The 70360-nt window shown below is 44.9% G+C and overlaps 2 protein-coding genes, 1 long non-coding RNA gene and 1 other non-coding gene across 7 annotated transcripts; 2 read left to right on the top strand and 2 right to left on the bottom strand.

The window, feature by feature from the left end:
• The first annotated feature begins 14303 nt into the window (after nucleotides 1-14303).
• LOC137482423 (uncharacterized) lies at nucleotides 14304-24534 on the top strand. Its single transcript, XR_011004053.1, has 3 exons — nucleotides 14304-14821; nucleotides 19809-19920; nucleotides 24329-24534. It is a non-coding gene; the product is annotated as an uncharacterized lncRNA (long non-coding RNA).
• Nucleotides 24535-39682: 15148 nt separating this feature from the next.
• Nucleotides 39683-48364, bottom strand: PABIR2 (PABIR family member 2). Of its 2 annotated transcripts, none has more exons than XM_068204690.1 (10): nucleotides 47914-48364; nucleotides 47510-47588; nucleotides 46157-46213; nucleotides 45741-45784; nucleotides 45606-45660; nucleotides 45278-45379; nucleotides 43917-44005; nucleotides 43312-43376; nucleotides 40956-41052; nucleotides 39683-39916 (listed from the first exon to the last, which is right to left on the bottom strand). In XM_068204690.1, exons 1-10 carry the CDS (start codon nucleotides 48027-48029, stop codon nucleotides 39766-39768), a joined length of 855 nt encoding a protein of 284 aa, XP_068060791.1. In that variant the 5' UTR covers nucleotides 48030-48364; the 3' UTR covers nucleotides 39683-39765. The 2 variants fall into 2 exon arrangements, with proteins under 2 accessions (XP_068060791.1, XP_068060792.1); XM_068204691.1 differs by having other exon boundaries at nucleotides 43312-43373.
• LOC137482792 (small nucleolar RNA U109) lies at nucleotides 39996-40139 on the bottom strand. The gene has a single exon (XR_011004209.1). It is a non-coding gene; the product is annotated as a small nucleolar RNA U109 (small nucleolar RNA).
• Nucleotides 48365-52105: 3741 nt separating the features above from the next.
• LOC137482419 (P2R1A-PPP2R2A-interacting phosphatase regulator 1) lies at nucleotides 52106-68265 on the top strand. Of its 3 annotated transcripts, none has more exons than XM_068204704.1 (10): nucleotides 52106-52481; nucleotides 55729-55807; nucleotides 59746-59802; nucleotides 61871-61914; nucleotides 61994-62048; nucleotides 62476-62568; nucleotides 63025-63113; nucleotides 63745-63809; nucleotides 64820-64916; nucleotides 68213-68265. In XM_068204704.1, the coding sequence occupies exons 1-10, from the start codon at nucleotides 52333-52335 to the stop codon at nucleotides 68259-68261; spliced, it is 777 nt and encodes a 258-aa protein (XP_068060805.1). In that variant the 5' UTR covers nucleotides 52106-52332; the 3' UTR covers nucleotides 68262-68265. The 3 variants fall into 3 exon arrangements, with proteins under 3 accessions (XP_068060805.1, XP_068060804.1, XP_068060803.1); XM_068204703.1 differs by having other exon boundaries at nucleotides 63748-63809; nucleotides 65940-68252; XM_068204702.1 differs by having other exon boundaries at nucleotides 65940-68252.
• The last annotated feature ends 2095 nt before the right edge of the window (nucleotides 68266-70360 follow it).

Raw genomic sequence — 70360 nt, 5'->3', positions numbered from 1 at the left:
TTTTACCTGGAAAATGTATTAATTCCTAAAGGCTAGCTCCTAGAATAGTCCAAAGAAAACCCAAGCAGTGAAGCTGTGCATTTCAGAGAGATGGACTGGGCTTGTGCAGGACAGGAACAAGAGTCCAAATGCTGGAGACAGCCCAGCACACCAGTCCCAAGCTCTCTGGCTGCTGGCATTTTCCTGCTTCCCCACCCTGGGATGGAATGGAAATGCCTTGGGAAGTGTCACGCACCACTGTGGCTCTCCAGCCCACTCGCTTTGGTGGCTCTTGGACCCTGCCTAGGGAAAGTTTATCTCAGGGGCCTTTTGAGGGACCCAGCTCCCACAGAGATTTTGATTGCTTTTGAAAATCCTGAGTTTTGTTGGTGGAAAATGACATTTTTCTGAAGTGAAGCGTTGCTTTCTAATAAGGCATTTTTGAGCTGGGATAACCATTTTGTGCTGATCCCAGCTGCTTGTGCTGTGTTCCAGGGGGGGAAGGAAATCATGGCACTGGGTGTGCAGGTTGGCTGTGCTCCAGTCATCCTATTAGCAGAGTTTTAACAGGAAGACAAGCATTGCTCCTGGGGATATACATTAATTAAGTTTCTATATGGCCAGGGCACAATATACCTTTACACAAACTTTTTACCCTAAATTGCTCAGTTTTTTTTAATTACTCAATTACCTTGAGTTGCACCTGCTGTACAACAGAGTGTTTTTCACTCTGAGGAGCAGGATGAAGAATTGTTGCTCATACCCTCCCATCAATGCTGGCAGAGCTCATGGGGAGGCATTTTGTTCACATCTTCCTTTCTTTTAAGTGCTTTTTATCTCACGGTGCCTCCAACTAGCATGGAGACTTCAAGGATGAATCTGGAATTTAAAGCCATGCAAGATCTGACTCTCTGTTTAATACTGCAGGTTTGCACCAGGAATTAATTCATCAACTCAGAGTGCAGAAGCAACATCAAAACAGGCTTCAAATTGTATTTCTCATATTGTCCTGGGTGCAAAGAGATGTTGTGTGAGCTGGAGGCCAAAGCCTGCATGGAGAGTGACTGCACCACACACTGCTTTGCTAATTCACATGCAGTTGTGTCTTTTGGGACAGAATACTGGGCACTTAGCTGCCACATCTGGCCCAACTCCAGTGAGTTCTGTTAAGAGCTTTATCCTTGCCATTGAAAATGCAAACTGTAGCATTATTTATAGAGAATAAAGTAGTGTTTTTGTGTATATAATGTGTGTGTGCATCTGTTTCTGTGTGTCTGTGTGTTTCACATCATCGCTGGACATTGTCACTTGAAAGCTGCAGTCATCCCTGGCGCTTCCCATGCCTTGGTGTGTCTGTACCTGTGACCCACGCTGGCTTCTGTGACAGTGCAGGTGTCCAGAGCACTGTGTGCTGGGGAAGGATGCAACAGCCTGTGGAGATGGAGGAAAGTCCTGCCCTGCACCCAGTCAACCCAGCAGTGCCTTGTGACCCCCAGACATCATGGCCCAACACCACAGGAATCCCCTGCAGGGCTGGCTGTAGGGTGGGAAAGGTGAGAGAGGAGGAAAAGTGTGAGAAAGGGAAGCGGCAGCAAAACCAGTCTAGCCTAAAAGGCAGAACGCCAAAATGAGACCACCCAGAATATGTCTAATTAGTGCTCTTCCTAAATTAGTGCTTCTCTCTGCTCGTCTTTCATTAATTTTTCTCCTTTATGAAATGTCAAGTTTAGTGGGTGTGATAAAGCTCTCCTGGGGAACAGGAGAGGATGTGCAGGCAGCGAGCAGGCAGTGCCTCCAGGCTGCCCTCAGGAAGGGGTGCAGGATCAGGCCCCATGCCAGCCCCAAAGCCTGCCCTGCTGGGAATGATGCTGGTGGGGGAAACTCGACCAGGTGTGAAGGGACAGAGCAGAGCTCCCTGCAGGAATGCACGTGTACATCCAAGCAACGCGCACGGCAGAATCGCCATCCACCCTGAGAGCTGCACAGCTTGAAAAGTGTCTGCAATTATGTTTGCCCAACATTATTTATTTGTGCTGAAAACTGCAAAAAATAATTCGTGTATTTTAATGGAGGGGCCATGGACAGTGTCTTATGGGGCAGCTCCTGCTGCTGTGCCTTGACTGCAGCCCAGGAGAGTGGTGGGAGACCCATGGCTGCATGGCAGTCATCGGCTTCCAGGATCAGCTCAGCCCTTCCCAGGAAGCCCATCAGCCTGGCAGACGTGCATTGCGTGGTCCTGAGTGTCCCAGCTTCATGGGAGCACACCAAGGGGGCAGGAGACACAGAGACAGAAACCCAGCAGAGAAGGGCTGTGTAACCCACAGGGGAAAGCCGAGGAGGAAAGTAAGGTGATCTCCCTTTTGTTTTGCAGACTGATTTGTGATTTGGGAGAGTCAGTGATAAGAAAGGCTATTGAAGCTGCTGCCTTTTAGTTTGGTATTTTGCACTGACTACATCTAACGAAGTACTCTAATAAAAAAAATAATTAATTCTCAATTTTTCTTCTGAGAAAAAAAAATCTACATTTCTGTACTCCTCGTAGGAAAGAAATCAAACTTTGCTTGCAAGAAAGAGAAATTTCATCCTCTTAGTGAAAATACCTAACTGTAAAGAGACAGAAGAAAAAGCCCAAATTAGTTTCATGATGTCAGGAAATGATACCATGAATTGGGAAATCCATGAGTTTCACTGAAACCAGTCATGGTTTCCATCTCCTTCTGCCTCCCATCTGCTTCAAAACACTTAGTTCAGTCTTGAGCCTGGAGGACTGCAGAGGTAGCTAAATATTTCCACATCTGGTTTGGGGAAGATTTGGAAAAATAATTTTGCTGCAGAATTAACAAGAATAATGGAGCTTATTTGTTTCTCTCAGTAAATGGCAATATATTGTAGAGCTTCTCCTCAAACAGATTTGAGCCAGACTGCCTCACTTGGTGTTACCTACTTACCTATTCCTCGGAGAGGAAAGTTTGCTGCCTCCCTGAGAGATAACAGGGCTATTCTCAACCATAGGAAAACTTTTACTCTTTCATTTTAGCACCCTCCAGTAGGGAAGGATTCACCATGTGAGCCCTGATTCTTCTATGCTTTCACTTACTTTGCCTTTGTGGTTTCATGCACTGAAAGGATATCAGCTGTCCGTAATACCAAGGAGAATTAATATGGGAGACAGCTACATGTATTTAACTGTTTGTTTGCACCCAGAAAAATGCTCCCAGGAAGCAGAGGAATCAGTTTTGAAAGATGAGGGATTTTTCTACTGAAAATATTTTGCCTAAAAGTCTGTACAAAGTGAAAGGGGCAGTGATGTTGCTTCACCTGGAGAATGCCCCGTGCTGTAGAACACCAGTTGTGCCTGTCTCATCCTCTATGGCTCTGCAGCAGTCAGTCAGATGTGGAGTTTCACCTCCTCTCAGGCAAGGACCAACCTGCCAAATGCAGAAGCAGCTGGTTCCTTTTAACAGCACTGCTTGGGGTCACGGTGGGTGCCTGCACTGACAGGTGGCTGTTCCCTGCCAGTAGTGCCAATGCAGAACAGGACACCCTAAAGGTAACTGGGGTGTGAGGTGGTGGTTAGATGGGAATAGCCCTGTGATGTGCAGAAACCTACTGCGAGCTCTGCACGAGGAGAAATGTCTGTGGGGCATCACCCAGCACTTGCAGCTGGTGTTGGCAGAAGCACCAGCAGCTCCCCTTGAAAGAGTTTCAACAGAGTGCCCCATGGGCAGACAGGTGCCTTGGGGCTGGGAAAAGCAGCAGCTCATGGTGCTGGTCACCCCTGGGAACCAGCTGCATCAGTGAAAGGCACTGAGACCTACTGAAACTTCTGTTCAGGTTTTGTTTTCTCCAGCAGCCACAGTTTACAAACTGGAGCCAGCACTCACCTCCTCTCAGCCGCCTCTGCCGTCCCCCCGGGAGGGCGGTGGGCAGGGAGCCACCATGCTCAGGAAGAGCCTTTGTTGCAGGGCTCAGCCATTGAATTCAGTGACTTTCAGAGAACTCCACACTTATTTTAAAGATTTATTGTTTGCTCTGGAAAGCAGCTCTCAAATAGCGAGTCTGCACCCCCTGAACAGCAACACGCACTCTTGGGAGCTGCTGGGCTGCCTGTTGCCTGCAGAAACGGCTGGACTTGGACACTGCATCGAGTTGCCTGGATTTTGGGGTGGTGGTGGCAGAGGCCAGAGTAAAGGCTGTGCCCAGCACAGCCTCCTCCGTCAGTGATGCACAGTGGGTCACTGTGGCTTCCAGAGTGCAGTGGCAGCGCTGGACAGGAGAAGAGGGCTATGTGAGAAGGATAACAGCATTCTTCTTCTTGTTCAATTTACATCGTCTTCCTTCCCCCTTGCTTTGGAGCTCCTTTTCATGCAGGGCTGCCTCTGGGGCACAGTGAGTTTTAGCTTGCTTGGGGTAGGTATTTCCTCCTTTGCTAAGCAGTAACTCCTGTCTGACTTTCAAGAATGTCAGGAACACGACTACACCATGGCAGTGCGCAAGACAGCTGGATGTCACTGCATAGACAGGGATGGGGACAAAGCACTTTGACCTGGGAGGGCTGGCTGTGCAGCAGCCTCCCGTGCTGGGTCATTCTCTGGGATGTCTGGCTGAGACAAGGCAGCCTGAGCCATAACCAAGTTATTATGGGGCCTTGGAGAAGGTGTCTTGGCAGCTGCCATTTGCGCCATGCAGAGAGTAGCTCCCCCACCTCAGTCCCTCGTTGGCAATAACCGCTAGAAAACAGCCTTAAAACAACAACCAGCTTTCTAATAAAGCTAGCAAGTAATGCTGAGACAGAAAGCGCAGGGGAACCCCATGCCGTCCTGGAACACAGCCTGCAAACCAGATTTTGCAGCACGATGTCCTGGCCCAATTTGGTGTGCTCTTGTCCCCTTCGGCAGGCTGGTGTCTGGTGGCCACTGTGCCAAGCTGCAGCCTTTGCTCCAAACTGATGTCCTCCGTCTCTGCTGGTGGCAGGTTGGTGGCCAGTTGTACTTGTGCAATGTCAGAGTGGGGCACATCACCTCTGACAGTGGTGACACCAACAGTGCAAGCTATGGATGTGTTGGTGCAAAAAGCTACCCAGTGTGTGTTTACAAAACTGGGCTGATAAATACGGTGTCCTCTCTGTGTAACTTTAATACTGTGATCGCTGTAGCCCCAGTCCAGTCTTTGCCGTCTTCTTCACAGCCATCTCTTGCAATATCTCTCCCGAGAGCATGTTTTAAAGTTTTTATTTTGGACATGCCGATCCGGTCTGGATGCTGGCATGCCCTGCTTGGAGCAGTCCCAGCAGCACCGACTGTCCGGCTGGCACCGGGACCTCTCCTTCGCTGCAGGCTATAGCGGAGACACGCTTAGGGTGCTGCTGGTGCTGGGGAGCACGGCGGGAAACACAAGGGCTCGGAGTGCCGCGCACAGCGGAGTCTGTGCGGGAGCGGTGCGGAGCGGTGCGGAGCGATGCGGGAGAGGTGCGGAGCGGTGCGGAACGGTGCGGGAGAGGTGCGGAGCGATGCGGGAGAGGTGCGGAGCGGTGCGGAGCGATGCGGGAGCGGTGCGGAGCGATGCGGGAGAGGTGCGGAGCGGTGCGGAGCGATGCGGGAGAGGTGCGGAGCGGTGCGGGAGAGGTGCGGGAGCGGCGCCGGGCTGAGGACCAGCAGAGGGAGCACAAGAGTGCCGAAATCCCACCGGGAAGACGGGGGATCGAGGGCTCCGGCGGCGCCGGTGTGCGCCGCTGCAGTGGGGGCCCCAGGGCTGCTCTGCCTTGCGGGAGAGACCCTGCTGCCACCTCCCAGAGCCACAGGGATCCCCGCAGGACCGGTGGGGAAAGGTCCGAGCGTCGCAGGCAGCCTTCGTCGCCCTGGCTCTCCATCCGCAGCCCCCGAGCAGCTTTATCCGGTGAGAGGGGCCGAGATAACAGGTCCTGCAGCCAGGACACAGCCTGCAAGGACAGTCCACACTCCTCTGCACGGCCGGAGTTCTGCGCTGACTTTGCGGGCTCATCAGGTCACATTTCAATCCATATTTCTCCATCCCCTGAAATGAGTTCTTCTCCTCACGCTGCTGGAGCAAGCGAACCCCTGGCTGGGGCCGGAGGGCAGGACAGCGGGTGCGAGCAGTGCCCCGAAGTGCCAGGCTGCCTGCCAGGCCCTGCAAAGGAGCTTTCAGCACCTCCAAGCCCGACTTGCTTTTGGAGTTCACTATGAAAAAGACACCGTGTCAAACCCCAGAGGGTTATTTTTGGCAGAAAACTATATTTGAAAGAAAACAGAGCAGCCATCCTGCTGCAGCCAAAGGAGCCTGGGATATCCCTGCTGTGGTTCAGTGCTGCCTTTCTTGCTGTCTTTTCTCCCAGAGGCAAAAATGCCATGAGACTCTGGTTATAACCAAATTATTCACATGGGAGTATCTGCTCACACACTTAATATGCACATCTTGCTTGTCCTCATTGAATAAATCTCCAGCTGTCTGAGCAATGCGATGACCCATCTGGGACCTCCTTCTGCACCCTGTGAAGGGCAGTGGCAGCAGGGCAGGTCCCTGCCCTGAATAGGCTCTACCTGGGCCAGGGGATCACAATCTATAAAGACCAGCACATCACTGCTGGTGGTGAGGTACCAAGGGCTGGTTTTGCCAAGAAGAGGTGAATTCCACCCAGGAGGAATTCACTTCTCGCCTGTGCTAATATTAAAATGTGCTGGATGATTTAATTTTAGGCCCAGTTATCTTTCTCGCCACAGAGTTTAACACAATTGTGTGGCAGGATGTCTGCAGCAGTCAGATGGGAATAATAGAGGTGTTAGTCACTCCAGAAAAGGAATTAAATTGTGCTGGGCAGTTTGCACAGTTACTTCTGGTGCTGCCGCAGGGAGAACCCCTACGTCGTGTCTAGCAAAGCTTCAGCATTTTTTTAGGAAAGCACAGTGAGAACTTTTTATATCTTTGTCTGTCTTTCATAGCAGAGCAGGGTGTCCATGTCGCAGCTGCCGTGGGGACTGTCCTGCTGGCGTCCAGGCGCCAAGGGAGGGTCATTGTCCCATTGTGTGGATGGGAAATGCGAGCACAAGGATGCAGAGCTCTGCTTGGAGGCTCTGAGCTCAAGTCTCTGGGGGCCTTGGCCTGAGCTTTAACTACAAAACCATCTTGCACAGTCCTTCTATGTGCCGAGCAAAGCATTTCAGAGCATCCCCCTCTCTACCCATGACCCTTTGTCAGCAGCTTCCCTGTACTTGCTGCAGGCTGTCCCTCTGGAAACTCAGCCACTCTCTCCAGCTTAGGCAGCAGCATGGATAAACCTCCATCACAAAAGCTTGAGCTTCAGCCAAATTTCCCAGAGACCAGCCAAGCTCCAGCAGAGCAGAGACAGTTCTGGCTTGTCCCAGCACCAATGCCCAGCTCCAAACCCCAGGGGCTGGTCCCTGTGACATGGCCACAGGTGCCACCATGCATGAGGTCCATGAATCACAGTGAACTCACGACCCAAGGGCTCAAGCTGCGGAGCAAAGAGCACATCCACCTGGAGCCACCATGGAGGAGAGGAATGGAACAAACCCCAGCAGAAGGGAATGGCAGTTTTGGAAATGTGTGAGTCACGCTTGGGTCTGACATTCCTGAAAAAGAGGCTGTGCTGGCTTCCTTGGCTGGTGACAGAGCTCTGGTGGGCACATCCTCGGGGTGCCCCACCACCCTGGGGCACACAAGAGTAATTGTGGGCAATGAACACTGAATGGTGGGCCTGAATACTGTTGGGGATTTCAACAGAAAATGCTTTCAGATTGAAATGGCCTTGATTACAGCTGGTTGAATAATTTGTTGTGAATAAGGTTCTGTGCAAAGTTTGGCATTTCCGCATTCATTATGTAATAATTGGTGATAACATTTTTTCCAGTTTTTGTCCTGTGCTGATCTTGATATTAGCCTAAAATGCCAGCAGTGCCACGGCAAGAGAGAGCACCCATGCCAACATCCATGCAAACACCCATGCCAGCTCGGGCATTACTTGCTTTTTTATACATCAGGGACATCAAGCAACCCAAAACTGTTCCTCCCTCAGAAACATACTCACTGATGCTCATTTGGCTATTTTTAGTTTGATTAAGGGCTCTGTGAGTCCCCTTGGGGGGATGGATGCAAATGGGGAGATGTATTTGTCACTGTGAATGACAACTTTCTGTAAACATGCATTCCCATGTAAACCAATTTATTCCCAATTTATTTGGCAGTTTATTCCGTTTTCCTTTTCATCATTATGGGATTATGGTTTTAGTAATAAAAACTAGGATGAATAGTCCCTGATAACTACGCAGACAATTTACAGAAGCAGAATTTCTTGCCTTCTATGCAATTTCTGGCAGAAATGTGTCGACAGAATTACTTAACAAAATAATAATAAGTATCAGTCTTTATTCATAGAAATATTATGTAGATTCAGTGCATACTTTTACTTGTGATATGGATATAAGGACACACATGAAATTGCACTGATTAAACTACAGATGGAACACTTAAGGTGGGAAAACCCTATGTGACCACCACTGTGTCTTACACTTAAGTAAGAATATGTCTAATTTTAATTTTTTGGAAGTGGGTTTTAAGTAAGCCACAAAAAAATTTGCTTTAAACTACCAGTCCTGTCTGTACAGGAAGTTGCATCAGTGTCTTTTAGCCGGTGCAAATCTGCGTGCAGACAAACCCTGCGTGACACGTCCTTGTGGAGGCACATTCCAAACTCACAGCACACTGTACCTTTAGTGCTGACAGGTCAGCACCAAGAGCTAGGGCAGGAACTTAAAAAAAATGGGAGATCATTAGTTTTTTCTGTGGTGATCAATGAATCCAGGACAAAAAAATTAAGCACTAAGTCATCAGCTGCAGTGAATTAATCACCCAGTATTTGCTGTTCTGCTTCCTCCACTGGGGTTCACTAAATAGTCACATCCACAGGAACTTCATAGCATTTGTAAAAACTTCATGTTTTAGGTGAAATGTGATTTCTTTGAGGGATAACTATGAACTGCAGTCAATAACACCAATGACTTCAAATCCTCAATCTGACTACCGTCATGGTGGGTTGGCTAACAGGAAGATGAGCCTGTTGGTCTCTGTGTGTGCTCAGGCTGTTGTAAAACACCAGCAGGGGCTCTGGGACCTGCTGCTGCTCTGAACCCAGCAATGCAAAGGGGTGGCTCCAAGGATCCACAGGAATCAGGTGAGAAAGATGTTGTCACAGGTTTTTTAGAAGGGCATTTCCAAGGGACTGCACTGGCAGGTGAGCTTCTGCCTCCCAGCAAAAAGAAATACAAACACAGAGCTGGAAGGTGGATTTGCAGCAGCAGAGCCCTAAAAGCAGGGCTTGTCCCATGCAGGAGTGGGAGCTGAGACCCCTCTGGTTTCTCCAGCCAGGACCCAGGGCAGTCCAGCCAGCTCAGCCGTAAATGTTATTGTGTATTTATAAACAAGAGCAGGCTGGAGGGATGACATGGCTCTGTTTACCCCAGTGGCATGCAAAAGTAAACACCCCATATGAGCTGATCATTAACTCGCCTCCCCTGCTTTCGTGCCTATGTGAATAGGAACATTCCCCCTCTCTCCTTTGCTCTGTCTGGTTTTGTTTGCTCTATCTCCACAGGGCTGATTTAATAGCCCTCCTTGAACTCAGAGAAGGCTATCATTTGCCTGCAGATCAAAACAATGCTGACTGCCTTACATTTGAAGAACCCCCAATTTCTGCTTTATGATCGAGATAAAAAAATCCTCCTCTCGGTTTCAGAAAACAGGCAGTGAAACTTTGTGTGGTTCAGGACAATCCCACAAAACGCAAGACTTTACTGAGAGGCTGGGAGCAAGCCAATTTGATGCATTAATCTCAAGAAATAAATCACATAAATAAGAGATAAGCACATGTTTCCCCCCAAGCAAATAGAGGCCACTTGGCTGTGAAAGGCACGTCCTTCTCAAATAATGAGTGGGAGACTCTAATTCCAGGCTCACAGTCAGTATTTCTGTAGGGGCTTGCAGGCTGTGAGCAGAGGAGTAGCTGAGCATTATCAGGCATCTATTGAGAGGGTGTATGTCTGACACAGCTCACAGAGCCAGCAGAAAAGTCAGCACAGATTATTTTCCCACCCACACACTTTCACAAGGAGTCAACGGCGCCACTACTGCACAGGTCTCGTAAAGGGTCAAGGATTTATTTTTCTTGAGTGAGCAACAAACTTCTTTTTCCATCAGCAATAATATTTTGTGACAGTGAGGCACCATCCCTATGATCCCAGTAGTCTCTGACCCAACAGACGCTGAAACTGCAAGCACACTGTTGGGTAAGTGCCCAGCATTTGGTGGCTTGCAGAAATCCCTCCTTTGCACTGGGTGAGATGTCCAAGACAGATGCTGGAAAGGTGAAAAACACTTGAATTGCCACTGAAATCCTAATCCACCTCCTTCATGTTTCATTGCATAGGCCTCAGTAATGAGGGCTTTGCAGGAAAGCTGGTTGGGGTGTCAGGAGGGACATCAGATGGATGGGGCTGGTGCAACACCAGGCACTGGAGGGGTTTCAGATATGGGCTAGTGGGTACAGAGGCAGAGGCTGTCTGGGTTGTGGTACCCAGCATCCACCTTGATCTGTCTTTTCCCTTTGGACAGTGAAAAGCCAGGGAGTTCTGTGTGGAGAAGCCACATGGATGAGGTCTGGTGCAGACTGCATTTGCAATCCTGAGTGCTGCAATGTGACTGTGGCAGCTAATTTGGGTTAATCTGGAGTTGGTTTTTGTGGCTCTAGGAGGCACTTCATGAAAACCCAAACCAGCCAAGTCAAACAATGAAGCACCCACATCCTTGGTAGCCTGACTCTGCTAAAATTAAATGCCCTGAGATGCGCTTCTCTCATCAGCTCTTTCCTAATCTTGTCTTTACTTTCTTCCCTCTGCAGCATCCACAAAGCAGGGCCGCACTGCAGCTCCCCAGGGTCACCCATCCCCAGCTCCTCCCAGGCAGTCCCATCTCTGCAGTGTTCCTGAGGTGGCCTGGGCTGTGTTCCTAGGCCCTGATGTTTCGCCTCTCCATCCCCACCGCTCTGTCTCAGCTTTTCTCATTTATTCCGGGCCATACTGGCAGCTGGCTTGGTTCTTGCCAAGCTACCAAACCACATCTCATGGAGATTGATCACAGAAGCTATTGTTGTCCTGTGGAAAGCCATTTATTTGCTAGTTAGTCCCCAGGGTGTCTCTGGAGGGAGAGGGGGAAGGTGGACAATAACGGGAGTGAAGGGTGCCTGCTCGGCTCAGGCTTCCTCAGGGATGTGAAACCCCAGCCAAGCACAGTGTGCTTCCACTCAGACATGGGGCTATTTTTAGTGCAGCATTTCGACTGGGTTCCTGTTCCCTCTGCTCAGAGCCCAAATGTTCTCTCAGGCACTGACTATTGTGAGTGTCCTGAGAAGGGAGGGTGGCACAGCTCTTTCCTGCATGCTGGGCAGCTGTTAGGGCTCAAGATCAGGGCAGGTTGCAGATCCAACAGCCTTACCTGCAAAGGGCTCTTCAGGCCCTCCTCTGCCTCCGGTCGGTCCTCTGCCGACCGACCTCTGCGAGGTCTGTGCTGATAACTCACAGCACAGGACAGACATCTGCTGCCCTTCTTCCTCTGCTCAGCTCTGTTAAACTCCTGAGCTGCAGGTCCTTTGCACTGGACCTGTGGAACCAGCCGGGTGTGCAGAGCAGGATGTGTTCAGGGATGCTGCAGGGCTGCAAATGTCACAGAGGTTTGGCTGCTCTCAGATGCATCTCTCCATGCTGTCAGCTCATGTCACACCTGCCTTGTGGCAGCTGAGGCATTGCAAAGGGTATATAGGAAAAAAACAAGATCTAAAACCAATGCACCACTGATCTGCATCAACTCTTTTCAGGCTCTTCCCCCACCTGCAGGCAGGGAAGTTCTGGGAAATACTTTGACCTCCTGCTCAGAAGAGTACTCCAACTCCAAACCAGCTCTGATTTTGCCTCCTAGCCAGCCCAGTATACCTTGCCCTCCCCAGGAGCTTTCCCCATCAGCTGGAGACATTTCCTTGGGACAATCTCTCCTGCTCGTGGGGTCACAGTGTGCAGGGACAGGAATTATTGCACAGCTGACTCTGGGACATGATTGTATCCTCCAGGAGAAACAGAAGAAGAGAGGAAATAAATACTCTGTTTTAATGATTGGTTATGGAGACAGAGGTCATCACCATAGCAAACATCTTTCCTTTGGGGAAAGATGAGGGTTGCTGAGCTGAGCTGGGCTGTTTCCACATGCTGTGTGCTCACCGAGATGTTTGGGAAGTGCTTTGTGCCAGTGAGCTCTGCTGCATGTGCGTGTGTCTGGTTGGGCACGGGGCAGCTCTTCTTGTGCCTGGACTGGAAACATTTTAAACAGGACACTGAAGAGTAGCAAATAAAAAAAACCACACTCCAATATGAGATTACTGGATGAATAATCACTGGTGTTGAAATACAAGAAGCGCTGTGAGTCTGGGCCCTCAGTGCTTTCACCAGTACCCAGTGGATGTCCAAATGCAAACAATGAGCAACCACAGCAAATGCAGTGGGGGGAAGAGGAGTGACAGTTTGTTCTGTCACTGGGTAAGGGGACAGGGATTTGCCAGGTCTCTCGGGGGTGCTGTGGCCTCTGTGTGTCTGGGCTGCACAAAGGAGTTTTTGTGCCCAGACCCCCTCCTCGGTTCCTGGTTCCCTCTCCCTGTGCCTGCCTCTTCTGCTACTGGTGGGCTGCAAACCTGGGTGTGCTGGCTCCGAGGGGCTCCCAGCCACACACAGCTGCCCCATCTGGGCCCAAGTGCTGTGTCTAGAACTCACCCAGCGCTTTTTCCATGAAGAAATTGGTCTGGGAGCCCAAGGCCATGGCAAGTTGGTTCACATTCCCTGCTATAACCTTTGGAAAAGGTCCATAGCCAGCTGAGTGTCGAGCTGCCAGCTCCAGCCAGAGAAGCAGGTTACAAAGCAGAGACAGATGGCCAGGGTTTAACTTGGGCACTTTTTCATTACTTCTATCACGACACAGCCATCAGGAGTGTCTCTGCTTCCTTTGCTGTAACTGAAGGGCTGGGCTCCCTCTCACCCCCAGCTCGGTGGCACCCTGTGCCCTTGCTGGATCTGGGGGCAGACCTGATTTTCCCTGTCAGGACTGGAACCAGTCTCTGTATACACAGTCATACTGGCAGTAGTGGTGCAGGGGCTGCTGTGTTCAAAGAGGAGGGGAGGGCAGGGGGTCCAATCTGCAGGGTAAGAGCAGTGTCCTACAGGGATAAGGAAGGAGGTAGGTCAGGCAGGGAGGGATGCAGGGGGGTGTTGGAGCTGGTGGGGATGAGGACACATCAGTCCAGGGCCTAGCATCCGTGACCCGATCATGGTAGCAAATCTGCCATTCCCCGGACCCCTGGCATCAGCACTGACTACAAGGACTTGGCTGCCAGATTGCACAAAAACCCCACTCCAGGCTGGTGTCTGGGTTTAGGGTGGGCAGCAAAGGGTCCTGGGCCTTGTGCAGCACCCTCAGTGTCTGGTCCCACACACTGCAGGGGATAACTGCACTGGCCATCCCACTGTCCTGCAAACTGGGGAGCTGCAGCTCCTGGAGCTGCCTACCCCTTGGCCATGCCTGGCTGGATCCCCCCGCATCCTCATCCTGTGCAGGACAAGTCTGCAGTGGGGAGCTGTGCCACTCGTTCTTCAAACCTCACTGGTCCAGGCCAATGTCCCCTCAGACATACCTGGAGTCAGCTGGACCCCGATTCCAAATCCAAATCATTGTTAAATAAAACCAAGAGGGATGTATCAGTAACAACATGAGAGAGATTAATTTCTTGCACGGGTGGAGAGAAAATACGTGCCAGGCATTGTCTGTTTTCTATCAGCAATTTAAATGGCTCTCTGGATGTAAGATGAGTACGTCCCCTTACTGAGGAGCACCACACTGCACTTGCAGGGCTTTTCCCTCTCTCAAGCCCAGCTGCTGAAGAAATACAGGCAGGCAAAATTGTCTGGGGTCAGGAGGCACCAGCACTTAGTTTTTAAATAGTTTGGCTATTTTAAATGCTGACGGTGTTTGTTGGTTTGTTTGGCCACAAACTCTGCCCAGCCTCCCACTCCAACTCCACCTGAAGCAGACCAGCTGGCCACTGGCACAGACGCTGCTGTGGTGGCACCATGGTGTGACACATCTGCCCAGGGACAGAGCATCACAGCAAATCCTTGTCCAGAGCCCCCCCAAGTGCTGGCTGCTCTCGTGTCCCTGTTGTAGGTGGCCCTGAGTAGCACCTGGCCATGGGTGTTCCTGGCTGGCATTGGAGCTGCTGGTTTGTGCTGGTCACTGTGCCTGTGCTGAGTTTCTCCAGCAAACTTCTTGTTCAAACATCAGCTGTACTAAATTTGTACAAAGCATTTCTCATGCTGTCCAGATGCCACTGCTTCTAAAAATAGTCCAGTCTAGTCTGTTTTCCCAGATTCTTGCCTTTTATCAGCAATAGTTTTAATAGTCTTTGCAATATTTAAGGAGTCATTTGTCCCTGTCAGGCCCTTCTGGGAATAGGAATCAATCCCAGTTGTCCCATACTCCCATTCATGCTCTACACACACACAAAAAAAAAAAAAAAAAAAAAAAAAAAAAGACCACGAGCAAACTTTTTGCATTGAAAAGCAGAAGGTTTTGATGCACACTCAACAGGAGCTGGGTGGCAGAGGGTCAAATCCAAGCTTTCCCTGCAGAACTCCCCAGCACACAAAAGCTGCTGTGGGTCCCTCCCTTGGCACTGGTGCAGCACCTGGAGTGGGAGCAGGACATCCCTGAGGATCCCATGGTGAGTTGTGCAGTCTTACCAGGACAAGAAGAGCCGTAGGATGGGTTGGGATAGGGTGGGAGGAAACAGGAGAACATGACATGACATGAGATTGAGTGGGCTGGGGGTGAGCTGGGATGGGGATGAGGTTGGGGTAGGAGGGGACACAAGTGGGTGCCAGGCCAGCATCCAGGGGCAGTTTTGTCCTGCTGCCAGTTTGGTGGGAAAAGCTGAGGCATACACTCCTGCCTCTGTTTCCCCATCTCTCAATGGGTATCAGTGTGCTCTTTGAGAGCCTGGCAGCTCTGTCAGACTGGAAGTCACCACATCAGCTGTTTTGAGTGCCAGACACAGACGCTGTGACACTGTTGTCTTGCTATTAATTTATTTCATGTAAAATTTATGCCATTTCTGAAGCATTTCTGCAAACATAGCTCTTAGGGACCTTGTCATCATTTAAGTATCCAGTGATATGTCCAGTTCTTGAATGTTGTGGCTTTTCCTGTGTTTATTTTTCCTCCTCCTGGACCTTTTGCTCAGCAGACAGGCTGGTTTTTTGTTGGTTTTGGTGTTTTGTTTTTTTTTTTTTTTTTTGGCTCTGCTTGCTTGGAGTGAGCATCCTAGGAGGTACAGCAATGACAGAGCTGGTGCAGGACTGTGTTGAAGTCCCAGGGTAGTCACTGGGGACCAGGCGGAGGGTGAAGGGTGCCTTAAAGAGTAAGTTCAAGGGAAGAGCAGGAGCAGAGCTTTCCTGAAACACAACCAGCATCAGCCTGGCTGGCCCTGAGGTTGCATTCACATTTTAAGGGGCGATGGACCTGAAGAGACAATCTGGGAGAGAAACATCTCTCCTCTGAATGCTGCACTGGGATCGTACCTGAGAGCCTCAAGCAGCAAAGCTCTGCCTGTTCTCCCTCCAGCAAAGCTCTGCCTGTTCTCCCTCCAGCACAGCTCTGCCTGTTCCCTGTGCAGCAAAGCTCTGCCTGTTCCCCCTCCAGCACAGCTCTGCCTGTTCCCCCTGCAGCAAAGCTCTGCCTGTTCTCCCTCCAGGAAAGCTCTGCCTGTTCCCCCTGCAGCAAAGCTCTGCCTGTTCCCCCTCCAGCACAGCTCTGCCTGTTCCCCCTCCAGCAAAGCTCTGCCTGTTCTCCCTCCAGTAAAGCTCTGCCTGTTCCCCCTCCAGCAAAGCTCTGCCTGTTCCCCCTGCAGCAAAGCTCTGCCTGTTCCCCCTCCAGGAAAGCTCTGCCTGTTCCCCCTCCAGCAAAGCTCTGCCTGTTCTCCCTCCAGTAAAGCTCTGCCTGTTCCCCCTCCAGCAAAGCTCTGCCTGTTCCCCCTCCAGCAAAGCTCTGCCTGTTCTCCGTGCAGCAAAGCTCTGCCTGTTCTCCCTCCAGCAAAGTTCTGCCTGTTCTCCCTCCAGCAAAGCTCTGCCTGTTCCCCCTCCAGCAAAGCTCTGCCTGTTCCCCCTCCAGCAAAGCTCTGCCTGTTCCCCCTGCAGCAAAGCTCTGCCTGTTCCCCCTCCAGCACAGCTCTGCCTGTTCCCCCTCCAGCACAGCTCTGCCTGTTCCCCCTGCAGCACAGCTCTGCCTGTTCTCCCTCCAGCACAGCTCTGCCTGTTCCCCCTCCAGCAAAGCTCTGCCTGTTCCCCCTCCAGCACAGCTCTGCCTGTTCTCCCTCCAGCACAGCTCTGCCTGTTCCCCGTGCAGAAGAGCCTCGGGGGGCAGCGGACCCCTCCACGCCCGCAGGTGCGGGCTCAGGCACGGAGAGCGGCGGGCGGCGCCGGCTGTGCGCGGGCAGGGCTGCTCCTGCGGGCTGTGCCCGGGAAGGCTCAGCCAGGACACACGGTCCTGTTTGCCGGGTCCCCTCTGCGGGAGCTGCTCCTGTACGCTGCCCTTTATTCCGCTTCTTCCCGGCGCGGAACAAACAGCGGTGGGAACAATGCTTTCCAGGAACCCCGCACTTCCTCCGGGAGCGCCGGGGTCAGGGCTGCGAGCGCCGCAGAAACGCTCTGCGCCGCCTGTGCAGCGGGAGCAGCCTGCCCAGCCAGACTGCCAGCGGTTTGGGTAACAAAAAAAAATAGAAAAAAATAATAAAATTGCCACTTATCCTCCATCCCCCTAAAGAGCGTTTGAATTCCCGGTGCGAGGACAGGAACACACTGGTGTTTCAGGGAAGGCTCAGAAATTGCTGATGAAGCATTTAGACTTCGGGACTTACAGACTGGAGGGGAACTCGCGTGGTGAGAGGCTCGTTCCCGCAGCTCCTCTAAAAAAACCAAAAACCATGCATTTTGTGCATTTGTGGAATGGGCTGCATATAAATTATCCATAAATAAGCTTAACGTTAGTGAGCAGGTGGAACAGGGCAGGGTTCAGGAAATTATACAAAGAGAGTAGACAAAGGGCCAGGCTGCGATTGCTCTTTGTGTTGGGGAGCTGGGCTCACTTTGTGCAGTCACAACGAGTTAGTGCGAGGCACAAAGGCACCAATTTTGGGTTTGATTAAAATCTCTGACAGCATTCATATGTTAAATGATTATGTGCTACTATCTGCTGCTACATCATGCATACCACAGGAGAATCACAAATGAATCCGTTGAGGCCAGACTGCGGTGTCACAGGAGATGTAATTAATAAGCCAAACAAGAGCAGGGTAAAAAAGCAACTCTGTTGTGGCTCTAACTCAATGACCAGGAAAAAATGACTAACATGGAGCAACACAGATGTATGTTCTGGCATTTGAAATTCCGATCCAGATGCAAATATTGTAGTCAGGATCCTGTCTCCCACCTTCAAAACTTCAGACAAACAAGAACCGCTTGGCAGCCCCCGTGCCAGCCGGTGCCTGTGGAGGCAGGCCAGGGCTGTTCAAAGGCATTCCCAGCATCAGGATTATTCTGCCTTTATGCTTGCTGTCCATTCAGTCTTTTGTGAGGTGCCACGGGGAATCGAGTGACATTTGAAACAGGAACAAGGATTAGACATATCCCCCCCTCCCATGTGGGTCACCCAGTGCCTGGCACAGGAGCCACCGAAGGTGCTGCCAGGCAGAGCCTCTGCACACCTGAATCACCTCCAAAGAGGAGGGGAGAGCACCCACATGTGCTGCCTTCAACCCCTGCCTCCACCCACAAGTGAAAAGATGTCTCTGAAAGCCCCGATGATGGGCAGCAGGAGGTGAATGGGCAGGTGATGGGCTGCAGAGCCCCAGGTGTCCCTGTCCCTACCATGGGCCATCCTGACTAGCATTCACCCAGATGTGGGAGCCATCTCGTTTACATCTCGATAGCCAGAGCACAGGCTGGGTTCACAAAGCACCCCCCAGCTGCCCTGGAGAAATAAAATTGCATGAAACAGCCATCTCCACACCGGCTGGGGATGCCCAAATCTCTAGTGGGCAGCCAAAATTGGGTTATGGGGGCTGTGGAGAAATTGCCCCAGCTCCCAGGGCCCTGGAGCATAGCTGGGTGGCTGCCCAGGGACACTGGAAATTCATGCACCAGTCTTGTTATGCTGGTTGGCAGTTACCAGGTTTAGATTGTTTGTGGAGGGATTCACCCAGGCTTAGAAACATCTGTGTCCTGATCCCCAGCAAGGTGCACAGGGTCCTGCAGTGTCATCCTGTCACCACTCCTGCCCCCAGAATAGAATCACAGAGTGGTTTAGGATGGAAAAGTCCTCTAAGATCATCCAGTCCAACCATTAACCCAGCACTACTGTGTTCACTGCTAAACCACGTCCCCAAGTGCCACATCCACATGCCTTTTGAATGTTCAGGACAGCACTCCCCCAAAATCTTTTCATTCCCATTCCACTATTGCCAACTTTCTTCTCACAAAGCATTTTCACCTCCCCACAAAAAGGCAAAATGGAAATCAAGAGTGCATAAAGATTTCTATCTGGAGTCAGAGGGCTCAGGGAACACGTCTACCTGCCTGGTGGCAGGGAGGGCAGGCTCCGTGGGGAGGGCAGGCTCTGTGGGACCCCCAGCTCTGCAGGGAGCCCTGTCCTACTGCAGACCTTGGCACAGGGCTGACCAATGCTCGCCATGCACCAGATTGCAGTGAAAGGTTTTATTGCTCAGTCAGCTCACCCGTATCAGTCAGCTATTTGGCTGAAGGGGAGGCGTCCATTCAAAGCCAGTTTACAGCAGAGGCTTTACTTTTATTTTAAAAGCATCTGGAAATGAAAAATCCCCTTTGGCACTCATCCACTTTGGAGAGAGAGCCAGGCCTGTTGTCTGGCCAAGCAGCCCTGCTCTAGTTGAGCTGGGTGGATCCAGTGCTGGGACATTTCTCTAACTCGAGCAGGAGTGGGATGTTGGCTTTCTTCCAGCAGCTCCACAAGCTCCCCACGCCGAGTGTTGGTTTGGTCCTCACACCGTGTGTGTCCCACAGTGGGATGTCACTCAGAGGCATTCAGGGTGTGCTGTGCTCTTCCCCAGCCCAGGGACATCTTTGAGGTGGTGCCTTGGCCAGGACAAAGAGTGATGGGACGGGTTGGTGCGTGTAGGGTTCGCCTCAGGTGAAGGGCAACCATGCAAAGCATGGGTTGTTTATTTCCATTGTGGGATGGCTGCAGGTCTGACAGGTGACTCTGCCCAGAACTGGCTGAACCTGGTGGCACAGGCATGCTGAGTTTATAGCAGAGCCCTGGTAAGTTCTCCATGAGCAGTGTACGCTCCCCAAATTCACAACATTTTATTGAATTTTTCCATGGCAGGGTGGCAAACCCAAGGTGGGGCCATCCCTTGGGTCAAGGGGTGTTTTGGAGAATGGAAAATAAAAAGGTAAGTAAATCCAATGCCTGCATGCGGTTATAGTTGCACAGACCTGGTTTGCATCCTGCAGGCAAACAGTAGGCACTGGAAATCTCCAGCCTGCTCTGGCAGCTGGCACCTCTGGCTGCCCAGCCTCTGTGTCCCTTCACCGTGGCTCCTCAGCAGGAAAACAGGTTAGTCTGGAACAAGGCAGAGAGCAGAGTGGTGACAAGGATTTATCCATTCTGTGTCTCAGAAAATTGAGAAGCCACTGTCCAGCAGCTTGGAATTGCCATTGTGGAGGCTGAACCTGCTGAGTGCATCAGCTGCAAGCCAGAACACAATCTTTTATCCAAAAAGTGGGAGAGGTGAATAACTAACTGTGTGTTCAGCAAAGAGTTGAGGATCTCCAGACTCAGCTTTCACCTCCATCCCAGGAGGGCCTGGGCTGCCCTCCTGCCCTTGAGGTGGGAGCTCCACAACCTGGGGCAGCTGCAGCCAGAGGTGTGTTCTCTGCCTGATCCACGCCTGGAGAGAATGAGGATTACTGCTTGTGAATGTCTGTTCAGGCAGGAGAGGAAGGGAATAGCCATCAGGCTGAGAGAGGGGATCAAACAGGCAAAGAACCATAACCTCTCAACCTGTCCTTCCCAACCTGCCCTGTCCCTCTGGCTCCTTCTTCCAGGCACAGCTCCCATCCCTGCTCCAGCAGGTCAGCACTGCAGTGGATGGGCTTCCCCTTGTCCCTCCCCAAGTCCTGCTGCACAGGAAGTGAGAAAGACCAATTCCACCAATGGCACAGGCCAGTGAGGGCCAGGCACGAGGAGACACGAGCAGAGACTCTTCTCTAATCTTAGCTAAGCCCTTGCAAAGCCCTACTGAACAGACACAAACTAGACTTCTTCAGAGTCTCATAAAAATGAAAAAACTGTGGCCAGACCCTTATGGCCATGGCAACACGCCTCTTTAGCGCAAAGCCTATCTTCCCACATTGGATTTCAAGTCCCCCTTTCAAAGTATGGAAGCATTAGATATTTCCAAAGAAAGGATTTCCTGAATTATTCTAACACTGAAATAAATAGTGTATTCTTCCCTGGCTCTCGCATGCTGTTGAAGTACTTGGCTGAATTTTTTTTCTTAAAAAATCCCAAAAGCCAGAGTCATGACATAAGAACAGGATCTTGTACTTAGAAGGGACATGAACCTCCAGAGCAGGCTGTGCTACCAACTCTGCCTCTAATAATAGCTGCCAACTTTGTGAGCATTGTACATTGTTTAAAGAATCTAATCAAGTTATATATTCCTTTTGAAGTCAGACAACTTTGATTTAACAATGGCTTCAGAGCTTTGAAAAACCCAATCTTTTCTAGTTTGTCTTTCACAATAGTTCCTTACCTGTCTCCCATTGCTGAATAAATCATTATAAACATAAACCAGATGCCTAATGCTAACAATAACTTTAGAGAGCCCTGCTTCCCCCAAGATGTATGGGCAATGACTAACACACTTTTAGCCTCCAGACTTAATTTAAAGCATTCTGGAATTGTGCACTGGTGAGATGAAGGCTGCCCAAGACAATAATTTTACATTAAATATAATCTCTCTCTTTAGCAGCAAGAAAGTCAAGGTTGTTCTCCTTCAGCCCTGGTGTCTCAGCTGGCCATGGGCACTCTGTGAATGTGGAGGCACCAGAAAAGGAAGACCAACTTAAAGAAAATGAAGTGTCTGTGTTTGAATGCATGGGAGCAGCAGGTTATGTGACTTGCAGTGAGCATGCAGCAGCCAGGCACTGCTCCTCACAGTGAAGTCAGTGTTGTTGTCAGCAGAGGTGTGACAAGGGACAGTGCTGAGTCTCCAGGTGTGACAAGGGACAGTGCTGAGTCTCCAGGTGTGACAAGGGACGGCGCTGAGTCTCCAGACACGTCGTCTCCCTCTGGCAGAGCAGCAAACACTCGAGCTGCCCTCAGCCTCTGTCAGCAGCTGAGCTACAGCACTTTGAAACCTGGAACTCACCTTGCCTGAAGACAGATCACGGGTGTGTGGAGCAGTGCAGGGGCTGTGCTGGTGGAAGATGAGTGTTCCTGACCCAGAGACCTCAGCCTGCAGAGTGCCTGTAGCTAACAGCTGCTCCAGAGCTGCTCCACAGGGAATATATTGCTTAGCAGAGGAACACATTTAAATGCATTACTAGTACAGCTAAATTAGTGTCTGGAGACTGAGCACTGGCAAAGAAACAAAGTTTTGAAAGCTTCCTTCAGTATTCTTTCACTTTCCTATGTCTGCGCACACTAAGCCTGCAACTGGATTAATCTGGCCATTTTATTTTCATAATTTTGTCACCCCTGTTCTACAAGGTTTACTGTATTCTTTGGTTTGGTTATTTGAAGCCATAATCAAAAAGTGGAGAGAAGAAGAAATGATGGGAGGAAGTCTTTGGATCTGCCAAAGTTAAGGAAATTAATATTAGATATACTCTTCCACGCAGAGGTGCTTTGCCCTAGTGACGCTGGTGGCACAGCGTGGCACAGTGGGAAGCTCAGTACAGAATTTCCTGACACAGACTGAACTAAAAGGAGCCATTGCTAAAAATATACCAAAAAGGGGGCTCATGGGGAGCTTGATGGGGATTATTTCTCCTCCCTGAACTTCACAGCAATACCCCTGGTTTTTTGAGGGACCTTTTGTGGCAGTCTCCCAAGCAACCCGGTCACACTGTAGTTCAAGGATGTGTTTGAAACCCTTGTAAAGATACCCCATGAAAAATAAATGCACCTCAAAACAACCAGAGGGAGATTTTCCAGAAGTTCACCCCTTGCATGAAATTTGTATTACCTCTGCATCACAGCTTAGACTTTCCTAATTCCCAGCTGCTTGGTAAAGCTTCAGCCCTGGACTATTTTTTTTTTTTTATTCTAATTTTCAAGTGAAAACTCACCAAATTATTTGTTATGGGAGGCAAGGTAAAGCACAGAGTGGCTTGAGGGGAGGAAATACTCCAGACCTAGCATCTCCAGGAAACTTTTGCCACCTGTTTCACTTTTGTGCTCAACAACAGGAGAGCTCCTTGCCAAACCAGACCCCACCAGCTCTCCAGCCACACTTGCAGCACCACCAAATTCATCTCCAGAGGAGGCACTAGGGCATTAGAATATAAAATATTGTAATGTATGTACTTTAAGCCATATTTTTGATTATGGGGGATAGCAAGCAAACCCTGAAAATCATCTTTTACAGAAAACATTAATTCTAGATGATGTTTTTCCCTTATAAAGAATGATTTACCTGTCTCTGTGGGGTTGTACTTTTTGTATAATAGAGTACATGTCTGTTCTGGTTCCTTACATATGAGGTACAGATCCCAGGCAAGCAGCTGTCCTGGGGTATTGTGGGGTTTCCATGACAAATGGGAATGCTTTACAGGCAGCTTTCATTTTTTCATCTGCAAGCCTCAATACATTGGCAGTTGTCAGAGTCCTGTGAACTTTCATGTCTATTATGCCTTCACCACTACAAATGCTTTCAAATTAACAACCAGCCACATTTCCTCTCCATGACCAAGCAGGAAAATAAAGAGAAAAGACAGGAATTACTACATTACAGAATACCTTTGCCTCAGTCCCACTTAGCAATCACTTTGTAAAGTGATCTGAAAGGTTATTTACGTTGGGATACATCTAAGGGGATGAATAGGAGCAAATGCTCCAAAAAGGGATCACAGCTGTTTCCTTTCCTATCCCTGCCTGTCTCTGCTCCCAAGCAACCGCCTTCATACCAGTGTCAGGCAGAATCCTCACAAAATAGTAAGAAACAGGCATTTTAAGTAATCTCATAAATACATTTTTATTTCAATGTTTAACCTATTGCTTTTTCCAATTCCCGTTTGCCTTTGAAAAGGGGTATCTTAAATCTGTGCATGGACAAGGGCAGCTGATGCCTTGTGAAGGCTGACCTAGAACAGAGGCTAGATGGGGTTAAAGTTTATTCAAAGGCCTCAATGGATGCACCTTGGGCAGCACAAGAGCCCAGCCAGAGCTACACCCAAGATGAACCAAAATGGTCACAAAATGCCCCACAGGTCATGGGGTCTCACTTTTATAAGTTCTGCTCCATTTGCATATTGGAGTTAATTGTCCAGTTACAGTTTTAGCCCATGCAGTCCCATCCTTCTTGTTTTTCTCTCTTCAGCCCATGTTATTTGTGCTCTTGGGCCTGAAATTTGGGTCAGTTGTCCTTGGTCCCAAGCTAGAGAAGGAATTGTTTTGTCTTCCTACTCTGTGCAGAGCTCACCATCCCCTAAGATGAAGCTCAGAACTACACACTAAAGCAGCACAGAATCTGAAAAATACAAAAGCTAAAACCTGAGGCATCACAGGCACATGGAGAACAATCCCTTCTGTAGGAGCAGATCCACTGCTGCATTGGCAGTTACAGCAGGAATAGAAAAACAGGAGGAATAGAATAAAAAGTAAGACATCATTGCAAGAGGAAAGTTTTTTAGCAGTGTATTCCAGAGCTGTCCCACCATTGCTGACACAGGCTTCCAGACATGCACATGTGGTGGGATGCACAGCAAAAGGCTGGAATGCTGGAATCACAGCCCAGCACCTTTTCTGAGTATGACAGTGGGGTCCCAGGTGTCCATTTGGTACATCTGGCACAACAATCTTACGTCTGAAAATAATGAGAGAGATATTAAAAAATTAAGGAAATTCACTATTTCACAGTCTTTTCTCACAACTTTGAATTCTTCCTGTTAATTTCTCCATCTTTTGACAGTGCCTTTTCAAACCATGATCAACAGCCCCATCTGCTTGGCAATGAGAAGTGGAGTCTCAGTCTTTGATGAGGACTTGCAGGGCTCCAAGACCTTCGATGGTCACTGGTGGGAGATCACATTCAGGCAACCCCAGGGATCCTCCTGGTCTGGCAGCCTATGGATAAGATCTGTGTGAGTGACTTAATAGCCTCAAAAAATTGCCATGGTGAGTAATCCCCTGAGATTTGGTGTTGCCCTCATAAACACAGGCTGTCCTTTTTTATATTTAAACATCAAAGGATGCCATTTGCTTTTAAAGTGATGTTTGCTGTTAATATTCTGGCCCTACAGGCCAGTTGGATCGTGGGGAGGACAGAGTCATCTCAAAATAAAGGTCTGCTCTGCTGACTGATAGGCTTGAAAAATTGTGCAACAAATGCTGATGCACAGCTGATTTATATGAGACACAACTGGTGGCAGATAATATTCTGTCCTGGAAATGTGCACAAAAGTTTTACTTCTACCTTCACCGAGAAGAAAACAGAATGTTGTTCCTATACATCCTAAACAGTTATGTTCCTATACTTTTTCTAACTCTTCCCTCACCCTGCTTCAGGGCTAAAATTTTGCTATTGTGGCAAAATTTTAGCCCTGAAGAACTGCAGTGGGGGAGTTTTTATCAAGGGGACTCCTTTATGCCACAGGTTCAACCAAAAGGAACTGCCAGGCTGTAGGTTCAGGCCAAATTTTTCTGTCTAAATGGTGATGCAAAAATCAGAAAAGTAGCTAATTTTATTATGCTTGTACTTCTGGGGCAGACTGTGGATCTTCAACAACTTTTGATGTCTTAGGGACGAAGCTGTTTCTTCTCATCCCTGTGTCTTGCACAGCTTTAAGTGTTGTATGAGAGGAGATCACAGCAGAGAGAAAGGAAGATACAAACCCCTCTTTTCTTAGCCTCTTGGCTAAACTCCAAGTATTTTAAGCATTTCTGGTAGGGGTTGATTCCCCCAGTGAGCCCCGGAGCTCTCATCTCTGATGGCTGCAAATCAAAGCCTGTTCACAGGAGATCAGCACATGCCAATACTGCTTTAGGCTTTATGGCATGTACACTTCATACATGGATAGCAATGGCCCATCCCTCCCTGCAAGCCCTTTAGTGATCTTGTGATTGTGTTTTGATTTAGTGGGCAGGGCAGAAAAGCACAATGAAAGTCATACAAATGATTACATGCAAAGATCTGTTCATCTTGTGAGACCCCTTGTAAATAATTTAACAAAGATCTTTAACAAGTCGCGCTCTAAAGGAAGAAGTCAGTCCACTTTAAACCCTGTTTTTCCAATTTGGATGTTTAAATCAATACTGCAGTCTTTTAAAACAGTCAGAATCTGTAGAAATTGCCATAGAGAGACAGACACAGAGTTCTGGTTGCCAAGTGTAAAGGAGAAAAATGTGAGAAACTCTGTAACAGGCAAACACGGGGTAATCTCCCTTCCCCCAGAAGAGCTCATCCAAGCCTTGGAGACCAGTTAAAATATTAAAGCTAGAAGTTTTGCCCTTCCCAAACCACTGTTCACTTGAACTCTCCAGTGATGGTTTTCTCCACAGGAAGATTCAGCAAAGCATTTGATAATTTTATGGGAACACCTCATTGCATATTTTAAGTATTTCCTTTATCGTCTCTCTTCCAGAAGGACACGAACCTCTCCAGTAAAGCACAGCTGGAGACACCACATTTCAAGGCTGTTGGGTTCCTGCCCATGTGGAGCAGCCTGCTCTGGCATGGCTGTTCCAGGGCACGGGCAAGGCTCGTGCGAGGAGCGTGGATCCTCCCAGGAGACACCTGATTCCCAGGGAAGGGAGTGCAGGGCAATTAGTCACTGTAAAACACTCTAACGAGGCTAAAGAAATAGCAATTGCCCACGCTCCAACAAAACCAAGTGCTTTATGTGACTTGAGATGCAACTGGAGGAATCTGGCTAATCTTCTACTCTCCTAGTAAATCATTCATTGAGGTCATCTGTGAAATATGAGAAGAGCAGCTTCAACCCAAGATTCCCGCTTAGCAAAGCTCTTACTGGCTTGGCCGGAAAGAAGCTTTCCTGATAAAGTTGATAGCCAGTCCAAGCCCTCATGATTTCCAGAGGCAGTAATCCTGCTGGGAAGATTAGAGAAGCAGCCCTTGGAAGTCCTGAAGTATGGCCGTGCACTCCAGCAAAATTAAAGGGATCAAAAAAAGATAAAATCCACAGCATTCATCAGGGCCTGATCCTGATGTGCCCCTCGATGCTCTCAGGTCCAGTGGCCTCTGCAGACAGGCCTGACCAGCAGCCCCCAGACCAGTCACAACCTCTCTGGGACACAGAGCATTTACGGAGCTCTGGAACAGCATCAAGGAAAATAATCAGTGCCTTGATGGCCAAGACTGAACTGGGGTTTTCTTCAAGAAGTGGGGATGCCCATCTGGAAAGTGATATTCAGCTCTCACAGCTGAACACAGAACCCAGAATTACCTGCTTCAGGAAAGTTCATGCCTGCATCAAAGGACTACAGTGTGAGGTCGTGTAATAATTCATGCAAAACACCCCTGCCAACTCCCCACACCAGGCTGCTTGTCTGTGTCCTTTACCCAGACTTGAGGGATTTTTAAGAAGCAGTCAGTCTTTCTCCATAGGCATTACTACTAACCTGGGGATAGAAGGAAGTTCTCGGTCAAATATTTCATATGGCAAAATAAATAAAATTTTAGTTCATAAGAGAAATGAGCTGAGCACCTAGGCAGAGCATTCAAGGACATGAGTTACAATCCACCTCCTCTGGGAATTAAGACAATACAGTTTTTAACGGCTTTATTTTTTTATATCTTGTAGCTTCCAAACTCTTAGGATCTGCAATTCCCAGGTGACTCAGTAGCTAGTAGGAACAGAGAGTTTCAAAGTGAAAGACGAGATGTACCAATTCCTAGAGCCAAGTGTTTGAAGGGAAGTGAAGAAAAGGCCCAAACAGGAGACAAAATAAGAGCTCAGCAGGGCTGGAGGCAAAAGCCTCCAGTCTTACCTGGTGCTGGACTCTCAGGGAAGGTGAGGTTTGCACACAAGGAGGCTGAGCACATCCCACCTTTGAACTGTGTCAAATCCCTGTTGTATGAATCCAGGCATTTACATTGTGTTTGGTTGCCCTGCAGAACTACAGCCATGGAAGGGAAAAATCCACCCCCTCCTGCCCTGTGCTTCAGCTGAGCAAAAACCTGCTTGGTTTAGTGCTGAAGTCTTGGTCCAAATCACAGCCCTCTTGATGACCAAGTAAAGTTGGGCAAGTGATTATGTCTTGGAGCAGCATGGTGGACAAACAGTAGGAGCTGCAGTTCCCAGAAGACAAAGATCCTCTTTGCCATGTGAACTTTAACCAAAGTTTGGTGTGATAATCCCTCCATGTTGTGGTTTGTAAGATTTTAACTATTCTTTCAGTTCTTCTTGGCTTCCTGGTGTTTGTTCCACTGATCTTGGGGCCAGTGACTGTCTAGAATACATCAAAATTTCTGCCTTCTCCCTAAAATGTCCTCAGATCTAAGTGAAACAGCGTCTCATTGACCATTACCCCAACAAGCTTATTAGTGATGCATTTTCTGCTGTGGAGAGAAACAGGTCAAGACAAGTAAGACTGGAAGTTGTTTTATTTTGGTTTTAAAAGTGAGGGGTTCTTCCTTGCCACTTCCTAAGAATCTAACTGCCGAAGAAAGAATTTCACCCAGTGCATCAGCTGAGGCATTAAGGAAGCACTTCCTCTAGTCCTAATTAAGTGCAATAAGCACTGTAAATGCCCCTTCCTGTAGTGCTGTTTCTATTCTTAGCACATTCTGTACCATCCCTGGAAGTCAGGGCTGTGGGGGCACAAAGTGCAGCTTGGATCACTGAAAATAGAGACAGTCTGGAAGGAGCAGCAGCAAGGAGAGCAGCTGGCATCCCCAGGTCAGAAGTAAAGTAAAGGAGGAGGAAGGTGAAAACCAAAGGGTAATAGAGAAGTGCTCAACCTCGGCAAGACCAAGGACATACCGTGCTCAGGAAACTGCCTGAGCAAAGCTGCTGAGGAGATGTGCCCCAACACACCAGAGCTCATGCAAGAAGGGAATCTCATTGTCAGCTGGGCTCTGGGATTTTCTATTTGTCAGCCAGGACTTGTGTTGTTCAGCAGAAAGCTGCCCTGTGCCCTGTCCTCCCAGGCACAGCAAGACTGGTGCATCCTCTACCTTTCAAATCACACAATGCAGGCTGCAGAAGCATCTGTTATAAATCCTCTTCTCTGGGCAAGGGCAGGAAGCACAACTTTCACAAGACTCTCTTAAACTGGAGAAAGTCATCCAGGCCTTTTCTTTGGAAGTGCTGCACCCCTCCTGGAGCCCTCTGTGATCTAAGTTGTTTAGAAAGTAAATGAAACTGAGTGAGCCAGCCAGACAGTAATGGTTATTTCTCCAAGAAGGAAAAGCTTAATTTTACCATGGGGATCTTGCCTCTGCCATGACTCCTCCAACAGCTCACAGGAACACAGAAGGAATTAACCAGCAGTGAGGACTGGTTCATCTTGCAAATTTGTAAAGAGTTTCATCTTAGTTCTTAACAGCAATATCCTTGATCCTGAAAAAAAAAAACCAAAAAAAAAACAACCCAACAAACAAACAACCTACCCACCCCAAACTCAAAGAAACAGCACCTAGTCCTCAGCTAGTAGCACTCAGCTTCTCCATAGCTTGTAGAAACCTCCTTTTTCTATCTAACCAAGACAGAATTAGGGCTTGTAACCTCTTTGGAGACTTCCCTGGGCTGCAGCTGAGATGGTCAGCGCACAAAGAGCAGTGAACATTTCACAGGCAGCAACCCTGGAGGGGCTGGTCCCAGAGAAGATGAGAGGACAGGGAGCAGGATAAGGATTACCAGGCTCAGAACCATTTGTGCTTGCCCTGGGTTGGTATCTGTGCAGCTGACTGCTAAATGAGACCAACAGGATTTTTCCATCTAATCTAAGCAAGCAGTTGGGTTTTAGTCAAGTAATTCTTCTAAGGGATAATAATGTCTTATTATGACTAGAGGGCTTATTACTAGAATGCTGTACTAAATTCAATAATCTGAACTCACCAAATATCGTCCCTCTTGTGGGAGCTTCAGCTGTTTGAGAAGGAGCCCCAGAGTTGCGTGATCATCCCTAAAACCTTCTCCCCTAAGTTCCAGCTTTGGAGAACAAGTTGTTCATCATATGCTGAATTCAGCCTTGGAGTAACTCCAGTGAAAACAAAAGGAGTAACAACAGGAATGGATTAGGCCCAATTGCTTTCACATTTCTCCAACTTGAGTTTTCAATTCCAATACTAAAGGAGGAGTAAAAAAAACCTGACCCAACTCATGGCACAGAGACAAATACACTCCGAAATGTAAATCTGCTTTGTGATGTGACCTCGTGCCCTTTGGAAGGTGCACCAAGGAGGGCTTCCCAAAGCCTACCTAGGGAAAAACTCTGCTATCATCTGTCAGGAGCAATATATATTCCTGTTTCTGTCACTGTATTGTACCAATTTTTGCACAGAATGGTCAAACCCTGCAGTTTTAGGCTGCTACATTTTGACTACTGACCTTACACATGTCTGAAAAAAACCAGTATCTGCCAAGCTGAGATACAGAGTCATGAGGATTTAATTTAATTTCATAAAAACATACTGAGGAAGATTAAACAGTGTGTTTTCTGCATTTTCCAGAGGGAGCTGTGCTCAGATCAGGAGAGGGCACAGTCTCACCTACAAATTCTCATCTGACAGATCATCACCTTGGCATCTCTTTGGTTAAACAGATGTGAACAAGAAGAGAGGAAGTGGAATAAGGACAGAGACAGAGAACCCCAAGCTCCCCTGCTGACTGTGGAGCCTTGCTTTCTTGCAGTGCTTGCTGCACCACTCACTCATTAGCTTTTAAGTTCCTTCTAACTTTGACCTGCTGTTTCCTGCCAGGGCTGATGAGCCATGAGTGCAGAGTCTCTTCCTCTGGGCCAGTTCCTCAGAGCACACTTCCAGTGGCTGCCACATGAAGCTAGATGAAAAAAAAATGTTGCTCTTGTTTTCACTGGAGTTATTCCCAGTGAAATTCCCAGGCTATTCCAGTGTGTTATAAAGGGGGTAACACAATTAGCCAGTGATCAAAGAACTAAACTGCAAGTCAGAAATTCTGGGTTCAATTTCTAACTCATATTCAACCAACACTAACCACATGAGCTCTTTGTGTCTCCACACCCTCGAGGGTTTCAATAATAATGATGACACTCAGAGCTACTGCTAAACAAATAAGAAGTTTATGAAACATCACAGATGCACAAAATATTGATGCCACGTTTGACCCATGAGCTTCACTAGGTGAGTGCAGAGCTTTGTCCAACTGACAGGCTGCAAGTGGAGGAGTTGGGCTCAGCTGCTATCTAGCTCAGAAATCACTGCACATTGTTTGCAAACTTATCAGGAGTGACTTGAATTGTGAATTAGCTTCAGCAAGGCAGCTGGCAGGCTGCTGAGGCATACAATGCCTGCTGAATCTGCACTTCCTGCTGGAGACGTGCAAAGGAGAAGGCAAACTATGAAAGAGCAGAGAAACCGCTCCCAGCTCCAGTCAAAACTACGTGCAGCCCAGGCACAACAAGGCCAGCCACTGATCCAGGGGCCAAAGCAGCATTCCCAGCAGCAGCTGTGCTGATAGTACTCAGCCTCAGAACAGCACTTGCTGTGGAGGGAGCCCAAAGCCCTTTTGGAAGATCATGAGGCTCCCCCACCTTCCCCCAGCTCCTTTCCAGACTGGGTAAGGCCACAGAGCTGGAGGGCAGCAGCTGGACCATCCCAGCCCACGCCGTGACCCTGCAGGCAGCTCGCACACAGCCCAGAGCTGGTGCTGCCCCATTTTACACCTTGGTTTTCAGTAAATAACCAAATCTCTGTCCAAAGCAGCAGCAGCAGACACCGAGACCCGTTCAGGCCAGCCTTACCTGAGCGCTCACCTGGCCAGGGCACCAGAGCAGGGCTCCATGGCTGGACGCTCTCCGTGCAGGCAGAGGTTCCCTGTGTGCTGCAGGTCACAGAGCCGAAGCTGCTGTGCATTCTCCGGGATCGGGTCTATTTGTGCCCACTCGGAGAAACAACAGGAAGGCGCTTCCAGCGTGCGGTCTGATGGGAACGCTGCAGCATCAGCACTTGGGAAAAACCCCAGCTTGTACACTGCAATCCCCTAAACCCAACCAAAATGTGCCACAGCAGGCTCCTGAAAGGCTCCACGGGGCTGGGAAAGCAGCCAATGTGCAATGGACTGCTAGGAAAGCTCTCTTACTGTGAGCAGGGCCTATTCACTCATTTCAGGTTGTCAGTAAATTTGATCCAAGTCCCCTCTAGCGCAGGTTTGTGTCATCCTTACAGCCACAGAGAACCTTTTTTAAAATCAGCTCTAAGGCTGTTGGCCTGAACAAGTCCGTACCCTCACTGTTATAAATGAAAAATGATCCAGCCAAATTAAAAAAATAAAAATAATTTATTTTAGCAATAGAGATCTAACTTAGCCAGCCACACGGAAAAGGACAGTGCCGAGCCCGGGATCAGCGCTGGGTGCAAGACACAAAGATCAGCCTCAGCAGAGGTTTCACTCCATGCCCCCACACCACCATCCTGGTACAAGCGATTTTTATAGGGAAAATTCTGCCTGAGGCCAGGATTTCGGCATTCAGTCCTTTGTTTCATTCAAAGTCCCATAAGTTGATGAGATTTCCTTCTCGGCGACAAGGCAGGGAAATTCAAAGTCTGGTGTAGTGGAAACTCTTGATGAAATTTACGGGACCAGAGTATTCACATGTATTGGCCAGGGGGGATGTTCCTGATGATGATCAGCGCCTGGGTGTCTCCATATCGCCTCAGGTAAGGCCCATCTCCTGGCGAGCCGCATCCCCTTGCTTGTAAATCAGGTTTCAACACACACTCAGTTTTGCCTGAGAAGGGAGGCTTTTAATGCCAAAGGGTACATCCTAACAATTATTTAACATTATATAAATATATATTTTTAAAAATGGCGCGAATTATACCTGTTACATATAACACTCACTCTGGGAAGTCAGTGTTGACTCTGAAGGAAGAGGTTACCTTGTAAGTGAAAAGGAACAAAACACCAGAAGCTTCTAGCACCAGAAGCTGCAGGGTCAGTGCAGGTCAGGGCACTTGAGGCGGTGTCACCGCTGCTCACCGAACACCGTCCTGCGCTTTGCCAGCCCCCGGACGCCATCCCGTGGCCATCCAGATCCCCACAAGCTTCCCCCCGCCGCTCCGAAGCTCCCAGCACGGTCAGGGGTGCGCTGCTCGCCGGCACTGAGGCTCCCTCGAACTCCTTCATGCTCGATGTTCTGTGTTGCTAATGGAAAGCAAGGCTGGAAAAGTTCTGCTACTTCCCCAAAAATCACGCAGAGAGGCGCAGGCTGGAGGATGTGGCCGGGGCAGGTTGCTGCCTGCATTCAGCTGTTCCACGAGCTTTCTCCCTCAGCGTGAGCCTTCTGGTGGCAGCAAGGACAGCCCCGACACTGCAGGAAAACCATGGCATCCCGCACCCCGAGCGTGTGACCAGCCTGCTGCCCGGCCATGGCCTCGCCGCGGGGCGGCATTGCTCCCCGCTCCGGTACTCTGCTTTATCTGCAGTCCCTTGTCCCCCCAGCCCCCTGGTGCTCTCCCACAGAGCCCAGAGCTTCGGGAGCACCTTTGTCCCACTCCCACACCCTCAATTCCCCTCTCGGTCCCGCTCTGCCCCCAGGAGGAATTTTGCCCCCATGCAGGACGCGTTTGACAGAAGCTGACGATCCTATGCACTCACTTTTCGGCTGAAGACACAAAGCTGAGCTTCCAGCCTTGCTTTGGTTGTCCAAAAAACACAACCACGGCCTTTAAGGCTGATGCAAACTCCATGTGAAGGGGGTGGGAGGGAAGCTGTGCAATCCCATAGAAATCCAGCTGGCCCTCCATATCCCTCCTTGTTGCCCATCCAAACTCACCCTACCCATGCTCCTTTCATTGCTCAGCTGCTGTGCTTTAATACAGGAGGGGGGAAAAAGGAGGAAAAAAAGAAGAACTGACCAGAAGCAAAAAGAGTCCTCAAAGGCAAATGTTTTCTATTACAGCACTAGTTCTTTCAGGGCCTTTGATGTTGCTTCTCCCACACAGAGCTGTTTCTTTCACAGTCTGTTCTTGCACATGAACAAGATGTTACACGTACTCTACATAGCACATCCTCAACTCTTATTCAAAGCATATTTGTCCCAACTCACTATACTTTGTAACATTTTTCAAATCAGTACTCATGCATCATAGGCACAGAGGCATTCTTATTCTAGCTCTCCCTTTTCATATTTAATTTTCTTCCAAATTCTTGGAGGTTCTGGTCATAAATAGGGAAGTGTTGACATTAACTAGGGTTGAGAGAGAGCTGTTAAGTTCATGGCAGTAGATGAATTTTTCCAAAATTTTAGGGGCTTGTCGAGCTTTGTCAGAGGCTAGATCCAACATTTATATTTAGATGCTGGATTAGTTAACTTCCATTACATTCTTTATTTTACTTGGGCCCACAGTTTTTAATACCACCTGCTTCTTACCTACATATCACAAGCCCTAACTTTTGCATACTGAAAAAAATGGTTGAGCACACATTGCATTGATAAACTATTACAGTTCTCATGATAAATTTAAATTGCAAATTATTTGTGGGAAGGAAAATATTTTTGTTCTAGCACAATAGGGCTTTCGTAATCTGTGTTATAAACTATCCAAACACAAGTAATAGCTGGGAGCTTCTGCCAACTCACTTAACTTCGGTGGTAGTTCAAAAGTGGTGGCAGAATGCAAGAGGTTTCATTAGGTAATGCAGGGGTTCTTCTGAAAAAAAATATTCTCATGTCACTGTCTCCAAGATTCATTTAACTCATGTTGTCAAATAGGACTTACTTCTGCATAATATATATCCAAACACATTGCAGAATCAAAACACAATGGATAATTCTTCCAGAAAACATTACATTATCTGAAAAATAATCAAAAATCCCAAACTCTGTTATATCCCAAGATGAGAGACAGGCAAGAGTCCACCAGGAATTTTACCACAGCTATCCAGTAAGATAGGCAACCTGGAGTAATTAAGAGTAAATCATAATTGTGTTTGTATAAAAGGTAATAAAATTTTATGGCCCTCAGAAATAAGCTAAGGAAGAACAAGAGTGTTTGACCTCTTGTACAATGTAAGAAGATGCTTTTTGGACACACAGGAACTGCTTGACAGCCTGGTGTCGCTAACTGGCATGTTGAATCACAGGGACTGTTACTGCAAACTTAGGCAGAGACCAAGAGAGACCTGGCCTGGTCAGTTGGAAATGAACAAAACTTGTGGTCTTCCAGTAATAAATTCTAACTTTACAGTAAGAGGACTTTGGAGGTGGAAGCACATTGGGTTTTGTTGCTGCTACTAAAAATATGCTCAAAAGACTATTGCCTGTGTTTAGAAAAAGAGCCTGGTATCAAACCAGCCAAATAGGTTCACTAAAAATAGGCATTTCTTTGTTCTGTATTTTCAGGTCTCATTTATTTTAAACCCCCACAATCTTTTGTGATCATCCAAGCTAACATGCATTCTTTGTTAACAGCAAGAACCCACCTCCTCCCCATCTCCAAACTTCATAATGCAAGAACAACAAACCAAATTGCTCCAGGTTTAAAAAGAAAATGCTGGCCCTGGCATGATAATCAGAGGCAAGACTCAAACCAAAAGGCTTTAAGATCTAAGAGCAAGTAATAAAAAGCAGCTTGAATGCAAAAAGGGTTTGGATTGAAACAAGAGACTTCCGCCAAGTGCCCAGTCCACTCTAAAGGGATAAAGGGATAGCCTGGAGGAGCAGGGACCCTTTACAGTGGTTTCTGTGCCTTTGCATTTGTAGGAACAGCAGCCCTGTCCCTGCAGCAGGAAGCAAACCCCAGCTGTCAGCCTTAAACCAGCTCTGCAGCAAAATTACTCCCTCAGAAAACAGACATGCCCTAAAGAATATTTACTTCTGATTTTAGCCTGATGACCAAGGTCCTTGTTGGGACCTTTGGGAATTTGATAACCAGCCCTTAAGGAAACCCAAACACTAAATCCCTGCCCTCACGAAAACCAGCTGGAACTGAGAGAATGCTACGCCAATTCTGATGGGCAAGCACAGCTCCCTCTTTTTGGAGTGGATTAAGCAAAACAGCCCTAGACTTGCCCACAAGGAGCCTTTTCCTCTAAGTCTGAACAGGGCAGACCCCCATGAAAAGTCTCAATTGTCTGCATTTCAAAGGAAAAAAGCATTTTTCATTTGAAAACTAGCTGGGTAAGATTAACTCAAGGCTAAAACTCTTTATTTATAGTTAGGGGAGCAAGTCAGTACTTCCTTTTCACTGGGTCTTCTGGTACCTTCAGTGACCCATCTTACACTGAGGATTTACCTCAAGAGAGACTAAAATACTCAATGATAGGCAAAGATACTTTCCATCTACTGTGGACAGCTGCCATTCAAGTAATAGACTTGGAATACAAGGGGCAGTTTGTAGAGCTCCAAAAATATTCCTTGGCCTTTACTCCAAAAAAGCAAATGCAACAGGCCTGTGACTTCGTTAAATTCTTGAACTCATGTTAATGCAAAGCTTTTTTATTATGAAGTTACCAGGAAAATTATATGCCAATGAAATTCATTCCAGGAAAAACGAGTTCTCATCTTAGTTGTCACACAATGTATTAGCAGGGGCTACAGATAAGAATGTGAATATTTGTAAAAAATAATTTCCCTGGGCCAGTCTATTGTGTTTGTGCACCAGAACCTCAGTTCCAAATCTGCATGAGCCTGCTCAAGTTCCACCTCTGCAAACAGCCCCAACATAGACCTGCCTGGAGAAATATGCCAAGCTAAAGCCTTGCATTTAAAATGTTTTTAGCATTTTGAATTGTTAAAATAAGTTCTCTATTTCTATCATGACTTACAAAATAATTTTTAAAAAATCCCACTTCACTGTTTTTATGCAGTATGGAGTTCTTCAAGCCTTTCAAGAATGAGTTTTCCAATAAAGTCTGCTGGACTCGGATTTACATCCTCACCCACTGACAGTTTAATTACTTCCATTGTAGGAGAAAGTATTTAATCACATACAGCCAGAAAAACAGCCCCTTAAATACTGGCTTTTGGGCCCATGATCCCCCAATTTGAAATTCAATGAAGGAGAATGAAACATGCACACTGTGATCCATTTCCTGATGCAGAACACTTGATATTATCAAAACACACAGAGTTCCACAGCTGACACACACATTTTTCTAAACCATTGGTAAAATCCTTCCAGCATTTTAAGCCCGTGAAATGAGGATTCAGCGTGCTCTGGATATGATCTAAAGGCAGTGCTGGTCAATGAGCTGTACAAAGACCATTGCTATAATGCTGTGCTAATTAACATATTAAAAATAGTCCATCTAAAATGCTGCTTGAATTACACAGGTATTTTAACTTAGTTCTAAACTATTACAACATTAAAGGTAACTCATCACTGTGATTCTCAGCAAAAGATACGCACAATGATCCCTTATAAAAAGAAGGAAGTAGGGGAAAGACAGGAATTCTCAGACACTCATCATGGCAATTCAGCAGCAGTAAGTCTGGTGAAGTCATAAAAAACAGTTGTTAAATGCCAATAGTTATACATTAAAGCTGACTACCAGCACCAGCTGGCCTTCTTTCCCAACTGATGTCTAATTCCCTTGGACAAGGCAGGTAACAAAACCAGAAATGCAACTTTTAAAAGTCAGTTTTAGAGTATGCTACCATATCAATGAACCCTCTAAGCAGTGTCAACTCAAATGCAGTGAACTGCAAGTATCAGCAATCAGCATTATTAGAAAACTTTGTTTCAAAATGAGCAAGTTGTGTTAGGAGTGAGAACCTGGGCCTGCCTCGGGCGACAGCCATTCGTTCTGAAACAACAGACACAGCGCGTGTGTGCATTACGGATATATTTTAGAAAAGAGCAATGTCTTTTACAAGACCTTCCGAGAGCGGGGAATAGCCAGAACACTACAAAAAGCTGCTGTAACAAGAGTGACTATTTGTGCGCTCGCTTTATGCAGCTTACATTCGAATGTTTACAGAGGCCAGCACTCAGATAGGACTCTCCACTAACAAACAAATCTGGAATACATCAATTGTACAGGTAAATCAGCCAAAATTAAGCAATAGCTATGCTCTTCTCAGGTTTAAGAAAGCATGCAATAGGTTCCCCCTCCTGCCACCCCTCGTTCAGATTTCCAAATCACAGTACCAGTAAAAGCACGGTAGAAGGGAAGAGGGGCAGAGGTTAATGGGGTTGGATTTTATCACAGACTGTTTATCAATATTTTGCAAATGGAAAAGCAGCCTTCTTTAAGCATCAAGAAGGCAGAGAAGATACAGTCATGAATAAAAAAAATAATTAAACTACTTAAGACATCAAAAATTCAAGAAATAGCACTGTGCATATACAAACAAAATTAACATTCAATACTGTAGAGCTCATTTAAAAATGGCACCGATGGACAATATTTTACAATATGCACATTTATTTGAAGTGGGGAACTAATGTTCCACAGGTGGAAATGATCATACAAATAATAGTGCCACTGTTGGCCCATTCTGGTACTTCTTACAATTTAATGGAAACACTTTTAAAAATAATCTGGTATGTACATGTCTTCTGGATACCCAATGGCTTCTTCAGAACAGAAAAAAACTATGGTTCTCCCCCTCCCTTTTAGCCAGACAGTATTGCCAGAGATTGTGCTCACATCTAAAGCACATAATCTTACTTTAAATTCAGTGCTATTTTCTTTCAGAAAGATCACAAGTTGTACTTTTAGGTAACAAAAGCATTTATGTTACAAACATTCAAAAATGGAAGCTTATGATTCTGGCAGACAATGTTGCGTATTAAATACAAACCAGCCAGCAATTACTGAACATAAAAAACTTATTCAATCATAAAAAAATACTATAATTCATCACCACAGACTTTTTACAGAGTTATAAATAATAAATAGCATAACACAGTAGATTACAAACGGATTTATTTTGCCCCGTTATAGTCTTTAAAAAGTAAAGTATCTGTTCCTACCTCAGACTGACCAAGGTACTGTATCAAGACTACTCATAGCTCAAAGAGAACTCCTTCACCAAGCAATTTGCAGAGCTTGGATCCAATCCAAGGCCTTTCCTTAGGAATCCAATGTTTGCTGAGCTGTTTGCTCTGCTCATGACCAAGAAAGGGACAAACTCTGCCCCGAGCAGCTGCAAAGGGTCTCACCTTGGCTGCCCCTCAGAGCTGGGGCTGCCCCAGCACCTCCACACCTCGGAAAGGAACACAAAGGGAAGCAGCACCCCCGACAGACTTGGGTAAGCACTCTATAAACAAGCTGTACACAAAGGACTTTCCCCACCCACCCCTCTGGTTTACATTCCATAATTTTGTAACAATGTCCCCTAAGGCACAAAAATACTTATGACCTCAATGCCACAGGAGACATCGATGGTGCCATACATGGTTCTCCTACACAGTAGTTTAATTAACTTAGTTATCTGCACTGTATGTCTTCGACTGAGGTGTGGTTTAATTTTTCCTGGCCAAATTTGCTGAATAATGATCTTATTTCATACAGTCTGTAGGACAAATGTTCTGGGAAGAGAACTATGCAGCTAATTTAATTGCTTGCAGAGTATTATTATTTCTTCACTGATGGCAAAAGTGACAGTCATTAGTTATTTTGCTGTGGGGTTTTTAGTTTAATATAATAGAGTGAGATTTCCACACTCAATGTGGTCTTCTGTAAATGAATTCATAAAAATGACTAGCAGCACTAAGGAAATAAAATATTTTTTTCTCCCTTCCATAAAGGAATTTGAGGCTAGTGACTGGAAAAAAAAAAAAAAAAAAAAAGAAAAAGCAAGAGCAATTTTACTCAATAGTAGAAGTGCCAGAGAATAAATTAGTATTTTCAAATCCTTCCAAACCAAGTTATTTCCCTAGACATAGCGACCATAATGATAGAAGTACATTCCTAAATATTGCAACACTAATAGGTAAATACCTATTCCTGGAATCAAAAAGTGTATGCAAGTTCCTGAAAGCAAAAGTTAGTATAATATCAGCAGACATCTTGTTTAAAAAATAAATTCGCAAAACCAGACATTAATATGGTCTACAATGTCCATTAAATGGATAAATTAAAAAAAAAATCACTGGAAAGTAGCCAAGGATTACAGTAACAATTTTTCCTTTTAATAAACCTCATATGAATGGTTCAAGGATCAGAGTTCATTTCTCTGTACGAGTGTACAGGAAGGGGACAGCACAGCCAGACACTGACTCAGGACTTGGTAAAGTCACTTGGGTGAGAAGTCATCCATCAGAATGAACGAGGAGCAGGAGTTGGAGCACGTCACTGGAGACTCCGTGGTGATGCTGCCTTTAGTCAGGGAATCAGAGGAAGAGCCAACACTGCTGCTACTCCCATCGAGAATATCCGAGGACAGGCTGGGGAAAGGGAAAAAGGTCCTTTAGTGCAGGGCCACGAGGCTCTGGACAAAGCTGACATACTTCACCCTTGGACACGACTTGTAGGAGACCTATACTACCACTCAGTCTTTACTGCAAGACTGGCAGCCCTGAAAACTCCTTGTTTTCTGTAGCATGTTAGAGATATTCATGCTCCTCACGGGAATGAGGAGCAGAATTATTGGGTTTTTTTAACATGCAGAATAAATTATGAAGGTGATTTTAATCAGACGTAGAAAGGAGGCGACAACAAGTAAGTATAAAATCTTAAAAACTTATAGTAAAGGAAATATAATAAATTAATCAGCAATGCAGCAAAAATGTCATTAATTAGCTGGTATGCTCTTTAACACGGCACTACTCAAAGCAAGATTGAGACTTATTTTTCTCACAAAATTCCTGTGTTTGGATTTTGAAGTCTAGATACAAGATCCCAGAGGGCACACAAATTGATGCTTTTACAATTTAGGGGGAAGCAACATGGCAAAACCATCTAGGCAGTTTCAAGTCTGTAGGTAAACTGAAATTTAAGTGATAACAGCTGATATTTTTGAATACTTAGTATCGGACTCAATACAAAAAAACCCTTGGTATTTTATGATTGTAATAAAGAAAGATAACTCTAAAAATCGTGAACTTAGGGACAAGAACAATTAGTACCCACACACATTTCCTAAGTATTCAGTGAAGTGCCACAGACTCTGTATGACCACTGCCTGCAAACATTCTGTAACGATGAACTGAAGTAACTGTGCTGATGAATCAACAGGGATTTGTAACAATTATATGCAGTGTAAAGGCTTTGATACCCAAAATCAAGGCTAGAGTCTGTTCAGGAAGAATTGGTCAAAGAAGAAGGAGCACTGTCACAGGACCCTACCACAGGATAGCTTCCATGAATACACATCCACAAGATACACATGAAGTATTTTTTCCTGGGAAAAAAAAACAAACTAGAAAGCTTGTGATAAATGCACATTACTTGTTTTGGCATTTCAGGGCACATGAAATATTTTACCATGAACTGAGATCTGTCAGATGTGTAACATCTGGAGAAAGCATGTTGGTTGTTCCTTGGAAAAGTCTCTTTGGCTGACTTTCAGTTTCCATTTCACCTAAGGAAAACAGTGTAAATAATCAAACTCACTTGAGTCTCTGCAACATCCATTTAATATTTGTCTGCTGTCAAAGACAGGTTTGACCAACAACACTCCAAGGTTGAATTTGTAACACCAGTTCTCTAATTCACCCAACCAAGCACCTGGCTAAGACATCAATTTGATGACAGCTCTTGTTAGACCATCCAGTCCATCCTAAGCTAAAACTTCAGCAGTATCTGAGGGGCTACAATGATCTCAAAGACATAAAACTTGCTACTTGTACTGCAATCAGACAAAATAATCTAAAGCAAACTAATTACCATGACTTAGTTTTAAGTAAACAGCTGAGATGAGGTAACTGATATAAGTCAAAATATGAAGTTTAAAATTGTTAGTGATTATGAAAACAAGAATGACAGCTGGGTTCAGTTTCACCCTCCCCTGTACAACAAATTCTGATGCATGGGTACACTTGTATAGGAAAGCTGAATGGAATAAATTCCACATAAAAATGTAGAAGCATTTCCACTTACTCATCATGGATCAGACTGTCTTTGTACCTGTAACCATCTACAGACATTAAGAGATTAAATATGATGGGGAGAATTAATGTAATCTGTTTAGCATAATCTGCAGTGAGAATGAGCTGGCTCACTAATAGCTGCTCTACAACAAACATTTGAAAATATCATGAACTTGAAAATTTAAAAAAAAAACCCTCTCAATTACAGTATATTTTCATTCTTACTTTGAGGGGAAAATAAAGCATGAAATGGTAACAATTTTCTGGCTTTTACCTACACTTTACAGTAGTTGCAGAGTCAGTTCAAAAACCTGACAGAGGCTGAGCATTATACCAAACCACTCTATACATTCTGCAACACAATCACACTGCTACCTTTTATAAAAGACTGGGAACTTCCAAAACTTTCATTTCCTTCAGCCCACAGGGATACATTCCTATCTTAAGGCAAGGAATAATTGCTTCTAGCAAGCAGAATGAGCAAAAAAACATTTATAAAGTACTTGGTCTTGCAGAAAAATGAACAAAACACCAACTTAGGTAACACTTTGTCCCTTAAATTTCACAGAGACAAATCGGCACTGCTACAATACATTGCAGAGTTCACCAGTATGGCAGTGAAAAGTTCTTCAGTTCATGTCTTTCCTTCTCCTACTATAAATCTACAGCTAAAATTCAAAAAAAACCAGGACCATGTATTTAGGAAAAGAAACTAAATTCATTTAAATGGGTTAGATGTTTCAAAATTAAGCAGCATTTTGAAAATTCCTTGATATTTCAAGTAAGAAAAGGAAAACTCATATCTCCACTTTGTAGAAGATGCTCCATAGGAGCACATGGATTTGGTGAGGGAAGGCTTGTCTCTCCACCTGCACTACTTTTACAATTTGTGTAAAGTGTAAGTGTGGATATTTATTCCTTACTGATCATTTAGCTTAATAAACTTTTGTTCATTTTTAGCGCCTCTAAAATTCACAGAAAACAAAAGCCGAGCTAGAACTGACATGTATGAGAAAACTTGTCTCTCTCCTCTGTCAAATCAGTACCAGTTAGACAATGTTCTTTTTCTGACAGGACAAGCAGTACTAAAAAAAAAAAAAGCATAACAAAACCAGTAACTTTTCTCAAAGCCTAAATGTAAGTCTTGTACAATAAAAGGATGTTTTGGTGCAGTTAAGAATGCCTAAGTTAAAAAAAAAGCAGAAAGGATAAGCACAGCTAAAGGCACACTTTAAGAATATCTCATTTTTACAGTTCTACTGTGGAGATTTGATTGAGGATGTTACTTGGAAATCTCCAATATTGAACAGTTCCAGGAAAGAATGCATTTTCCCCCTTCAGGAAGAAAGGGCACTGATCTATTCCATTTCACTAAACACTCACCTTCTGAACTTTTAGAGTGAAAACAAACATTCAGTACTAAGTTTAGAAGATACTGCATGATAAACAACATTCCTAAGATGACCTGAAGGGTGTGCACTGTTCAGTGGTACTTGTAGGAATGTTATGAACATTCTCTGACATTTAATTTGATGTGTAACAAAGTTTGCCTCTGTCAAGCAGTAGCTGTTTATTAAGTTTTTCATTCCTGTGTTTTGGATTAGCTACTTTACATTGTATTTTTGAGCTACGCCTGGCGAATTCCAGCTCACTGTGGATACAAGCGCATTGTATTTACAGAATAACAAATAATGTATCCAGCTAGGAAACTACATCCATATTAAAGCATCTGGTAAGGTGAATACACATACCTTTTCTTTTAATGGGGCCAAGAACACTGGGCCTGATACAGTTGATTGGACTTTGACTCCTCCTGCTGAAGAGAGAATACTGAGAGTCAGGCCTGTAAAGGTTCCAATTTGCATCAAATCCACACAACCACAGCATATGAAGCAATCTTCAAAGTTATAAAGTTATTCCTGCACAAGTGTAATTCTTGTGGAATCTAAATACACAGATAACAAATAAGGGCTGCCTATTAGAGCAGATAATCTGCCACATGAAGTTGTTAAAGATTTGCTAAGGTTTTCTCCTTCCCTTAGTGAATCACATCCTCATTTCAATCCTTTTCTAAATTTAGCAGCGTATTTATATAAAACAAATCTGCTGACAAAGTTAATTTGAAATACCTGAGGACTTCCCCCCCAAGTTACCAGGTCTAGTTTAAAGTTGACACATGCTCTATAAGAGCACACACATAAAGCTGCCATTGGTGAAGGATGAACTTTCAGAACATTTTTACGTGGCATTGCTTCGGCAGTTGTAAAACTGAAATCTCTTTTAATGCCTTAGCATGAACTTGAATTAATCTTTAGCTTAAATTCCAATGTTAGCACAACAGACACTCATTACTTACTTGCAGAATCGCCTTGTTGGACTGGGAATAGGGCTTGGAGGTAATCCATTACTGCTCACAAACATTTGCAATGATGGTGAAAAACATTGCTGCAGGAAGAAGGTTCAAATGAAGACAGTTTAAAATTTCCTTTAAAATACTAAGATGTTACACTCCACCCTCCAAAACAAACATCCCCCCTTCTATTCCCTTTTTATTCTTAAAGAAAAGCTAGCAACAGATTACACAGACTATCAAATATAATATTACAAGTATCAGAACTTAACTTACGAAAACATACTGGCCCATGCAATTCTGCTCAGATTAAGCTAAAATTGAAACCCACAAGAGAAGTAAAACTGAAATAGACACTGTTCTCTAAATAAGAGAATTGTTTCTGTTCTTTGTTACATTTAGAAACAGCAGTACAGTACTCAGGACTTAGTTTGTTCAAGGGGCTTGTCAAACAAACAAGTTGAGTTGACTCAAAATACATCTGACCTGAAAACTGACAATATTCCAGAGTAAAAGAGGATATTTAGGTCTGTGATTCTGCAGTTAATTTGAGCATAGCCCATGAATGCTTCTAGCTAAACACAAAAATCTTTCTGTCAAGTTATCTGCTAGTGTTTTACAGTCAGAATTCCAAAGGTACAGAACCATCTGTCAGCATCAGTGTTTTCCCAGGAACACATTTACCCAGCACTCATAAGTGGCTGTTACATGCACCAATCTGGTAGAAGCACACAGACTGCTCCTTTTTTGTACAAAAGCAGAATCACACAAGAGGGTGCCAACAAGGTAAATCAGCCCATCTTCACACCCAGGTGCCCACTTCTCTGTGCCACATTTCATTTTTCCAATCCTCACTGGAAAAGTAGTTTACCTAACATCCAGCTCTTTCTCTGCCATCTGCCACCAGTTTTCAGTGTGAGTTCAACACACCCAAGTTCTCCTTCAGAGTGCATTTGTGCCTTCCTTTCCATAAATGATGGACACATTTTCATCTCTCACCATACAGACTTGCAGTCCAATTTTGGTGCTTCTTCCCCAGAATCCCCCCATTTCTGCACCCGGAGATCCTGTCCATGACTATTTTCATGACCTCTTCCAGCTTCCCCAGAACCAGGACCCAACCCACCCAAACACTGCACAACCAGCAGTAACTGAAAACATCCAGTTTCACTGCTTAGACTCTGCAGGCTCGCAGATGGCAACCACTTGATTCTAAGAAACCAACAAAATATGGATTTGGCTTTTTTGGTGCTTTTTCAGGGTTTTTTTAAAACTACAGAACAATTTGTGAAGTTACAGATCTTGACAGTTCAGCTTGGTCTAGATTTCTGAAATATTGTCTCAGCCTGGTATTTCACTTATCCTACCTTTCCTATTCCTCTTGTAGGTGAAGGTGCAGGCGAAACTGGAATGAAGTCTATTCTCTTTGGGGAAAAAGATTTCTCAGACTTGTCCAAGTCATTGTCGCTCTGTGAATACAAGGTTTCAGACTTAACACTGCCACAGGACATTACCTTGAAATCCAAGGCACAACCTTCTAATGAAAAGTCATTGGGTCAAATGCACAAAGTAGCTAAAGCAGATGGGCTTAAATTCTTCTCAAATTATTTTCACAGTTAATTCCTCTCCTTCCCTTAAATTTGTCATTTGAGTGTAAAAGTGGAATTAAATAGGAAACATCTATAAAAAGATTACCAGACTCAAGCTTTCCTCCCATGACTGGCTTATCTGCATTGCTGTCTGCACTTCCCTAGAATACAAAAAACCCCATCAGTAGCTACAAAGAGGATAACTCTGGCTATTTTATCATCTTCTTTCAATAACACTCACCTTTCATGTGCTGCTTCTCTGTTCATTAAATCCACTCCTTCCTCCTGCAAGAGATAAACATCCTAAGTTTTCCCATAACATTTGATTCATCACAGGTACTTGAAATAACACTCGTGATTCCATTATTTACCATCAGGATTGAAATATGAACAGCAGAACCACTACACAGAAAGACAGGACAGTCACCAGCCCAACTCTCTGCTTCTCTTAAATACTTCCAAAATGCAAGGCAGCTTAAACACAACAATAAGCCTTGCAAGGCCACTTCCTTGTTGAAATTAAATCTTAAGAAATATTCCATTTTCTTTAGTACTTGAAATACTCAATAGGAAAGAAACCCCCAGTGTGCAAGTACTTCAGTATCATATAGTACTGTTCATTCTGTCACTGAATACACAGGTAAAAACTCCACTTACCCTTCTGATCTGATGAAGTCGGCTGCTAGGAATACGAATAGGAGATGATGACAAAAACTGGAAAAAAAAGTGACAGCCACAATGATTAAATCACACACAACTGGCTGCATGCACACTATTTACCATCAACTACATTCTTAGGGAGTTCAAAATGAGCTGCACAACTACATGTGGATGAGTCAAGCAATGTCGCAAAAAAGCAAACACTGACCTTCAAGAGAAAAGACTTGTTTTACCACTTACAAATTCCTTGTATCACTCAGCAAGTGGCATGGATCTGACTTGCAGGCAGATACAGCTCAGCATCTCAAGTACACAAATAGTTACAGATGCCATTTAGACAAGGGAGGCACTACAAATAAAACTGTGATTGTTACACCATTCCCCACTGCCCAGGATGTGACAAACTCCTGTAGGACACCTTACTCAACCTGCTGGCTATTGTAAAGGAGAAATCTCAGTGCTTCAACTCAGTCTTGAACAACACTCCCTAAAGCTTAACTTCTGCAAGTTTTCAATTGTGTGCAATTTTATGCACCTAACTCCTCTGGAACTCTAACACCACATATAAATGGGCCAACAGCTCCCACTCAGGATGGCCGTGTGTCCAATGTCTCACCTACTGACACGCTCCAAAATTCTGGATTCTTAAGAAGGCTCACAACAGAAGACTTTGAATTAAAAGTCCCTGACACCTTTCCTGAACAGAAGAGATAGAGGAAACTTATGTCAGGTTTTTAAGGTTTTGAGAAAAGCAATAGTTAATCTTCACTACCCTCAGACAAGACAGAAAAATTTCAGTGGAAGGAGCACATAAATCCCTCACCTGACAAGGAGAGGGAAGAAAAAAAGAAATGCAACATCTTTGAAAAGTTAAACAACTGCAGTAGTGTACACTACTAGACTTATAACAGAGAGCAACAAATAAATTCCCCTTCTTTCAGTGATTTTCTGAGGATAGTGTTCTTCTGCCTTTGCAAAAGAAAAGCATTATGTCAAACAGGTCAACAAAGAACTGTGACACTGTCCATTTTCAGAACAAAGTAAAACACCCTTTCAAGACACTTAATTATGATAACATTCTACTCTTCTAATACAGGCTCAAATTAACTTTAAAACTGGACTTAATATGGGGAGTCACATAAAACGTCAACTGCTCTTGTCTTCCTGGGGACAATCAACACACCAGTATTACTTCATTATAGGCTGCAGTTAGAGGTGAAAAAAAAGCTTATTCTGCAGCTTGGAAGCTTGCTAGGATACTTAGTGCAAATATAAATCAAGTTTAACTTCATTTCTCTACTCCAATTATTCCTTGCTGTGTGTAAACATGACATGCTTCAGATTCCTCACCATTCCATGACGGCTCATAACTGTCGTGCTGTTCCTGCGAGTCCGCAACACGTAAGGCTGAAACACCTGGGAGTTGTCACTGCAGGGGGAGAAAACAAAGTTCTGTGAACAGCTTTTTTGGGGGCGCTTTACTTAAAGCTCCACAGCGCTGTGACACGCGCTGCAGCCTCCAGAGCGCTGAAAACATCCTTTTATTCGAACGGGAGCACAGCTGTCGCCGGGAGCGCGCCGAGCACCTTCCCTGAACCGAGGGGGGACAACGGGGCACTGGCGGCCCCCCGTGGGACAAGGGACACGATCCGCAGGCCGCTGAGGGAGCGCCGGGCCTGGCACAGGCCCCCCGCCAGGCCGGCGGGCAGCGGCGACCCCAGGGCTCCATGAGCCGAGCCCCCCGGGCCGCTCACCTGAGCCCGTGGATGAGCGGGGCGCTGTTCGACCGCCTCAGGCCGCCGCCGTCGCCCGGGGCCGCGGCGCTCCCCGGCGGCAGCTCCAGGTCCAGCTCCATCTTCTCCTGAGCCATCGCGGCGGCTCCGGCTCCTCCGCCCCGCCGCGGCGCCCATTCACTGCCGGCGGCCGCCGCGGCTCCTCGGGCCGCCGCTGCCCCGGCCCTACAGGCCCCGCGGGCGGCGCCGCGGGCTCAGCCCGGGGGCGCGCCGGGCCCGGCGGGGGGGGCGGCCGCAGCAGCGCCGCATCCCGGGGGCGGCCCGGGGGCGGCCAATTCCTCCAGCGGTTGCAGCCGGTGCCGCTGCCCGCGGTGGCGGTGGGAGCGCTCCCGCTGCTCCCGCTGCTCCCGGTGCTGCTCCCGGTGCTTCCCTCGCTGCCGACCGCGCTCCGCGCCCGCCGCCGCCGCGCACTGCGCATGCGCGGGGATCGGGGCGCAGGCAGCGCCGCCCGCCTCGCGTGGCGCATGCGCGCTGGCTCCGCACCCCGGCACCGCTTCGGCGGCGGGAGAGCTCCCGACAGCCCCCGGGGCGGGGCGCGCGCTGATTGGCCGTGGGCGGAGCGCGTGTGTGTTTGAAACGCCGCAACGGTCGCTAGGACGCGCGCGCCGCGGGGGCGCGGCCGGGCCGGGAGCTGGGGAGGATCCGGGTTCGAGTCCCACCCCGGCCACAAAGCCGGCGCCTTTTTCCCGTGTTAGCGCGGAAAAGGTTTTACAGCTTTCTTCAAGATTAGGCCCTCTCCGATCTAAGTCCCGCAGGCTTTCCCAGTGTTCTCCCCAGCCTTCCCTGGCTGCTGTAGCGCGTAGCAGGGCTTTGAGTGCAATGACAGCGGGCTCAGCATTCAGAAATCTGGTGTCAAACTCGTTATGAGACGTGATCCTAGTTCCTGACAGTATTCAGGTTTGGGACCGACTTGGGCAAACCCACTCTAAGTGATCAAAGCATCAACGTTTGTGCTTACTTTACAGTATTTTTCTGCAACAACAGTTGCAGAAAACATATTTGTCTCTTATGTGCAGGGAGCTTCAGGGTCTTTCCCAGCACCAAATTGTAAAAGGTCTTCATTTTCTCCTGGGATAAAACAGTTCTTTTGCCAGAATGTGTGAAAAATGCATATTTTATGATTGGCTTTTCGCAAATATTAAATTGAATACTATATGTATTACATTATATTGATTAGAAGTGCTGTATTAACATTTTAATAGTATGGTAAACGTAGTTTTGTAGTTAAAATAGAGCCTATGTATGTGGGGTTTTTTTTACTAGTTCAAGCAAGAGATGAGATAATGAAGAAACTCTTCACACAGAGATGACAATGATGGGGGCCCATAAAGAATTACTGCCTCCTTATCGGAAAAGACAAACATTCTTCCACCTTCTCTCCGTCTGTATGGAACCACCAGGATTAAGGGGAAGAAGTTGACAAAAACCAGAAAAGTTCTTAATTTGCAAGGAATTTATGCATCATGTATGAGACGTATGAATATGCAACGGGCTACTGCTTTTAAAGATTATTCCTTTGTTCACAAGGCATGCTTATTGGGCTTAAGTGCCCAAGAGCATCCGGACGTCCGTAATTCTTTGCTTTTTATTGTCTTGTAATTGTCCTAACTCTAAATTTTCATTACTCTAATTGTATTGCTATTTTTATAACCATTTTATTATTATTAAACTTTTAAAATTTTAAAAACCAAGTGATTGGCGTTTATAACAAATGCTATGTGTTGAAACTGTTAAGATAGAAAAGTTAGTATTTTCCAATATTTCAACTACCGCAGTTGGGAACATGGCTAGATGAATTATTCTCTTACTTTAAAATGATTGAGGGTAGATGCTTCTAGATAACTGATCAGAACTCTTGTTTCTGTACCTTAATATTTATTATGGTACCTCCTTGCATTTTTTGTTAATCAAAACTGACTGGAGCATATTCCATTTTTCTATGTTTGGGGACTCTGTCTCATTAACTGTTTTTGATGCTTACATTTCTTTCACTGAAATGATACTGTTAATGAAGAGCTTTGTGCTGGCATGCACAAAGATGCATGGAGTTGAGTTAAAAGACCCACAAGATTACATTTCAAATATTTATAGGAGTTTTTGATATGTATTTATATTGAAAAACCCAGAGAAAAAATCCTTATCTTGTATTATTGCAAAGGAGAAATCCCTTTCACAGTCCTGTGCCCCTTACACTATGGCGTATCACAGGTGGTAACGACACCCTTTTGTGAGGTGATATAGAATTGCCATCTCCTGCAAAGACTGAGAATGTAAATATCTAAATAATTTTGCTTAATTTCTAATAATTATGACCAGTCTGATTCGCTGGAAAAATTAGGATCTGCAGCTGTGAAAGGAATATACTGTTAATCACCTTTTGCTGCCGCCATTCTCTAAAAGCAATGCAGCACTTTTACAGAACCTGCACCAAAATCCTTGTCTGGTGCTTCAGCACAAGCATTTCACAGCTTGGAACAGCTTCCATACCTTCATTTCCCATGGCCAGAATTGCCTAAAAGGCAATTCAGGTGAAAGTTCCTAGCAAAACGTCTAGCTCTGAATGGAAATCTATTCACAAATATGCTGGTTCTCTTAATACAAAAGCCACCTGCAGGATCTGACTGCAGCACTAAACTATGTGGATTTTGCTATTTATTTTTATTGTGGAGTTATTATATTATGTCCTTGCCACTAAGGGCAGCAAACAGCTTCAAATGCCATGTACCAGGATACTGTTAAGGAAAAAGTCAACAATATCCAAAATGTGGCTGAGAGCTCAAAAACATCTGCTCCATGTTCTCAAATTTTCCAGTGCCAGGCACATCATCCTGCTGTCTGACCAGGATTTACTGTAGCCAAGAGAACTTTAATGGGAATAAATGTCCAAAGAAAAGTGGGGACTGTCAGGGTGACCCTCAAAGGGCTGAGGAGGGTAAGGAGGCAAAGGGAAAGTTGTGCTGTGGAACAGAACGATGGAAATGAGGAAATCACGAGTTGTTGAGTTAGATAAACAGCACCACGGCAAGAGGGGTTAAGAAAGGAGAGAACATGTTAAACAGAGCCTTGGGAGGGTGAAGGATGGATATTCAGAGTGGGGCAACAGAGACTGAAAGAATGAGATACGTGAGTACAGTGATACAGAGGGACTGGTGGGCATGAAGTGAGTGATGATGTTGGGGGTATTTAATAATGTCAGGAAAATACCCCTGTGGGTGAAATAAACACAGCCACAGTCACAAAATGCCATCAGCCTTAGATAAATTAGTAACCATGGAGCCCATGAAAAAATGCTTTAGCTTTCCATAATCTACCCTCCTTCTCTGGCTATTTCTGTTCCTAGAGACTGCCTGAAACTCTCACTCTAAACAGATGAAGAGATGGAGCACCTCTCTTATGAGGAAAGGCTGAAACAATTGGGATTGTTCAAACTGGAGAAGAGAAGCTTCGGAGTGACCCAATTGTGGCTTTCTGGTACCTGAAGAAAATTTACAAGAAAGATGGAGAGATTATTTACAAGGGCCTGGACTGACAGGACAAGGGGGAATGCTTCAAATGAAAAGTGGGTTTAGTCTGGATATTAGGAGGAAGCTCTCCCCTGTGAGAGCGGTGAGGAGCAGGCACAGGGTGCCCAGAGAAGCTGTGGCTGGCCCATCCCTGGGAGTGTCCAAGGCCGGGTTGGACAGGGCTTGGAGCACCCTGGGACAGTGGAAGATGCCCCTTCCTATGGCAGGAGGATGGATCAAATCGGTTTTTAAGGTCCCTTCCAATCCAAACCATGCCATGATTCTACGGGTAATGCCCTGTTAAGGCAAACCAGATTCCCCACTTCTTCCCAAGAGTGAGGAGCCTCAGCACTGTCCACCAGCCAGTGTGGCACTGGCCTTCCAAGCTATTTCACCACAACCTCCTCTAGGGATAAACTAGGGCCACACGCAGCTGTTACAGTATTCTGAAGGCGTTTGGTTTTATTCTTTATTCCTGGAGCTGTCTGGGCCTGCACAGAACCATCCGCTGGTACTTCTGCGATGAGCGGAAGAGCGCGGCACGAACCCAGAGGCGGTATTTTCGCTGTGCAGCGCTCAGCGCGGCGTCCCCTGGCCGGAGAGCGCTGCAGAAGGAGCACGCTCCGGGCCCCTCACGGCTGCCAGAGCCGAGCCCGGCCGGCCGCAGCCCGAGCGCTGCGCCTGCGCCCTGCGGCCGGGCCCGCCTGCGCTGGGGCCGGCCGGGGAGAGCGGCCCGGGGCCCGCGGGGGCCGCGGGAACCAGCGGGAACAGCGGGCACGGGCCGCCCCCGGAGCCCCGGGATGCGGCTTCGCTGCTGCGGCAGCCCCCCCGCCCGCGGGCTCGGCAGGGCCGGGGCAGCGGCGGCCTGAGGCCGCGGATGGGCGGAGCGGGAAGAGCCGGAGCCGCCGCGATGGCTCAGGAGAAGATGGAGCTGGACCTGGAGCTGCCGCCGGGGAGCGCCGCGGCCCCGGGCGACGGCGGCGGCCTGAGGCGGTCGAACAGCGCCCCGCTCATCCACGGGCTCAGGTGAGCGGCCCGGGGGGCTCCCGGCCCGGCCCGGCCGTGCGGGGGCTCCGGGGATGCTCCGGGGGATGCACTTTTCCACTCCGGGGAAAAGCGGGCTCCTGAGCGCTGTCCCAGGCTGGGAGGGATTTAGGGAACGTACCAATGTATGGAGGGGTGTGAGGAAGCCCGGCAAGACGGGCTTTGGTTTTGCTGAAAACGCTTTGTTTTCACCACGGTCTGCTGTGTGTTGCAGAGAAACACCGTCCGCAACGTCAGAGTTGTGGCTGTTCTTGTACATCGATTAACAATCGCGATGATTTCTGTAATGGATCTAGTCAGAACAAAATAAATCACTGCTCTGGTATGGTTACAACAGTAAATGCTTTCGGAGCAATCAGGCAAATTTGGTCCGGAAGGTCATTTCACGGGACCTTGACGTAAGTTTTACATTTAGTGTAGAACAGTGTGTCAGGTGGCCAGGAATTTTCCTGGGTGGTACTAATTTCTGCACTATGCATTAAGGGGAGAAATGCAGTGTGCTGTGTAGACAGTTGTGCTTGGATGTTGCCACCAGCCTGTGGCAGGTCTGTTTTCAGGAGGGTTGGGTGTTTGCCAGGTCTGGCTCTCTTCAGTCCACAGGACAGAAAGTGGCAGTGGCAGGCAAGGGCAGGTAAAAGCTTTCAGACAGGTAGGGTTTCTTGTACAGTTTTGTTTGGGTAAGTTTATAAGCCAAAGGGCTGTTTCTTGTCTCCTCTGGGTTGAGAAGTTGGGAGATGCCTCCTATGCTACATGGTGTGGCTTCCATCCAGCTGTAAGGTGGTCCATGTGCTGCTGCTGTTAGTGGTGTGTCTGCATTCTGGGAGAGCATGTTGACAATAAGTTTCATAAACTGTAGTATATTAAGTGATAAGTATTCCCGGTGGATTGATTTTTTTCCCTTTCTGTTTCTGTAAGGAACTGGATATGAAGAGATTAACAAATCTCACATACCTCTTCTACCAAAATGGTTAACAGTGCCTGACAGTTCATACAAAATACTACTTCTTGCCTATTCTATCATGATTTAATGATAAGTGAATGTAATTTTGATTCTTTTACATAATCACAATGAAACTACTCCCATTTTACGTTTTGATGCAGTATGGAAGGGTTGTGTATGGCAGCTCTCCCCTGGGAGGTTTCTGAGCAGGTAAACTAATCGTGTAACTGAGACAAGATGTTTTTATAATCTCAACCTTTTGTAAATTGGAAATTGTAAGACCCTTGACTCTTAAAAAAAACCCTGAACAAATTATTTAGTTGTGGTGGTTGTGCAAAACCACCACATTAGTTCAGGGTTGGGCAGTTAGAAGGGTAAGCCTGAGCTCTTGCCTCGACACTGGGCATACACTATGGGTTAGGTGTTCATACAAATAAAACTGAAATGCCATTGAGCTAATCTGAGGTGGTTGCAGTGGTTTGCCTGTTAGTTTGGAGTTTTCCACCAGAATACTGTTTTTGTAAGATTGCAGCTCTTGGCAAGAAACTTCAGTTTTTCCCAGAATGGCTTTGTTGGGTAAGCTGAAACAAAAGCTCTTGCTCTTACACAGCTTGCTTTTTCTCCTCTGCCTCCTGTTTTGACTTCTTCATTTTTTAGTAAGGAACTTGAAAAATGAGTTGCCATAGATCCAGAGAAGAGTTATAAGTGTAATATTTTAGATCACAAAATTTACATTTCACATAACTTTTCACTCTTGTTTTTGTGCCAAATAAAATTGATTTTTAATGGGAACTGTAGTTTTCTGTGAAAAGTGAATGTGAGATCTGACCAGTTCTGGTGTTTTTGCAAGGGAGATTAAAGATAGGATTATTTGTAGGTCTTTTTTTCTCTTCCTCTCTGCTACTTAGCAGTGACTATTGGACTCAGGCTGTGGTAATGTGGGACAGGATTGTTCCAACCTGTTTTCTTGACTCAGACCCAGGATTTCAGGATGTGCTGTTTGTCTTGTGTTTGCATGCCAACCAGTACACTTACACTGAAAGGAATTGTGGCTGCTGGCCTCAGCCAAAACTCATCTCTAAACATCATGTCATGGATCCCTTCAATTTCTCCTCTTCCACCTCTGTCAAATGGCAGCTGTTTGATCTCTTGTGGGTGTGAGCTGAGTGAAACTTCTTGGAAAATTGTAAATGATGTCTGGTCCTATGTACTTGACATTTTGGAGAAGGAGAGTCTATGCATTTTTCTTGGCAGAAAGTACAGTGCTTATGCCAATTGCTCTTGGCTTTTATTTCACAGTATAAGTTTTATTTGTTTTTTATTTACAGCTACATGAAAACTGTCTAAAACTTATGTGTCTAATTGGTGTGTTTTAAACTAGAGAATTATGACAACGGGGTGTCATGAAAGTGCAGTAGGGTTATTAATCCTTACAGCAAGGTATTGCTGTTGGTCGGGTTAGTTTTAAAGAATTTGTATTTGTGGGAGGCTTTTGTTCATCCCAAATTAGCAGCTGAAACAAAAAGATACTGCAATTCCTCATTGATTTCTGGGCATGGGGATTGTAGGGTTGTGGCTCAACATTTTTTTTTTCTAGTGACCATAAAATTTAGTTTATTTCTGCAGTCACATTCATTAAGTGCTGATCATTGGCTGTTGATAACATTGTTGATGACATGACCAGTAAAACTTGCTTTAGGAATCAATAGAACTAAAATTGCCTTGAGAAAGAAGTTCATTTTGTGTCAGATAAATAATCCTATACCATTTCAATTGATACACTGCTGTGGGGCCTTAAAAGCTGGGTTTACAGTAAGTTTAATTTAACTTTTGCTGGCAGAATGTTCAGAAGATATTGAATGTTTGTAGTGTTAAGATTTATCAAGATGCTGTATTTTTAAATTCTGTTTCAGCTGTGGGATCGAAGCTTGTTTCAGTTACTGCTCACAAGCCATTTATACATTTGTTCTGTTGAATGACATTTAAAGCAATATACAAGCAGGAGCCATTCCAAACATACTAAATCCCCACAGTCTAAACAATTCTTCAGTTATTTTGAAGACACAGAATGATTAATTGAAATCATTAATTGAAGTAGCTGGGAATTGGAGGATGAACGAGTTGATTTGCACTCTCTGCCAACAACCTAAAAGAGTTCTTACCTACCTGTCTCTGGAGTGCTTTTTGACAGGAGAGCTGTCACAGCATTTGGAAGTGAGCTGCTCTGAAGAGGTGCTTTTTGCTAGGAAGGAAATGGCTTTTGCATTTGACGAGTGTTTCTTTCCACAGCGATAACTCCCAGGTGTTCCAGGCCAGCGTCCTGCGCACCCGCAGGAACAGCACCACGGTCATGAATCGGCACAGCCTGGTAAGGACACTCCTACACCAACCCCACAGGTGCCAGGCAGAAGTGTGCAAACAGGAATAAACAAAATTAGATTGCAGTCTGTGAAACTATCACCGCATTGCTTTCAGAAAGAAGGCTCTTGACTGTGACATTAATATGCTGTAGCTATAATGAAATGTTACTTCTAGATCATTTGGCTTGGAGAATGCCTGTATTTCATTGTGATCATAACTTTGCTTGTAAAATAGATGTTCCAAGGTAGAGTAAGAAAGGTCGTTTGCTAAGAAAACTAATTATACAACTGTACCGTTAATAGTAATCAATGTCTTAAGTGATTTCTGATGCTTAAGGAAAAAACTGCAGACAAATACTTCAGCAAGGTTGCATCTGTAACAAAACCAGAATAGTTATATAAAGAAAAGATTGGTGGGAAAGCCTTTCTCTTGCTGGGATGAAAAAAACTGAAAGAAAGTGTTATGGTCAAGATTTCCTAATCAAGTCTCTTTCTTCGTATTTTTAGGGCAGCAGCTTAGTGTAAATCTGTTTGGGCTTGTGGTCAGGCAAGAGGAGAATAAAAAGAAAGGTGAAAGCTCAGTTTATTGTGTTTACTCCTGAAGATCCTCTGTTGTTGGGCTAAAAAGATGCTAATTCAGGATGCCTTGCCCAGAACTTGCTGGAAAGCCAGAGCTAATTCACTGATGGGCTGCTCTTCTGCCTGCCCCTCCTAAATGTTGTAGTCTCCTGGACTTAACCAGTGTTTCCATCTTCATGGGATGATGTTCCTAACCCTTCCCCTCACACTAATGTTATTAAAAAATGTCCTTCTTCTTCACTCTCAGCTGACCAGGTGCTAAGAAAATACATGAAATTTTTCTTACACTGAAAATCAAGTTCCCTACTGACTGCTAGATCAGTGCCTTGTCTGCTTTGAAATGCTCCTTTGAGTTATGATCTGGGTTATGGTTCTGTTGAATATGGCAGGGAGGATGGAATTGGAAAGGATCTTAGAGATTGTCATCCTTCTGTGGTCTTAAACCAGGATCATCCACAGATAAATGATTTTGTGATAGAATTAAACTTTCAGCATCAAGGACCGTAAGCAACCTTCCCTGATATTTTTCCTATAGCAAAGAAGTACATTTAGTTTTATGATGCTAGAGACATTCTAAGGAGCTAGATCACATCTACTTTTGTAAATTAAATTTTGCATAAGAAGGTGATAAAGTGTATTTCAAAACCTACTTCTTTGTATTCAAGAAAACTAATCCAAGTTTTACTGCAGTGTAAACTGTAAGAGGGTTAAAAGATTCAATAAGCACCTGAAACTTCTTTATTACAAGTATTGCAAGTACAGCTTAAATTTTATGTTTTGTTAAACTGTGGAAAAAAAAAGTTGATTAGTGTTTGTCTAATCTGTGTGGTGTTTAGCAACAGGAGTTGCTAAAATCTCTGGTAACTGAAGGTCATACCCATCAACTCCATCTTCAGTGCTGTCCCAGTTGCTCAGCTGAATTCCACAATCTGTGTTTGCAGTAGCTTCTCCAAGTCTCAGACTTCAGCTGGTTTATAATGATGACTGCAAGGGCAGTGGTGCCATTTGGGCTGGGGCTTGATCTGCAGTTTTCTGACACTACATGTAATTGCCAAGGAAGGGTTAACCAGGCTCTGCAGTATCTGCAGTTTATTTTCTTCCAGGAGATACCAGTGAGTAAATGTTTTGGTGTTTTTTTGATTTGTTTTGCACGGCTGGGGTTTTTGTTTTGTTGCTTAAGCAGAGCAGTTGAGTCTGTGGTTAGATGTTTAGGTGCTATTTCAGCAGAAGCAGTTAAAGAAGTTAAATTTTTTCTATTTTTTTTAAGCTGGGTAGTTTCCCTGCAGGGTTCAGGTGGCTGTGCTGCAGGAGGCAGAGGGCACTGCAGGGCAGGGCAGAGGCACTGGGGCAGTCCCTGCTCACCTGGGCAGTGGCTCCTGCCAGCCTGGCACTGCTGAAACTTCACCTGCACTGGAGCACAGTATCTGACACATTGGAGTAGGGGGAAGGTCATAGTATAGTGGTATGTAATGTTTTTATTAAACTTTTTGCTCTCTTAAAACAATGAGGATTTGAGTAGCATAATTTTAATATATGGGTTCAGTTTAGCAAGTATCCTTTGAAAATGACATGTTTCTTTTCACAAGAATTAAAGGATGCAAACAGAGCAAAAGTGAGTCTTACACACTGACAAAGCAAGGATGATGACTTGTTGGAAACAAGATGTAGGATCCTCAGAGCTGTGTTAGTGCATCAGACCCTGCGGAGAAACACTTAATTGTCTTTTTATATTTTTTTTTTATACTGCAAGCCACTGGTTTTTACATATTCTATTAATGTCAAACCTTAAAGTATGTGGATCACAGTCATAAAATTAGAATATAATGAGTGGAACAAATGCATTTCTACTGTGGAATGACAGAGTGAATAGGCAGGAATGCACTATTGTCCAAATCCTTTTCTATGTGTGAGAATCAAGGTCAGCTCAAGGTCTGCATGGGCTGGTGCAGCTTGGAGGAATTTTTATTAGGAGCACAGGATTTTTGGGAGCCCAGTGTAATAGTAAAGCTGACCTAAACTGGACCTTGGAAGTAGCAAATCAAGATATTATAGCTGTTAGACTTTAGTATTATATATTATGATGACTAAATTCTGGCACAAATATTAGTCATCATCTGTGTGAGCCTGATAGGCTGAATTCTTTTGTGAGAAGCAGGGTGTGATGTCTTCATGTTTGTTTTTTTAGAAGGAGGGTTCTGGATGTATGAAGCAGTAATAGTCTGTGTTAGCTCACCCTGTCAGGCAGCAAAATCCTTGTATTCTCCGTGGCACTGATTAGAAGATGGTGCAGTAAGAGTTAACTGAATGTTTGTTAGTTCTCCAGCTTCAGCATGATGAAGAGCTCTAGTAATGTTTTGTGAAGCAGATGAAGCCTTATAATGAATGAAGTATAAAAACACCTATAATAATGCAAGTCTGACTTGCTGAAGACATCCATTTTGAAAAGACACCTTATTTTTTGGAAGGATTGTCATCTTACAGAGAAGTTAAACCTCTATTCATGTCTTTGGTTTAGAATTTTTGTTCCCTGAATTGCTATGACATAAATAAACTGAGGATTGACAATGTGAGGGATGGAAAATTTATGAAAGAAAATGATATTTTGAGAAATAATCACTTTAAATTACTCGGTTTTGGGTGTGCCGTTTTAGATCATAGCATTCCAGTGAGATCTTGATGCAAAACTGTCAACATTAACAGAAGACCATTTTTAGTGACGTCTTCTCTGATTTCACCCAAATTGGTGAAGCTCTTGAGAAACCATAAAGAAAGTGTTTAACTCTTTGTTAGCCTTCTAATGGCTGATTTTTTTCACCTGTCAAAGTAGTCATTTATAAACAGACAACAATCCAGGAACCTTTTTTGTGCAATTCGTTGTTTTGGCTTTGTATTTTAATGGATCTATTGTGGAGCTTTCTGGACCACTTAAATGAAAATAAATATTCTGAGTCACATAAAGGAAAATATATATGCCAACATATATACTAGGGGTGACAGTGTGCTAGTGCAAAGCAGCTCCATTCTATGGGGAAAGCTGTCAGTTCTAGTTGCCTGGAAATGGAATGGAAGCCAGGCTGATACCAATTAGCATCTGTGAGCTTACAAAGCAGTATAATGTGGAGATACATATTAACATGCAAGAATGCAACATTCTTGCAAGTAAGTAATGTAGGATATATATATATATATATATATATATATATATATATATATATATATATATACAGTGAGAATGTTACAATTGATATGGATTTTTTTTAAAATTAGTTTCTTTTTAGTTTGGGGCAGCACTAGTTTACTATAATTTCTGTGGCACCTTTCCCTTCCTTCTGCTGTACGTTCAATTGTATGTGACTTTGTTTTGCAGTTTGTGCCGTCATCTCCTATCCGTATTCCTAGCAGCCGTCTTCATCAAATCAAACAAGTAAGCACAGATTCTTCTAAAGGAGTTTTTTATAGGCAGCTGGGTTTTTTGCAGTCGATGTTTAATGTCCTTCAACTGGCTGTAGGTTTTATTTTCAAACTGCCTGTCCAGTTCCACATTTCATGAAGCAAAATGCAAATTACTGCAAGGAGAAGATTTGAGCAGAGAAAGGATTCTTAAAATGGACATTTTAGAAAGGAAACCTTTAATGTAAACCCTTAGGGTAAAGTTTCACCATGTTTTTGGCAGCAGTGCCAGCATAAATATTCGGGGCCAATAACAAAGTGTTCCTTAACTTGTGTTGGCACAAGGCTCTTGTGCAGCCAGAAAATGAGCAGGATAAGGAAGCACTCTGGCTGAAAAATAGTCTGTACTCTTCTGGCTGGGCTATTTTTCATCTGTATAATTTTCTTATCCAGATCCCTGTACTTGTGCTGTCACAGCAGGAGCTGAGGGGGAAGGGCAGCAGAGCAAACACTCGGGAAGGGGGGTGGTGTGGGGAATATCAGAGCAGGCTCAAATAGCTCTGCTCCCAGCCAGCGCACTGCAGGCTGAGGGCTCCAGCTTTCAACAAGCTCCAACTCTTGTGTCTCCTTCATTTTATACCTCCACTTTTTGACAGTAAAATGGTTATAAAATTGGCTTGAAGATGCTTTATTTTTTTTTTTTTAAGGGGGCTAGTTTTCAATGGATAGGCTTGATTTTTTACAGGGTCAAAAGTTAAGAAAACAATTTAATGCTTCAGGCAGCATTTTTAGGGCATGGTGCCTGAGTGGTGGAAGGCACTTCTGCTTCCTACCTCGCTTATTTAAGGTAGTTGCACAGTAATCCTGAAGAAAATAACTGCTTGCTTTCATTATGTAAATAATTTACTGGCTTGAGTCGACTCTGAAGCACTCAGGTCTGTTGTACAGCTCTTTTTATCAATATAAAAACGCTTAGGATGAATATGTAAATATCATAGAATTATAAATTAGTTTGGGTTGAAAGAGACCTTTAAAGGTCATCTGGTCCAACCCCCCTGCAGTGAGCAGGGAGATATAATGAGAAATATGCTGAGAGCAAAGGAATGAACTGTTGTGGCTCTGCTCTATTACCTGAAGTAAAGTTTGATAATTCAGTCTTCTGGAAAATGCTTCTGCATTCATTGTTTGTGTCATCCATTTATTAAAGCAAACAGTGTAATTTCCTAATTTGTGTTTGAGCATTAGATTCACTAGTTGGAATTAATTCCATGTCCTGTATACTCACTGAGAACCTGTGTGATTCACTTCTGATCTCTTTCAAATCTGAGCAAATTATCACACAGGTGAAAAATTTAGACACTTCCCACTTATGATGAGGATTGTGAAGATGTTTGCTTGAACTTTTACTCTTGAATTAGGGAACCCACTCATTCACTGAACAAACTGAGTAGCATTCAGTTAATTTTAAGGAATTGTGTCTGCCTAAGAGGAGATTGAGACATGTTTGTACTTGGTGTTAATGTTTAGTTTAATTTTATATATTTGATTAATTTTAATAATATTTTATGGAGTTTTTTTTTAGAAAAAAAACCTTACTGACTCCTGAATTCATTGTGTGCAATGCAGTGTATTGCAAATGAGATGCTGACAAGTGTCTAGTTAGTCACTAATCCATAGAGTAAGGTAAGAATCCAGCCATGTTTTTGAGGTTTATCTGTACTAGCATCCCCTTTGTAAAATGAAATTACTCAAGACTGCATAAAGACGCTCTGGCGTGTGCAGAATTTCAGGTTCATACTATCATTATTCAGTTTTGTAGCTACTTCTTGGTTAGTAATGAAAATAAAGCTGCTTGGGAAACAACCAGCTCACATAAGCACTTCTTACATGATGGTCTCTCCTGCTACATCTCTTTCTCATCCTCTCCTCCTCACTCCTTTCCATGGATGAGAACTTGAGGTTATTGTTGCTTAATCGAGTTAAATTAAATTTTCCATGTGCCAAAGTGAAGTGAAACCACAGATTTTCTGATTTGCTGGAACAAAGTGGGTTTTTTTTGTTTTTTTTTTTTTACCTTATTTCTTCATGTGCTAATGTTTTAGGAAGAAGGAATGAATTTGCTGAACAGGGAAACCGTTCGTGAAAGGTGAGCACTAAGGCAAAGCAGAACAGTCACTGCAGCCGTCTGTGGGCCCGGGACAATACATTTCTTTTCTTCTTTATAGAGAAGTGCAAGTAGCAATGCAGATGAGCCACTCATGGGAGGAGAGCTTGAGCCTGGTAATGCATTCATGCTTTAATTTGTGTTTCTGTCATCAGTATCAGGACACTAGAGACTCTCTCATGTCAACATTTCCTTTGATAGTTTGACCTACAGTTAAGTTGTTAGTATAGTACTGCTTTTGATCCGCAATTTATCACACTAACAAGGCTTAGAATTATCAGCTGTTCAAGGTACATGTGGGTTCCTTGGGCTGCTGTGTCAAAAGGAAATTGCATGGATGTCTGCCTATTCAAATTTTCTTCCATGTTCTGATACTCTCCATGTAATGTTTAAGGCTTTTTTTGTTTTTGTTAAGCATAAACTCATAAATGGCTGCCCAATAATTGTTGATATGATGGAGGATAACTTTGGGATTTCACACCGATCAGTCCTTTTCTTGTTAAGGAACCTGCTTGTAAGATTAATTATGTGTACTGTTTACAGAGTGACAATGATTTTGAAAAATCACTATCACCAAAGCAAGTAGACTTTGTTCCAGTTTCTCCAGCTCCTTCACCTACACGAGGAATAGGGAAGGTGAGCAAAATGTGGTAATAATGGTTTTATCTTAAGTAGAGCTAAATAAATGCAACCAAATTAGTAGCAAAAGATGAAGCCACCTGCTCCTTTCTACCTCAGCTACATACAAGAAACTAGAGAGTAAATAAAACCCCCTAAAACCCCAAACCAGAAAATACCAGGTGCTCATATTGTGGATGTGAATTTCTGTGGAGTGTTCAGCTGTTATGCTGTGGTTAATAAAAAACAAGTAAGTCTGTTTAACCAGAGTACAGTGAAATAAATCTGCATGAAAATGGAATCTGTCCAATTTTAATTTTTTTTTCTTAGTAGCAAAAAGGGATGTCTCAGTATAGCCAGTGACTGGTTGCTGAATTTGATAGTGGGTTGTTGATTTCTCTGCAGTTAAGCATCAATTGTTACCACATGGGAGTGATGCAGTATTTATAGTAACACAAACTCTTTTCCTCTCAGCAATGTTTCTCACCATCTTTGCAAAGTCTGGTGAGCAGCAGTGGGTTGCCTCCAAGTCCCAGCCCAAGTCCCACAAGGAGATTTTCAAGGTAAGTCACTAGATCATATCAATGACAGAAAATTAACCTAGCTTGTTCATAGTAGGCATTTGAAATACCAGAATTTGTTGCATCCGTAATTGATTTCTGAGCACAAACATAATTTCATATACTCGTGTAGACTTTAGATTTTATAGTGGTGTAAAACACTTGTTAAAATCCTCATGTCATAGCATTGGGAAATGGGCTGCGTTGTGGCATCTGTCTTCCCAGTGTAGTCTCTATATTGCTATCATTCACATTTTAGTAATTGAATTCTGAGGGAAAGAAAATACAAACAGATTTAGGGTTTGTTACTCCTTTTAGTGATGTGGGCATACAATTAAATTTTACTAGGCCCTCACAGTTCAGCCTGTCAACTGAGATGTAGTCAATGCCTGGATGAGAGCTTTTAGGCTGCTCCACTTGTGAAATAATGTAATTAAACATTCCCTGCTCAGTTCTGTGCTTCCTGGCCTATCTTCAGAAGGGAAAAAAAAAGGACTTGTTTTGGATAAGCTGTTTTAATGCCTGTTTTCTTAGTGGTTTCCACCCAGTAGTTTGTTTTCTGAATATCTTTTGATTCTTTTTTCAACCTTTCTCTTTTAATGGTGATCTCAGTGCAGTATTTGTCTTCTTTTAGCAGGAGAAGCCAGAGCCCAATTAACTGCATTCGACCAAGTGTTCTTGGATCAATCAAAAGAAAAGGTGCAGTATTTAGGTTTGGCAAATACAATAGGCCAACTTTTTAGTTATATAATAATTCATAAAGCTTTCTTCATAATTCTGTCCAGTTGGCTGATTTTTCAAAAAGTAACTAGAAATAGAAGTTATTACACAAAATGAAACAGGCAAATCATTAAATTAGATTTTACTATTCCATAAAGCTTTTAATTCCATAAAGCTAATAATTGTTTTGTTCTAATTCCTCCCAATTGCTGTGGTCATACAGATGTGATAAAAAATCTGATGTAACCTGCCTAACAAAACAATAAATACAACTATTGGTATATTTAACTTAAACAGAAAACTTTGAAAGTCCTGGTTAACTGAAGCACACAGGTACTGTACACTTAAGTTAACTCTTCAAAACCCAAAGCTGATGCACAGGCCTGGTAGCCACCTTACAGCTTTATTAGGAAATATTTATCTGTCTTTCTGCATTTTTCTTCAAGTTTAACTTGTGGGAATTTTATTGCACCTATTTTTATATCTTCAAGCTTCACCTCTGTTACAGAACATCTCTGGCTCTGAGACAACTTTTAAAACACTTTAATCTGAGTTCTGTCATAGCCTTTTAAAGCATATGTCTATCCTCTCCTCTTCCAGAGTGCTTGGAAATCAAAGTCAATAGAAAAGCTTTGTGATAATTCTGGAGTTTGTTCCTTTTCCTTATTTTCAGCTTCTCTGCTCTGCTGGAGCTGGTCAGTTAACTGATAGTTGGATAAAATTAAACAAAAGGATTATTCTTCACTACTGAAGAAAAAATATCTGATATCTAAGACTTAGTTAATTATTCACTAAACTGTACTGAAGCTAGGACAAAATGTCTCCAGAAAGTAGACAGTCTTTAAAACTTCAGCATCTAAATTCTGTGTTCTGCATATGAAATATTGTAAGTTTGAAGCTCTATTCTGTTTGCTCTGTAGAAGTACAGTGAAAGTAGATTTTAGTTTAAATGAGTCGTAATTTTTACCACTTGGAATCTCTTCCCAAAGGTGTGACAGAGATGGAAGATCACCCGAAAAGATTATTCCAAGGATCCACCAACATGCTAACCCCCGAGGCTGCACATCAGGCGGACCTTGGAGCATGGTAAATCTGTGCTGTTTATTGTACCTTCAGCAGAAGCATTACAAATCTCTTTTTTTTTCTAGCAGTGATAATGCTTGAAGTTTTCTGGGCTTGTTTTTGTCTTGTTTTAATAGAGATACCTCATAATGTTACAGCACTGAAATTATCCCAGTAAACAGGCAGCAATGTTCCCTACAATTCTGCAGTTTCTAGGCCTGGCTGATAACATGGGATGTTGAGCATGTTTAGGAAAAGACACCTCATGGATGATAGCTTTTGGAGTCTGATTCAAATTGCAATTAAATGTGAATGCTGATGCTTTTTGGGTGAATTGGGTTTTTCTTCTTTTCCCTTGTTCTTAGTCACAGAGGAACATGAGTTTGTCTGACCCCTTCCTGGAGGGTCAGAGGAGCTGGGAGGAGATAAAAAGTACTTTGTTAAAAATTGTAGTGATTGGTAACAGCAAGGGATTTTGATCTAGTGTTTTAGTCAAAAGGTTAATCATACCTAGGGTGTGCCCACACAACTGTCAAGGGTTGTTCACAGTATTTCTGTCTTTTTGCCTCTCAGCTGATGTACAAGTCATGCAGAAGCTTTGAGTAGCAATAGCAAAATAGATGTTTTAAAGGTACTTTAAAAACATATCTTTTTTGCATACAGTGGGGATAGCAGTGTGGGTTCAATTGCTGCCTCTTGGTGTAGGAGATGGTAATTTAAAAAAAATCACTTTGCTGCTATCACTGATGACAGATCAGCTGTAGCTATGTCTTTGTGTCCTGTGAAATACGTAGTACAATGGAAGATGGACAATTTGTCATTGGCTCTCTTGGCAAAAAGGCCTCTGGCTGTTGTGCTGGCCCAGGGCTTTGAGGATGGAGTAAAGCTGGAGTGACTGTGTGTGTAGCTGCAGGGGTATTTCGGATCACAGGGCTTGCAGAGCTGCACATGTGTGTTTAGAACGGCGTTGTGATGATTTAGGCTGGTTTTGGGCACTTACCTGAGCCAGTGCCTCGTTTCTCAGCCCTGTTTTCTCTCTGTTTTCAGTCTGTCCTCACACGCCCTGGATGACAACAGGAGCAGTGCAGGCTCCTCCTGTGACTCCCCAGCTGAAGTTGGCACCAGCACAGACTCTCCAGTGTCGCTCTCTGACTCCAGATCCCCGTTTTTGCCAGTGGATCTCATGGCCAAGTTACCGATGAACTGAGGAGCAGGAATCTGCTGATGGACACCGGGAAACAGGCGGATATCGCCCCGACTTTCTGTTGTGTGTATCCATTCTGTTCCTCATAGGAACTTCCAGCAATGTCATTACTTCTAGAAAACTTCCAGAATAGTTCCTTGAGGAGGAATTCACCTTTCTAGTGATTTGTATGACATTTACTACAATACAGAAGCATTTGGGCTGCAGGCACGTTGGGTGCTCATGTCAGTCAGGCTGCTGGTTTGCAGTGGATGTGATCTCCTTGGCATGAGTTACAAACACTGTACATGTGTCCTGCTTGTGGAAGACTTGCCTTGCCAGCAGCCTGTGTCCTCCCTGCCTGTGGAGGAGCAGATAACTCACATTTGTCCTCAGCCTAAAACCAATGAAGCAGCTGACTAATTGTTTCTATTCCCAGAGTGTTAAGATATTTATATTTTTTTTCTTCTTCATATGAAAGGAAGAATATTGCAGGGGGGAAATTGATTACTATTAATATTATTGTGTTCTATTATGATTGGCTCTTAATCAAGTCTGTGTTCCAGTGGATGTCAGAAAATAACAAATTGGTGAATTGTCAAATTTATATGTTGGATTTCATTCATGATCATGACTGCTGTTGTGACTAAATCTAAATTAGGTGGGGAACATTCTTCTGGGGTTTTGTATCTGGCATTTGTTTCTTTTTCTTTCCCATTTAGATGATGTATAGGAGTGGTAGATGCTCTATTAAAGGTCTTTTTAATAGATAAAAATAGTGACAATATTTGGAACAATGCATTAAATCCTGAGATTTTAGTATTTAGTACTTCAGAAATGCATTATTTTAAGTCAGTATTTGTCCTCATATATGACAGATACAGTGAGGAATCTTGAATGCCTTTTTACAGCCTGAGGCCATCACACATATTTAATCTGTATTTAATTTCCTGATGTTGCTTCCTCAAACAATGACATCAAGTCATTTTTGCTGTTGAAAACTTCAGATGCTGATTGGAAGTCTGGAATCTGGTAATCTGAGATGCTTGAAAAGTCAGTGTGTTGAGATATCCTGATCTCAACTCTGAAATCCTCAACCAGGAGGAAGAATTTGCAGACCCCCCTATGGACAGCTGTCTGGGATTTTGCAGTGACACCCTCATTGGGGTTGTGCAGCTGAACTCCCCCAGCTGAGTCCCTCTTTGTACATGTCTGTGCATCTGTGCTATGTGGTTTCAAACCTTCTCTCCAGAGAGGTTAAGAATAAATTATTTTTAAACGCTAAATCTTCATAGTGTGTCATAAAGTGAGAAAAGTATGGAAACTTCCTTAAGTAGGAGAAAAACCTGCCCTGAACTCTGCTGTGAAAGATTCACATGGATGAAGCTTTGACTTCATTTTGACAGCAGCCATCAAAATGAGAAAGGGATGACTTGGAGAGCAAAGACCTGGCGACCTGAGGGCCAGTGACCCATTTCTGTGTGTCCTTATTGTAGAGAGAAAATAGAATGTATTTAATAGTCTGACTCTGTTCTAGTTAACATACCACATGGTTTACTTCTGGTATCATTCCTCTTAAATTATTGTAATAATCACCCTGCTGGTTGCAGTTCCTCCCCGAGTCCAGCTGCCCTTTGTCCCCGAGCAGAGGCACACGGGAGTGCTGGACTCTGTTTGCTCTCTCTGCTGAGGCAAAGTTTGGCTTTGCAGTTTCAGGTTTGTGCCAAAGAGTTGCTGTGCCACCACTCTTCTGTGGTGACAGCAAGACTCTTTTTTTTTTTTTTAATCTTGCTTATTTCTTAAGAAGGAACCTCCTGGTGTCTCTTCCACTCTTTGTTAGAAGACACATCAGTATAGGGGGGTTTAATAGCTGAGTGTGAGTCAACTTGTCTCTTTTCTGTTGAATATTTATGCTATTTTTCAAATAAGTGCCAATAAATGGAAAAATAAATGTGTTTTGCTGTTTCTGCATTTTTTTAGATAACCATATTCTTGTTTCCTTCTGGGATTAAATGCTTTCTTTTAAAATCAGAATATCTACTGTAATTTACTTCCACCCAGTCTAGTTAACATGCAAGCAGGTATTAAAATCTGCAGCAGACTTACCTTGTTTTCCTTGTGCAATGCTGTCTTGCAGGTCTGTGACAACTCTAGGAATAAAGAAGAATAAACCCAAACAGTTTTGAATACAAGTTACATGTGTCCCTAGTTTATACCTAGAGGAAGTTGTAGTGAAATAAAGAAGACAGAAGCTTCTGCTGGCTGCTGGGAAGTACTGAAGGTCTTAACTCTTGGAAGTGGGGAGTCTTTGTGGTTTGCTTCAATAGGGCAGTTAATCATAGAATTATGAAATGGGTTGGGTTGGAAGGGACCTTAAAAACCATCTCAATTCCATCCCCTGCCATGGCAGGGACACCTTCCACCAGACCAGGTGTCTCCAAGCCCCGTCCAACCCGGCCTTGAACAGTTCCAGAGATGGGGAGTCCACAACCTCTCTGGATCAATTAATGCTGTTGGAGGGAATGAAATTGTTATTTATCTGTATCTGTTCCTTTCCCTGCTTTTGCAAAACAGTAACTGCACTGAAATTGTGGGAAAGCAGCTCAGTTTTATCTCCACGTCACCAAGAAGCTGCAGTTTCTCTCCCTGGAGTCCAGTGACACATATAGGGTTTTTTCCCACTGAAATGAAAAATTCTGGAATCAATTATATTCCAGAATATGTATCTGGATACAGGGAATTAGGATGTTATACAATGCACATAATCAACCCTGTACTTGTCTAGGAACTCATGCTTTTAATATTGCCTCTGCTTCTCTCTGGGATTCTGCCACGAATGGCACCTTCCAAAAATCACACTTGGGTTTGGCACTTGCTTGGTCTGGTCAAAAATTATCCTGCAGGATTTGCTGGCAGTTAAATCAGATCTTGGGCCACTGTGTCCTCCTTGACAAATGATGGTTTGTGTTTTCCTTCCTTCAGCCTTCTCCAGAGTGACACAGTTGCTGAGGGAACGTCGGTAACCGTGCCAGTGCTCAGGGGGCTGTATTTTTGGAATGAACCCTTCAGTGGTTGCTGCATTTAGCAGAGATAGATACTTCCCTCTGGAAGAGAGGTACAAATGCCAGGAAAAACGAGCCTCTGCCTCAGCTAGATTGACTTGCAGGATCTTCTGTGTCTTGCCAGAGAGGCAGGTGACCTGAAGGCTCAACTGGGCAGCTGCCCAAGGTCCTCCTGAGATCCGTGTAAGAACTTAATCCTAAATTCTAACTTCTCATCCTTTTTTCAGAAAACTTGAATGTAAATGATCACCAACCCATAGAAACAAAACAAGTCTCCAAAGCCTGGTGAGACTGAGATATTTCCATTTATAGATGTGTGCTGTGGTTCCAGTATCAGTGCTGTTTGTGAGTCCAGCCCTGCTATTGTGCAATGATTTGCTGGTGAAGTGACTGGAGGGACCTCCAGCACTCCCTGAGCTTGAGAACAGCTTGTGCCTCCCCTAGCAGTCATCATTTCAGAAATGTTCACTTTATGCTGTTGTATTCTTGCATATGCTGGAGTCGTAACTCATTTACTTAAAATAGAGAGCTTTAGGAGTCATAATTAAACTGTGTGAGCTCTTCCTATCCTCTTTTAAGCAACCTTTCTCATCACCAACAGGCAGATGGAGTTTAAGTTGATCCCTCTTCTCCTGGAAGCAACAAGTTAAAATATTTGTACATGCAACTGAAGTTTACAGCTACAGCACAGTAATTAAAACCTTACTGACACAGAGAGGAGTGTTTGGCAAGAATCCTTTTCAATTAACTGGGTGTAAAAATTGTCACCTCAGGTTAATTTTCTAGGACTGATTGTTTTACCAGTGCCAGTGGGGCCTTCCCATTTCTGCATATCTGATGGGAGCATCCTTGTTTGATAAACTTGAGAGCAGTTGCCATCCAGCCCAGGCCTTGCTCAGGAGATTCTTTTCCTCTGGCATGGAGCACTCAAGGCAGACACTGTGCATCCCAAAAACCCAGACTGCTTCCACCACTGGAGCTTTGTGGTAGAAGCACAAGAGAGGAGGTGAGAAAAATAAGCTGAAGGAGAATAACCTTGTTTGACTGTCAGTAGCTGGCTCGGGAGCAGAAATTTCAGAAGGGGGGAGGAGTTGGGTGCATTCAAACCAAAACCAAACACAGCCTCCCCACCCCTTCGTGCTGGCTCCCCTGTGTCTCTCAAGGAACTGGTGAGACATCCCTAATGCCACAAAGATTCCTCGGACAAATCTGGCATTTATCAA

This window comes from Anomalospiza imberbis, chromosome 14 (assembly GCF_031753505.1).
Source record: "Anomalospiza imberbis isolate Cuckoo-Finch-1a 21T00152 chromosome 14, ASM3175350v1, whole genome shotgun sequence".
NCBI lineage: Eukaryota > Metazoa > Chordata > Aves > Passeriformes > Viduidae > Anomalospiza > Anomalospiza imberbis.
This window is presented reverse-complemented; position numbering and strand designations above follow the sequence as displayed.

Excerpts from the sequence above, each read along its gene's own strand:
- LOC137482419 (XM_068204702.1), top strand. The coding sequence starts at position 52,333 with ATGGGCGGAGCGGGAAGAGCCGGAGCCGCCGCGATGGCTCAGGAGAAG. Across the intron at positions 61,915-61,993 it reads AGGGAAACCGTTCGTGAAAG|AGAAGTGCAAGTAGCAATGC; the intron begins GTGAGCACTAAG and ends TCTTCTTTATAG. Across the intron at positions 62,049-62,475 it reads GGGAGGAGAGCTTGAGCCTG|AGTGACAATGATTTTGAAAA; the intron begins GTAATGCATTCA and ends TACTGTTTACAG.
- PABIR2 (XM_068204690.1), bottom strand. The coding sequence starts at position 48,029 with ATGGCTCAGGAGAAGATGGAGCTGGACCTGGAGCTGCCGCCGGGGAGC. Across the intron at positions 45,661-45,740 it reads AGAGAAGCAGCACATGAAAG|GGAAGTGCAGACAGCAATGC; the intron begins GTGAGTGTTATT and ends TTTGTATTCTAG. Across the intron at positions 41,053-43,311 it reads TGGCCCCATTAAAAGAAAAG|GTGAAATGGAAACTGAAAGT; the intron begins GTATGTGTATTC and ends TGTTTTCCTTAG.